Consider the following 72089-nt stretch of genomic DNA (forward strand, 5'->3'; position numbering starts at 1 on the left):
TTTCACGTTCCATACCTGTCACAGGTGCCAACAATTGGTAGAGCCCATATTTGGGCAGAATCCTCCTCTTCACAAGAGCAGCTCTGGTGGGAGCCAGAGCCATATCTATGCCTCTGACACAGTGGTGCCTGCCTGCTCACTTCCTGTTCAAATGAGGCATGGTCCCTCACAACCTTCATGGACATCTCTTCTACTTCTGTGCACTAGCTCCTCCCTTAAGCTGGTGATGGATCTTTTTAATTTAATGCTCTTAACATTTACTAGGAACTTAGACCTGGCCAGACATCAGGCTACCTCTAGAGGAAATGCAAGGATGAACTAGGATCATTCTCAGACTAGACAAGTAGGCAGATATGTTAACAAAGCTATAATTCAATGTGATGATGTATCAAGAGGGATCCAGGGCTGGGGAGGGGTGAGGGGAATAGGGGAGAGGTGTCCTGCCTGCTGAGGAGAGTGGGCACACTTCCCAGAATGGCCTTACCTTGGCCACCCTCACAGTAGCAGCCCAGGATGCATTTTCTCCCCCCTCACTCCCCTTGGCTTGTGACACACAGCTTTCCACAGCCCCCTCACTTCTCCTGCCTCCTCAGCTCAAGCTGTAACTGTGGAGGCTCCACGGATGCTCTATCAGATCTTCTTCCTCTGTCACCTGTAACTGTCCCTATGACATTGCCTTCATCCCCATGATTTAAATGCCTCCTGAGAGCTGATAATGCCCAAGCCTCTTCTCTGAACTCTTACACAAAACAGCCAGCTTAGCATCTCCCCTCAGAGATCTCAATAACATGGAAAATGTAACATGTCTATAACAGAACTGCTGACCCAATCTGTGCCCCAAACCTATCCTAGAACCCTTCATCCCAGTGGTGGTACAACCATCCACCCTGTCCTTTGCTCTCCTAAACCTCCCTGTGTCTCCTCCCATATCCTACCATTCAGTAACTCCTGCAAGTTCAAACTTTGACATTGACCTTAAGCTCCAGGGCTACTATCTAAATTTAGATCACCACTACAAATAGCCTGGCCCGTGCAATAGTTCCCTCTCTAGTCACCCTGCCTCCACTCCTGTCCTTCCCAGTCCATTCTAAAGAGCAATACATATGACCTTTTGAATATGAGAACTGCACATCAATCATCTACTTAAAACTTTGAATGGCTTATGTTTTAGTCAGATTTTTCCCTGCTATGATCAAAGGAACTGACAATAACAATTAGAGGAGAGAAAGTTTATTTGGAGGCTCATGGTTTCAGAGGTTGCAGTCCATGGATTGCTGACTCCATTTCTCTGGGCCTTGAGTGAGGCAGAATATCATGGCAGAAGGGTGTGGCAGAGGAAACAGCTGGGAACATGGCACAAGGACTGAGAGAGAGAAAGACAGCTCCTCTTATCATGAACAAAATACAAACCCCAAGGGCACATCCCCATGACCCACCTACCTGCAGTTACTGCCCAGTTCATCCCTATCAGAGAATGAATGCACTGGTTGGGTTAAGGCTCTCGTAACCCAATCATTTCACCTCTAAACTTTCTTGCATTGTCTCACATGAGCTTTTGGGGAACACCTAATATTTAAGCCATGACAGATAAAGAAAAATCCAAATTCCTTTCCTTCCATGTAGAAAGGCTTGTATGATCTATCCCTATTCTTCTTCCCAAACTTATCCAGTACCATGAAACTAGGTAGGAACAGAGAAATTGCTTCATATTCAGATTAGGAAACATGGCGGGGCAGATGGACCAGTGAGCCAGGATGAGGAATGGGGAATGGCCACCTGAGCAAAGGTACGATATGACTGGTGCTCCCCAGCAGGGATACCATCAGCCTACCCAGACCAGCAAGACTCAGATGCATTTCAGTGAACACCAGTGCAGGATCCCTAGTGACTAAGGAGCCTTAGAGCCTCTGGCAGGTCAGAGCAGACCCTAGCTCCTTTGATGACAGGCATACTAATTCCTGCACCCTGGTGCCATGGAAGGCGTGGGTAGGGGAGCCTACTTGTAAGGTGAGAAAAGTGCTGATGGGGAGTTTGAACTTTGAATTGATTGGATTCTTAGTATAAAAGGAAACTATTTTAAGACACAGTATTACTTTAGTGGAAATGCTAATTTTTTTCTGTTCTTTCTCTCTCTCTCTCTCTCTCTCTCTCTCTCTCTCTCTCTCTCTCTCTCTCTCATTTTCTTTTTAACTTTATGTCTTGGAATAGGGGTTCCAGCACAAGGTGAAGACAATCCTAGTAAGTTTTAAAAGTTACATATTTGAACACATCTTACTTGTGAGTATACGATATAAATGGGAAAGATGTTTACCAAAATGTTAACCATAGTCATGCCTTGTTTAGGAGGGTAAATCTTTTTGTTTTCTTTATATTTTCACCTTTACTATTTTTTCTGCAATGATCATATATGAGGTAGAATCAGAATAAAATGGCTAACATATTTTTGAGAGTTCAAGCATCTCTTCATCTGCAAGTACTTCCCTGTTCCCTGATTCCAAAGGAAAGACCTGAGAGCTCCTTTCCTGTCCCCCAGCCACACGCTGCCTTGGAGCACTCTTCTTACTCTACTGTAATTAGTCAGCTTCCTCACTGGGCTGTGAGCTCTTCCTACTAAGGACAGGGATATTTCATCGATGTGTTCTCAGTACCACACAAGATAACCACCAGATGTTTAACATGTATTTATTGAGTGAAAAATCAACTTTCCACTGAGAGAGATTCACTATTTTTGTCTTCTGACATTATGTTTTTAGGGCTCTTTCCTCCTGCCCGAATTGTCAATTTCTGAGAGGAAAACAATAATTAATATTCAGTATGGATTAACAGAGCAGGGCCTAGAAAAAGAGACAGTAGACAGTAAGTTTGAATTATGAATGAGAAGGTAGACCAGCAAGACTCAGATGCACTTCAGTGGATACCAGTGCAGGATCCCTAGTGACTGAGGAAAGAGCCCTAAAAACATAATGTCAGAGGACACAGGGACTTGGCCAGTATGTCCCATGAAAGGAAGTCTCATGGGTGATGGCAGGGCCAGGGCTGAGGTTAGGCAAGTAAGCACTTGATCTGGGGGCAAAATTTCCAATGGATTCAAACTCAGTGATCAAGATAATTTATATTTTAATGCAATAAAAATAAAAATGTAAAAATCTATAATGAACAAGATATCAAAACTTTTTAATTAGATCACTCACTAATAATTTTTTCTTTTATCTCAGTCCACTGAGTTCTGTGACTGATTTTACCTTTAAAATTTTGGTATTTTATTAATTCTGGATGTTTTCTTGTTTGTTTTATTTTGTTTTGCTTTGCTTTTGATTGTTGTTTTAACATTGCATTAAAATATTTATCTTGATCATGGAATTTGGAGCATCACCTTAAATTTTGCATGGAGGTAAGGGCCTCACCTGCCTGGCCCTGGTCCTGGCCCCTAGTAATTTAATAGCTATGGAGGGTGTTGATCAAGCCCACCCTCTAGGGAAGGCCCTTCTTGCTTGGGCCTAACACCAAGTTTATCTGCTCAGGCTGTCATACTGTAGACGGAAGCTTAAAGACTATAAATTTCTTTTCTCACAGTTCTAGAGGCTGGAAATCTATGATCAGTGTGGTGCCATGATCAGGTTCTGGTGAGGGCCCACTTTCTGGCATATAGATGGCTGCTTTCTCCCTGTGTCTTCATGCAGAAGAAAGAGAGCAAGCAAGCTCTCTGCTGTCTCTTCTCATGGGGGAACTAATCCCATCACGAGAACCCACCTTATGATCTCATCCAACCCTAATACCTCTCAAAGGCCCCACCTCCTGATACTGTTACATTGGGGGTATAAAATTGGAAGGGACACAAATATCCAGTCTACCATTGTGAACATAATTTCTGACAATGGTGCCCCTAACAGGCATACTTATAGTACCTTAGTGTGTCACTTAAAGCACTTTCAGGTTTTACTCCTATTACGTCACCTAATATTTGCAAAAAAAAAAAAAAAAAAGTCCACGCAAATAGATTTTGTTAGTCCTATTTACAGAATGAGGAAACTGAGCAAATGCAAGTTGTCAATAGCAGAGGTGTTATTTGAACCTAGGGCTCCTGATGCCAAAGCAATATTCTTTCTACTGCTTTCTTTTCCCTCCTTGACCTAGGAAGAATATTTTTTTGAATCATATACTCTAACCTCTATTATCTCCTCTACAATTTTACCAATGCTGCAAAGAAATCAGGACATGGATTCTTGTCCCCAGTTTACAGATGAGGACACTGAGCATAAAGGCCATTTTTCTAACTCAAGTCACAGAGCACCTAAGTAGAAGAGTCAGAGTTCTACTCCAGGTCCTCTAACCATGACTCTCCCCTGGCAGAGAGCAGCCCTGTACTTGTCCTGACCCATGGTGACAGATGACAGGGCAAGGGGTGGAGGCTATGCTGCCTGCTTGCTGGGCCTGGGCCTCTGTGTGAATAGGCCTTTTGTAGACCTACCAACTGGGAAGGTCTTTCTGCCAAGGCACTATGGTATAGTTTTTGGCTTCCTGGGAGAGTAGAATGAGCCGCCATGCAGAAAAGCTGTTTGCATCCTGCTCCAGCCTTCATGGAAGGCCCTGCCAGTGCCTCTGATGTTCACAGTCATCCTGTGGGCACTGGCAGGTCCCAGGCTCACAAAATGCAGATGGTCCCCAGGGCAGACTGGAGGAGAGCCAGGCTCAGTTCCCCCCTTTCAGCAGCACTGATCATCTGGCAGCAGCACAAGAGGCTTTCAGAGTCTTCCAGAAACCATACTTTCCCCCAAACAGGAGGAAACACATGGGACCAGAACCCCATCAGGGACCACAAAAGTGCCAGCATGTGGCTAATGAACCACATGTCTTGAAATTCTATTATGGTGACAGGCGTCAAATACTGAAAAGAGAGTTAATCCCAGCCAAGGACATGGCATCAAAGAGGGACAAAACAAAATCCCTGGAGGAGGAATTCAAGGGGTATCTAAACAGGATGCTGTCCTTCAGAACCCAGGGAATCAATTGAAGATCTTCATCTATTGAGTTGAGTTAATAATGAGTCTTTAGAAAGAAGAATGCCGGGTGAATGTGTTTGATTCAAAATGAAGACTTAATAAGTGCCCCCAAAAGTCCAATGGCCATAACATTAAATATGAAGGACTGAGAACAAAAACATCAGGGGCTGGTGACTGTGTTGGAAGTAGCCAACAGGACAGGAACTCAGAATCTTTGTCTTTCTTAGAAAGCATCTACCATGGGGCAATTAAAGTGGTCCATGTCTTATCAAAGACATAAGTAAAATATCTGCCTCTTCAGCCTCCAAATTTCCTCTTTCTCCTCATTTTCCTCTTTCTCCTCATTTTCCACTCTTTCATCTTCTTTCTCCTTTTCTTTTTTCCTTTTCCTTGTATGTATTTTCTCACTCCCTCCTTCCTCTCTCAGTGTACTTTTTTCCTGTTTATTCCTTTTTCCTCTTCCTTCTTTCTTAACTTTTTTCCAAGAAGATTTGCATGCTCCCAAATGCCTTTGGTTGTACGTTCTGGGACTACCTGGAAAACTCAGAGATCTCACTAGTAATGAAAAGGCTGTACAAGAGGCTTCCCGGCCCATGACAGGGAACCATGTATGCCTGGGTACCACCTGTACGATTTCCAAACAAGAATGTTATGCAGCCATTAAAAATGATGGTCCTGAAAACTGTGAAGTGGCACGAAAACAGCTTATCTGCTACATTTAAATGAAAAATTCATGATGCAAAATTTTATGTGCAGCATAATTACAATTGTGTATAGAAACCTGCCAAAACCTACGCATAGGGAAAGCCTGTAAGGAAATATGCCAAAACATTAACAGCCATTTCTTCAAGTGGGGAGACTTTGGGGGATTGTTTTCCATTTTTCACTCCTTTCCAAGTTTTATTTAGTAAGCACATATTGCCTTTGTGATGATAAAATAAGCAGTCAACTGGTCTCGCCAAGAACTTTCTATCAGGGCACAGCCCACTCTACCACCTGAGGCCATGCTCGGCAATGGGCAGTGTGTGGTGCCAACTGAATGAGAAGCAGCTATGGACAGACTCCATACAGACCTTCTCCTGCTGCATGCCTCACAGAGCCCCAGTTAGCTTTTCAACCTCAAGACAGGAAACTCATGTTTATTAGGTTGCCCTGCAAAGGAGGAGGCAGGCTATTAGAATCTTTGCACACCTTGTCATGATAGCCTGGGAGAGAGTTGCTATCATCATTCCCATTCTACAGAGAGACTCAGAAATATCACCTACAAGCTCAGTCAAACAACTTTTAATTCAGTTTGATCAGAATGATCCATTACCCAAGTGACCTCAAAGGAGGTCAATGTTTTGAAAACCCCAGATGAGGGTGAAGTCTCCACAGAGTAGTGAAAAATTACAGAAACCAGTAAAGTTTGGGCTGGGAAAGGAACTGCTTCAATCTAGGGAGCTCATGCCCCTGAATATTGAATGACATAAACTCTCACGACTGGCTTCTGAGAATACCTTTTCCTTGGTGTCTTAGGTCCTAATGTTTTCCCATGTAACCAAACCGTTATTATTAAGGACACTAGAAGTCCTGCCTTTAGGATACTTGACCTAATAGTCCCTATAGAGCTATTTTTAAGTTTTTTTTTAAGTTTATGTCATGACTTTTACTTCCCATTAAGACAACTTTATATTATTTAAAGAAAGAAAATAAGGATATACTCTAACCACCCAATCATATCACTATATATTTTTCACTATTCTCTGCAACTTTTCATATACACCTAATCTTAAATAGTTACTATCATACTTCTATAGATTTTTGTCTGTTTTATTTCTAACATTTTATATATTCTTTTGTATTTTCCACATTGTATATTCATCATTGATAGTAAGTACCCGATGTTCATGGAATAAATATTCCACAGTTATCTTAATTCCCTATCACTGGGCATTTAGATTTTTTTACCATTATAAATAATGCTGCTATAAATATGTTCTACATATTATTTATTTTCTTCCATTTGAATTATTACCTTAGGACAAATTCCCAAGAGTCAGATTGCTGGTACAAAACATATGAAAATAGTAATGACTCTAGATGTGTGTTGTTGAATTAATATCCAAAAGGATACGTCAAGGTAGAGTACATAGGCCGTAGTAGATGCTTAATAAATGTTTAATGAATACATGAATAAATGCCATCAGCAACACATGTAAATCTTCTTTGAATTTATAAGCTGTTAAAGAGAGAGTTGGCTTTATTTTATTAAATACATATATTCTGGCCACCTGGACTGAAAGCATCTTTTCCCATTTAATTTACTAAGGACAGATTTCTAAGAGGGGAACATTCTCTAGAAGAACAACTTAGAAGTCCTTGTGAGGATATAAGTTGGAATAAGCACCATCATGGTGATTGCTGGGAGCCTAGGTTGGAAGCATATGGAACTTTCAGGACTCTTCAGCTTTTTCACACCCCCATCAGCTGCCCAAGACTATGGGTATTCCCCACCCTCTGCATCTCTGAGTTATTTCATGTCTCCTCTCCTGATTGCCCATCTACCACACACACACACACACACACACACACACACACACACACACACAAAAGTGAAAGCACATTAAATGAAGAATTGAACCAATCAGAAGTCAGAACCAAAGTCCCAAAACCAGTGTGCAATTTTGGGGAAGAAGGAGGGATTCTTTCAAACAAATTCATACAACAACTTTAGAGAGGAATAGAGAGCCAACAGGAACACAGAGAAGACACCAACAATAGCACCATCTCCCTATACCCACAGAATCTTCAAATAATAGATCTTTGGTAAAAATTGGGAAAAGAAAAACTAAAAATGGGAACTTTCAGAAATAGCAAAAGACAAAACTGAACTTGTAAATGTGGAAAAAGAAGCCATGACATCAATGGAGGACTTTTCATCAGCATTTAGAATTAATCATAGGCACAGAAGCACACCCAACCAAAATCCAATAACACTGCCCCAACATTTGATACAATTTGAAAGAGAATGAGAAACCTAAGCAAAAGAATGAGAAGTGTTTACAGCAAGTGGGCAAAAGAAATCCCAGACCATCAGGGCCTACAATGAAGAATGTAGAAAAGGGGTCAAGGTGAAGGGAGACATACTGTGGACTATTTATGCTAACGGTGTTTCTCAGTAGCACTCTTTACTGATACACCACAGAAAATGACCTGTCAGAATTGAAGCTGAAAGGACAAAGAGCTTTTCTAAGTGATCAGATGCAAAATTAAGAATTATATCACACTTCACCCATCCAAAGTTGGCCCAGAGCAGAGGCCCTTGGAGGGACATCCACACAGAGCTAAGAGAAGTGAAGCTCATATGGGTGCAGCTTCCTGCCAAGATTATTATTCTCTCTGGAATCACACAGAATGTTCCAAGATCCGCCCAGAGGGCATGAAATGATTTGTTAACAAAGTCCCACAGACACAAAGATCACTTTAGAAAGTAATGAAGATTTAGAGCTCAGTAAAGGGAATAAGGAATAGCTTAACATTTTTTTCTTGAGGTTATCCACTAGTAATTGTCATTTTACTGAAATTTGCTGTCTCATGAGTGATGTTCTCTAGCCTAAGTGCTTCTTGCATTTACAGCTCTGGTTAACACATGACGAAGTGTTGACCCTTCTTTTTCAATTAATCTTGGAAGGTCAAAACTTCGCATTTGCTAAGATGAATTTATTTAAATGAAGCATTCTTGTGACTTTGGAAACAGTGCTTTCATGCCCTGCTCTGCACATTTTATGCACTTTAGAAGTGTTGGTAATATTAAGAAGGCCTCTGTCAAAATGGGAAAATTTGTTTTCAAAGGAGCTATAGCATCATGCTTGCTGAACTTGGATTTTTAAAATTAATATTTATTTTATCAAAGTAATACATTCACATAGCTTAAAAGTCAAATAGTTCTAAAAGGCTCATAAAAATTTCTAAGTAATTCCCCTGCACCACCGTTCCACACTTTTCCCAATCTCCCTCCTGAGGCAATGATTTTGTTCTTTTAGTGTTTTTTTTTTTTCTGGCATTTAAGCACACATATTTCTAAACAACGTGTATATATTCCTCTCTTTGGATTAATGAATTTTAAATATAATCTTCTGACTTTCAATTAGGACAGATGAGGTTTTAGCTCCTTCCTCTCAACTTCAATGCCTGGCTCCATTATATTTGGGTAAATCAATATTCAGTCATTATGTGGTATTATTCCTATGCAAATATTATTGCCAACTTTGTACTATGAGTTCTGTGTTTGCTTTCTTCCTTGCCTTTTCTCTTTTCAGAAGTACATTGTCTTGTGGGTTTTTTTTCCACTATTACTAGTCTGTATATATTGCTAATTTTCCCCACAAAAGCTTTTAAGTACAATTGTCCACATAGCCAACCATATCACAAATCTTAAAAATGTTTTCCCTTGGGTGTGTATATCCATTTTCAGTCTCTAAAACCCAGGATCTTCCATCCAAAAAGTCTTTCCTAGCCTTGATGCTGTCTCAGTCTTTGGTAAAATGCTAAGTAATGAAAGCTGCATGACAAGTCCCTTACCACTGAGTCTATAAATAAATACAGAATTCACAGATAAATATGAATGTCAGATAAAGAACACTGTATCATATGGGACACACTTATGCTAAAAAAAACTATCTGTTGTTTATCTGAAATTCAAATTTACCTTGGTGCCCTGTAGTTTTATTTGCTAAATCTGGCAACCTTGCCTATACCTACCACCTACTCATCTTGCCTCACTCTTGCAATTAGATTGCTTCCCTTAAAATTTCTTTTCTTCTCTTTTTTTATATTGAGGGTTGCATCCCCAGCTCTATTTTAAATTTTATTTAGAGACGGGGCCTCACTGAGTTGCTTAGGGCCTCTCTAAGTTGCTCAGACTGGCTTTGAACTCATGATCCTCCTGCCTCAGCCTCCTGAACCAAAGGGATTACAGGCATGTGCCACCATGCCTGGCCCTAAACTTCTTTTTTTTTAAGAGAAAGAGAGAGAGAGAGAGAGAGAGAGAGAGAGAGAGAGAGAGAGAGAGAGGGAGGGAGAGAATTTTTAATATTTTTATTTTTTAGTTTTCGGCGGACACAACATCTTTGTTGGTATGTGGTGCTGAGGATCGAACCCGGGCCGCACGCATGCCAGGCGAGCGCACTACCACTTGAGCCACATCCCCAGCCCCCTTAAACTTCTTTAAACATAAATTCCAGAGCAGGCAAGGTTTCAATGATCCCTTATCCATACCACCATGAGAATTTGGAGCTACTTTTCATTTTCCACTCAGTTCACAGAGATGAGCTCATTGTTGACTACAGGTCTGTTTTTCTTTCAGAATGTGAGTTCCTTGAAAGTAAGAGCATCTACTAGAAGATATAAACATACAGAATAAAGAGAATAAGTGTTTGCCAAATTGAACTTAGCTGAATTAACATGGTTCCTGATTTAACTGCTTTGGTTGATGGTAGAAAATGCCTTTGGCTGAAGTTGGAAGATCTTGAGGCTTTGGGACCGGGGGCAGAACTGGGGCCAAAAAGGAATACATTATTCTTTTAGAAAAAAAAAAAAAAAAAAACTTCACTAAATCCAATCCAGGAATATTCATCTGGCTGGAGTTGTGGCTCAGTGGTAGAACGCTTGCCTAGCATATGCAAAGCACTGGGTTCGATTCTCGGCACCACATACAAATAAATAAATTAAATAAAGACATTGTGTCCATCTACAACTAAAAATATTTTTTTCAAATAAAAAGAATATTCATCTGCACATTAGCACCAAGTCCTCTCTTAATTTTAACTAGATGAAATACATACTCTACCATGCCCAAAATAAATTGCCCCCACCTCCCCTCTGTTTATCATCTTCTGTCTATCTCTTCATTTTCCTGAGAAATTATATCACATTTTCCTGGATTAATATTGTGTGATACTTATTTTTCTCTCTTAGTGATCTGCATTGGAGATTAGATCAGACTTGTTAGAATAGAACCAATTCAAGGATATAGGACTTTAGACACCCTCTGACTGATGTTAAGTGAAGTGGCCTTCCCAAAAACATATTTGAAAGCTTCTCTGAAAAATACTAAAAAACCCATGAGCATGTGGTGAGAGATGTAACCATATCCAATCTGTGCTATCAAGATTCAGCAGCCACTTCTCATATACCTGAGGGCCACTTCAAGGACTCTGTCCTCATGAGAGTCAATAGTACCCAAGTCAAAATTCAGACAGCCTGCAGGAAGGGGGCACTGATGAAGGAATAGCCTCCTGCTTATCTCTGGTACTTGTCTCCACCTTTCAGCCAAATGGAATTGTGATGAGGTTGTTGCTATGTGGCAACTGTGAGATTCTCCTTCATGGAAGTTGACATAGGGGCTGTTGCCTCCAAAGCTACACTAAATCATGGAAGTCCTGTCGCAAGCAGCAATTTCATTTTAATTCATTATTCAACATTTACACAAGCTTAGGCTTCATTTAGTATATGTAATAGCTAGCAAGCCAAGTTTCTTTTATGAAAACCGAGAATCCAAACACAGAGTAATTACTCAGAGGAGGGAAAAACCACTCTAAATATTGACACTGTATACTTTCGACTCCAGGTTAACCATTTGGATCCCACTGGCTTCCAAGTGTAATGCTGCCTTTGGAATAAAAACTGCATACAAAAAGGAAGGTATGAGATATAGGAAAATAAGGGAGGTTGAAAGTCCGCGCAGCCGCACAGGAAGGAGGAATGAGGTGGTCAGTGTAGCAAGAGGGGGGAAAAGAAGAGAATAGAGCACATTTATAAGCTTCAGCAATCCTAGCCATCCATCAATTGCTGGTGTCTTGTAGCTGTCAATCCCTGTGCTAAGTGGTTTATATATGTTGGATTATTCACTGCTCAGAAAAAAGCCTTTGGGAAGTTGGTTGTATGATGCCCATTTTACCCCATCATCCCTGAGATCTGCTTGAACAGCTGTTAAAGTAGAGCAATGTGGATCCTAGGAAATCAACTTCCAGTCTCGCCTTGCTCTGGATATCTCTATTATTCCACCTCCCAAAGTGGATCTCCGTTAACATTTGCTTTGTATTTTCTTTCCCTTGTAACAATTTACATTGAGCATCTTTTCACGTCAAGAATTTCCACATGAGAACACTGAGTCTCTGGCTGAGCCCAGGATGGAAGTACAAAAGCCTTGTCCCCAAGGCCTGTCTGATCCTAGGAATGACTGTGGGTGAAAATAGTCATATGACTTCAAAATAATCAGTTCTGATATTCTTGTTTTAAATCAGATCTCGAGGAAAGAAAAGAGAATGCCAACACATTTATACCAAGAAAGAATTTGGAAATCATATACTCTGATCTCTGCATAGCACCAGTGAAGAAACCAGGCTCAGACAAGTGAAAAGGTTGGGCAGGTCCATGTCACCATTTGACCTTGAACCTAAGTTGTGTCTTATTCATCACACCAGTTTGCTAACTGGCTTCTCTTGTGAAGGCAATAATAACTGGAGAGCCAGACCAGTATTGAGTCTGCAACCCAAGGACTGTTTATTAATATCTTACCCTGAGCAAAAACCTGGACTTCAAAGTGCCCAGCTCTCACTCTCATGCAGATGTGAAAATACAACTCACAAGCTCAAGGTCAAGTACCTTCTGCTCACTACTGAACAGATTCCCTCTCCCCTTACTACCGAGTTCTGGGAATATCAGTGGCAACACTATGCCTGTTCATAATTATGTGCATCTTCCCATTGCTGGCACAGAGGACATACGAAATATGTAGCCTTGTTAAAGGAAAGAAAGGTTTTTATTCTCTTCTAGCAACACAAATTTTATTAGAAGTCATGTGCTTTCTAAAATAAGAATATCAGGATTATGAAATAAAATTTAAAGAGATCTAAAATCTCATCACCCACAGATAGTCACTGTTCAGTGTGTTTTCTTCCTAGGTATTTCTCTATGGACATATGTGCATATGTATATTTCTTTGTACTTAAATACATTTCTCTTTTTATTTTTGTTTTGGTACCAGGAATTGAACCCAAGAGCTCTTCACCACTAAGCCACATCCCCGGCCCTTTATATTTTCATATTTTGAGACAGGATCTTTCTAAGTTGCTTGGGAGCCTGCTAAGTTGCTAAGGCTGGCCTCAAACTTGTGATTCTCCTGCCTCAGGCTCCCAAGCTGCTGTGATTACAGGTGTGTGCCACAGCATGCCCAGCTTAAATACATCTCCCTTACCAAAAAAAAGTAGCATTATAGTTTCTATTTAATAATTTTTAGTGACAGTAATAGAAAATTAATCCTCATGTCAACAAATGCACTTCAGTATCTATTTCTGGCAGATACAGAGCTTTTATCATCATGCATTCATTTAATTTAACAAACATTTACTGAGGTCCTCCTTTGTCCAGAGTACTGTGTGAGGTCCCAGGGATACAGAGGTGTATAAAGCACGGAGCACAACAGTGACATACCATCATGGAGTCATCTGTACATAATACCCCAGTTTGCCTCCCAGTACCAATCAAGGTAGAAGATTGAACTCTGAAAACTTTGGAGCAGGGATGATATCTGGTATCCAAGATGTGATGATGGTAACTCAAGGATAACAGTTATCCAAAGCAAGGAAACCTTTAGAATTGGTTTCCTGAGAATATAAGACTTTCTCTTATCTCTCTTCCTCTCACCCTCTGATCCTGTACTTACTGTACAGTCCGAAGCACAGTAAGTATGCAACAAGTTTTTTACAGGGTAATCAATTGACAGTTATTATCCAATGGAAAAATATTTTTTTTTAAATATGCTTGTTTAAAACAATTTACTCCCAAGCAATTTAACATGAGGAGGCAGAGCACATTTCACAGAGTTTACCTTGTTCTCTTTACACTATACTAACCTATTCAGCACTAAACAATGCTAATCTATGCTATCTTATTCTATACTATAATTAGCATGTTTGTGAATAATTTACCATATAGTTGCTATACCCTCATCCTAGCAATGATTCTACCAAAAAAAAAAAAAACATAAAATGCTTTTTCATTTACTGAACTTAGCAGGTAAACTTATTCCTTTTGGGGTATGGAGAAAGTTAAGCTCAGAAACTTGGGTAACTGTTATCCTTAGGCTGCTAAATATCCCTCACTAGAAGCTATTGGAGCCTGGGCTACAATATAGGACATTGTTTTGCTTCTTACTCTAACTACCCAGCCTCAGTAACAAACAAACTCAAAATCATAGGAGCACATGACTGTGGAGGATGCAGACCCTCCTCAGTCTCTGGAATGGCAGAAAGAAATTTAGGACATAGAAAGTGGGTTTAGATCCCACCTATATCATTTATAAGCTCTGTTCCTTAACAAATTTCTCAGCCTTTGAGACTCGGTGTCCTGGCCTTCAAGTAGGGATTTGCACAGTTGTGGTTGAAGACTGAAGATAGTGCATAACATCATCACCATTGTTAGTACTGCCGTGTCCTGGGAGAGGAAGGATATTGCCTTCCCCAATCCTTTGTTAGAAATTCAGAAGATGAAGGAGTTTGGTACTGCTCATCTGCCATGGGGCTATGTTTACATCTTGAATTACTCAAATGAAATGTAAAAACAGCTTCACTGCATCTTAAAATGCTCATTACTTTAATTCAAACAGCCCAGAGTTCTCCTCAAAATAAATGACTCTGTCCATCTGTTTACTTCCCTCTACTAAACTGATTTCATGCTTTTCTGGGGCTGGTAAGGAACACTTCAAAGACAGCTGATGTAGACTAAGTAGGGAAGTCTATAGGCCTTATCACTGGACTCTCAGGGCCTCAGATGCCCTGAGAAGAGCAGGCATCAGTCATGCTAGCCTGTGGATGAAGGTCAGATGTCTGCAGTCCTTAGGCACCCACTACTGGAAAACCCACTTCAGGGAAGAATTTGTATGATGCTACAATTTTCCATTTTTATTTCAATTTTATTTTTGATAAAATGTTTAATTTTAAATGCATGAATATATATCTATTATTTTTTAATCTGTCAGATCTTTATTGTCATAGAACACAATGTAAATTCATGTTTTGGTTATATATATTGTACAAAATGTATAATATGCATGTGTATTATGCATAATGGTTTTTATATAAAGGCCAAGGAAATGAATGCTATGGATTTGATATATAATCATTTATAAAATATGTGTTCCAGTATTTTATTACTCTTTCAAGCACAGAAAGCCCATTGATAGGTCACCCAGATGTTCAATAATTAAATTTAAGTCTTTTGACAATTTTCTGATTTTCATATAAAAAACATAAATTTTCACCTATTTTATGTACTGCCATTCTTTGTCAAAACATATTATTTGTGAAATAATTGATTTACTTCTTTATATATGTAATCTATGTATCGATATCAGGATATAATATATGTAGATACAAACACAACATACACATGCCTCCATTTATATTCTTGCCCAGGCCCAGTAAACGTTAAGGGCAGGCCTATTCTTGGTGTTTGGTAATTAGTGATGTTGTGAATCCAGGTGTCTGAGTGTGCAAATGTCAAACTGACCAAAAAGACAAGTGATCTCTTCCTTTATGATTTTATATAGACCTATTCCTTCTATTCTTGATAATGAATCTCAAAGAGAATACACAGCTTTTCAGACTGCTAAATTCTTAAGCACTATCAGTGTGAATTCAGCATTATACTTACTAATTCCTGAAGAGTTTTATAACAAAGATTTTCCTGCTTAAATCAGCAAAATAATTACCTAAAATCTCACTATTTCCAAAAGTCACTTATTTTTTCTAAAGACTACCTCAGTACGTTATCATTTTCATTACTAAAATTAGTAAATTTTTAATTTTAACACAGTTCAAACTTCTATATTCTATTTTTAATGTTATGGCATAAGTAATTATTTCCATGTTGCTGTAGAGTCATCATGAATTGCCACAGCTATTTCATCTATTTGACAGAACTTGTTTCATAAGCAACTGTACACAATAAAACAGGCTATAATAACATGCATACTGTTGCAAGCATAAAGCACCCAACTTGTGGCTGTGCTCATCTGAAATACCATGAGAGCAACCTAAGATAGATCTTTTGATGAAACCTCTCAAAAACCAAAGTGGGTCTCCACTGACTGCATAGGCAGTCACCCAGAGAGCTGAGATCTTAAGAAATTTGATCTTTCACAAATGCAGATGTACCAAAAGACATCTCTTCATTTAATAAAGGCATTTCAATTTCATACACACACACACACAAAAACAGGTCAATGTTGTGATAACATAACTTCACAAAGCAAAATTTGAAAAAAAACTTTATAAAACAAATTATAACTCTCTAAATGTCTTTATACAATCTATATTTCCATTTAGAAATAATGCTCAGATGAAACACATAGCATACCAAATGTAAAAATAATGCTTACAATTTGAAATAGTGGGAGAATAAACATTAAAAAGGGAAAAGACAATGCAAAATACTAAAGTATATCACAGGGATAGATGATGGACAGTTGTACATAAGAGATCCACAGAGCTGGCCCAAATTCATGATTATTAATTATATTTTGAAGTCTTGCATGATAATGAGTAGCTTCTTTTGTTTTCTTTTAGGTTATGACTCTCCTCAGAGAATCCATTCATATTCATTCTCTATGTGGTGCCACTCTTTTTGAAATTCTTCTATGATCCAATGCATACCAGCATGCTTATTCCCTATTAAATTTTCCCCATCTTCTGTGCCATGCTCTGTGTTGCTTTTGATACTTGGAAATCCATTCCACATGCACTCATACGCAGACCACAAATTTGGCAGAAACAATACTGGTGATTAAACAGCAACCCTGTTGCATAAGTGTCTTTTTATCCTACCATGCACATAACTATTTTTGAGCCAGTCAGTAACTTTGCTGGCTTATTCAGGCAAATGTGGTTTTAATTCACTAAAAAGTCCTGGAATTTCATTAGCTGGAAGGAATGCCAATGCAGACAAATGATGCATTTTTAACCTGAACTTTTTGTGGTTGCCATGTGACATGGCCAAATTTGTTTCCAGAATTTGGCTTTCCACCCTTCTCATCTAGTCTTTTTCTTGCACCTCTCCCATGGAAAATGAGATTTTTCAGGACTTTTGCTTTTGAGATTTCAACATTCAGGATTTTAAAATTTGGGATAATAACTTTTTGGATTTCAGACTTTAGGAATTTTGATCTTCCATGGCTTTAATATTCAGGATGTGGCATTCAAGACTGTGTCTTTTAGAATTATGATCAGCACCAATTTTATAACCATTTCCATATGTTAAGGAACTATTCACTCTTTCATGTTTTTCAAGACTCTTTGTTAAGAAAAGGTATTGAATTATATCAATTTTTTTTCAGAATCTGTGTACAAAATTTTAGGCTTTTGTCCTTAAAGATATTAATATGGTATATTAATTTTGAGACAATCATATGTTTTTTCTTTTTAGAACTATTAATATGGTGAATTATATTAATAGATTTCTAATATTGAGCCATCCTTGCATTCCTGACATAATCCCTGATCAATTATAATAAGTTATTTTTGTAATGTTAGGTAGGTATCTGTTTACAAATATTTAAGATTTTTAAATTAATATTTAAATATCATTTCTAAATGTCTTTATGTTATCTTTGTCACTCTTAGATATTGATGTTGTACTTCATAAAAACCTGAAAATGCTCTTCATCTTTTATACTCTAAAATAATCTACGGAACTTTGCAAGCATACAGTTTCTAAAGTTTGGTCAAATTTCTTATAAAAATATCTGGGCTTTGTGCTTTTAGTTGATGGGTAGTTCCTTGATGATCTTTTTTCTTATTTCTATGGAAACTTGTCTTTTAAAGTTTTATTTGACCACTAACATAAGTTTGTTAAACTATATTTGCCTAATATATTGTACATTTTCTTTTGTTTTTTACATTTACTTGAATAGAGGTCTGCGAAGTAATCTCAGGGTTTTAAATTTTTTTCTGTATATTAATAATTATCTTGTCATTTTTTATTTCTATTTTTGTATTTTTTTCCTTGATATGATTTATATGGCATTTTTTTTTCTATTTTGTGGATTTTTTTCCTAAAAACCAGAATTTTAATTTATAATAAAACATACTAATTTTCTCTTCTCTGTTTGAATAATTTTTGTTTTTAGTATTATGATTTTCTTACATGTACCTTCTTTTAGTTTATTTTGTTATTATTTTTCTAGGTTTTACATTTTAGAATTTAGTATACTTATTTTCATTCTTTTATGTTTTATTTATATCATGTTTAGGGCTATGAATTTTCATATGATCACTGCTTTAAGTGTATCCTATATCCTCATATTTAGTGTTTTCAATGTCATTCAGGATTCCTGCAATTTGTTTGTATTTTCCCTTAACCAATTGATTATCTAATTTGTAATTAAGGATAATTTTTATTTAATTTTTCATTTGAAGCTTAAACATTTTTGCCTTACTTGTAATTTATCTATTTTACCCATCTCATACTGAAAGAATTGTTCTATTATTAGAATATGTAATGTTTCTGTTTCTCCCTAAATTCCTGTATTTTTATTACAAAAAAAAACTAGGTATTCAAGTCCTTTATTTCTTCACTGTGGAATTTAGTTTTAACATTATAAAATGTCTGTCTTGAAATTATTTACTGACTTTTGCCTTGAAATTTGCTTTGATATCAAGATCACAGACCCTGATTTCTTATTTTTTCCATTTACTTGGTGAGTCATTGTCTTTTTCTTTAAAAAAAAAATCACTTTGTTGAATATCTTCATTTTAAGAGTGTGTCTTTGAAAAGCATAGAATTGATTTTACTTTATATGAAAATCTTGAAACACTTTTAATTGGCAAGATAAGTTCATTCATATTTATTTATATGAATGTAATCTTTGATTTCCATTCTATCGTATAATTTTATTTAATTATTAGATTATAATGTTGTTTTACTGAATTTCTCTATTCTAGGTAATTCAAAGGTCTGTATTTTTATTAAGATTAATACAACTTTTTATAGTATCTTGGATTTACTCTATACTCACTTGAAATTTAAATTATATCCTTTTCTCTCTCTTTTATCACTTTTTTTGCAGCATTCTTTCTACTCTATCAGAACATACAATACTCATACTTCAAACTTCAACCCATCATGCACTCTTCTTCTGGTCTTAGATCTATAGGTAAATACATAAAAAATTAACTATCAGTCCTTTTCCAAAGTTGGCACATTTATTCTTTGTTGGATGATACAAGAGTAGAATCAACAGGGATAAATTGTCTCTTTAATCCCCATAATAATCTTATGGAGAACTTACTGTGATTATTCCCACTCGACAGAAAAGGAATGAAAACTTACAGCATAAGATGTCTAACAAGAGATTTTCAGATTTAGTTTTAAAAAAAACCCAAAATATGCAGGCAGGTTTAAAAAGGGAAAGTTTTGTATTGTTTATATTCCCACCATGTGAGTTTACTATCAATAAATTACTCTATTCCCTTTTAGAAAATACACCAGTATAAACATACAGTCATACTAAATGGACAGTTTTTTAAGCTCTTTTCCCATTTAACATTTAGTAAAAATATTTTCTTTTCAAAATATATGTCTCGGGGCTGGGGATGTGGCTCAAGCGGTAGCGCGCTCGCCTGGCATGCATGCGGCTCGGGTTCGATCCTCAGCACCACATACCAACGAAGATGTTCTGTCTGCCGAGAACTAAAAAAATAAATAAATATTAAAAATTCTCTCTCTCTCTCTCTCTCTCTCTCTCTCTCTCTCTCTCTCTCTCCTCTCTCACTCTCTCACTCTCTCTTTAAGAAAAATATATATATATGTCTCTATATATTTATATACATATACAAAATAGGTGTCTCATATGTAATAACTGTGAAAATTCCTCATATGTGTGTTGCATAGTTTATTTAATTGCCCCTCTTCTGTTCATCACTTCAGTTATTTTGTTTGTTTATAAGTAATACTCTGATGAATTTTCCAAAGGGCATATATTGTTAAACATGCCTTAATAAACTTCTTTGGATTTAATTCTAAAAGTTAACTTTTTTGAAAAGGTATGACTCATTGAAAAAAAAATTAATAAAATTATATTTTCAATAATCCAACATGTTTCAAATCAGAAGAATACTACTTCAAATTATAGTTTCATACTTCACCAATATGTCAAGATGTGAGGTCATAAAACTCTATACACACACACACTTTAAATGCAAAACAATTAACCATATTTCTATTCAAAGAATTTTCAAGAAACTAAGTAGCCAAACACTCCTGTAGACCAACAACATGCAAAGTCAAATGGGAGCTGAAAACTTTGTCCTCCTGGACCATCAGAATAGAAGCCAATAGAAGCATCCCATGGCCAGGCATAGAAGCTCATGCCTATAATCCTGATGGCTTGGGAGGCTGAGGCAGGAAGATGACAAAATCACAAGATCTCAGCAACTTAGCAAGACCTTGTCTCAAAAAAAAAATTAAAATAATATTTTTTTTTAAATGGGGCTATGAATGTGGCTCAGTAGTTAAGCATCCCTTGTACCAAAAAAAGAAAAAAAATACACACATCCCAGGGTTTACTCCCAGGAGAAAGGGATCAACCAAACCCCTTCAGAGTGACAGATCATACTGAAACACTGTGAAAGAGGTTCTAAAGTAAGATTCTCCCGGTGAGTGAATGGAGGCTAAAAAGAGTTTGAACTCCTGCCTCAGTCCATGTGGGTGATGTGGAGCCAATTGGTTGGCAGATTAGAGGTAATAGATTCATGCAAGAATTTAGGGCCTCCTGTTAAAAGATCATTTTCTGAACTCAGATGCTACGTTGTGAACCCTGAAGGCAACAAAAAAAAAAAAAATCTTGAATCTCTGTTCCTCTTGAAACAATTACAAGATATGCATGGCAAAAAATATGGGGGGAAATTGCTTTGCAATGCTCCCATTACAGCGAATTATGTGACATAAGAATTTTTTTTCATGTGAAACTCTAAGAAGTTCAGAATATAGGTCCACTTCTCCAATTTTGGGGCAACCTGGTACCACTTAAAGACTATTTATCATACTTAAAGATATTTGATCTAGGTTAAATTTTTTAAAATTCATAAAAAAAACTTCTGACAAAAAAGTGTTTAAAACATCAGTGATAATTTTGTGTGGCAATTCTATGTCAAGTTTGCATTGTCCGCAATCAATCACCAACTTATCTAAACCAGGCCCACCATGAACTTCTCCAGATCTGTTCAGTCCTATTTAATTTACCATGACCCCTTGACCTCATCTCCTGGCCAAAGCTGTGGTCAACATGTCACCCTCCATTCCCAAGATTCTAAAGCCCAGTTGCTGCAGGTCCACTGTAAGGAGCCTCTCTGTGTGGGGTCAGGTGACAAGTAAAGAACCATGCACCTATGATCTGGTAAAAGTGGACTTTTGGAGACTTTGTGTCTCCACTGCTGACTGAAGGAGATAGGTGATGCAACATAAAGGAGGTTTGCCACCCCTCCAGCTGGACTGCAAATGCTGGAAGGGCAGAGGCAGGAGGGATCCAGAAGATACCCTGGTCATCCTTTTTCCACCTCCATCCTTCATTCCTGCCTACCTCTCTTGCAGGGTTATTTCGAAGCCATAATGTGGTTTCAATGGTGATACCTCTCTAAGAATGAACAACTGAGATGTACTTGGTGTGAAATCTAGCCATCTCAGTAATACACTCCCTCGCATTTGATCTCTCTCTTTCCCCATTTCCCTTACTCTTAATTCCCTGGGATTAAACCTCCCAATAAATTGTTAACAGATAATCCATTGCCTTAGGCTCTGATTTCTAGGGAACCTATGCTAAGACTATTAATATCTGACAGATAACTTGAGCCACAGGCCATGCTATGTGTCTGGTCAATTTCTCTCATTACTCTTTATATTCACTATATTAGAACATCCAAATTTATAGTCACAGGTTGTCAAGAGTGACAGCAAGTTTCTGGTGGCTCTGACAAGTGGCTCTGGGTTGAATATGGACATAGGAATTATGAAGCTACTTTCCACTGAAGACCACTTTCCTCACTCAGTCAGATGCTAAGTCAATGAACATATTACACTCAAAAGCCAGAAGGTTGAATATTTCCATGTGAGAGATGGCAGCAAATGGATTCCCAATTTTGCTCAATTGCATTTGATTTTGGAAAGCATTGCTGCACGTCCTTATGGTTCTCATTCTCTGATGAGTGTATAAAATCAAGTGATGAAAAATGTCAAATTCTTAGTGATTATGTTATTTGTACCATACTTTGGTCCCTGTAAGGTATCCTAACATTTTATGCCTGACATTAAAAGGCATTTTAAAACACGGAAATAATAAGTTTATCTTATTCAAAAGACTTAAACCATTACTAAGAAAAAACAATGATTAAACACCTAAGATCATGGAGAAGTGTTCTTTGTGAGAATTAAGAAAACCATTATTTTATTTATTTTTTATCAGAGCTTTTTTTTTTAGTAACATGCTACAAACATTTTTTTAAAGAGAGAGTGAGAGAGGAGAGAGTGAGAGAGGAGAGAGAGAGAGAGAGGAGAGAGAGAGAGGAGAGAGAGAGAGAGGAGAGAGAGAGAGAGAGAGAGAGAGAGAGAGAGAGAGAGAGAATTTTTAATATTTATTTTTTAGTTCTCGGCGGACACAACATCTTTGTTGGTATGTGGTGCTGAGGATCGAACCCGGGCCACACGCATGCCAGGCGAGCGCGCTACCACTTGAGCCACATCCCCAGCCCTACTACAAACATTTTTAACATACAGAAAAGTTGAAGGATTGTGCTGTGAAAGAATTGTACTCATATACTACTTAGATTATATCATTAACATTTTCTTTTATTTCTTTATCATACATTTCTTCATCTATCCCTTCATCTAGCTACACACCAATTCATCTTATTTTTTATAAATTTCAAAGAAAACTGCAGCATGCATATTATTAGTGTCCAAAACTTCTTATGAATTCTCATTAAAAGTAAAATTTAATTATAGTGTATGCACAGGTTTTAAACATACTGTTCCAAATCTTGACAAATCTAAACAATATACTGAAAAGTCTAGCAAGTTTCCTATGCCTCTTCCCAGAAAATCCTTACCCTTATTTTCCAGGAGCTATCACATCTAATTTTTTTTCTTTATAAATCAATTAGGCCTGCTCTAGAGCTTCACATAAGTGGAATCATAGAGTATCCCTTATGCACTTTGTCTACATGACATTGTGCTTTCAAGAGTCATCCAAGCCATTGGATACAACATCCATTCTTTCCCATTGCAGCGCTGAATTACATTGTACAAATATATCACAGTATATTTTAGCTATTCTCATGTTTTTGTACACCTACACAATTTCAGTTTGGAGTTTTATGCATAAAGCTGCCATCAACATTCTTGTGCAAGTCTTTTTGTGGAAATATGTTTTCATGTTTCTTGAGTAAATATCCATGAGTGGAATTTCTGGGTCATAAGGTCAGTGTATATTTATTTTATAAGAAACTGCTAGATCTTTTCCAAAAGTGATTGAAGCAATTTACAGGTCATCAGCAGTAGAGGAGAGTTTCAATTGTTTCACATTCCTGCCAACATCTCTGGGTTTTAATTTCTTTTTTTAATTTTAGACACTTCAGTGGTATGCAGTACTATGTTGTCATGGCTTTAATTTGCATTTACCTGATGATGAGTACATTTTCATATTCTCATTAACTATTTTTTATTTACTATGTAAAATATTTGAGCAAATATTATGATCACTCATTTTACATTGAGTAATTTGTTCTTCTGTTGTTGAAATACAGTAGTTCAGTGTATATCCTGAATATGTTTTATGCCAGATTTATATTTATAAACACTTTCTCTTAGTCCATATTTTGTCATTGTCTATTCATTTTCTTAATAGAATCTATTAATAAGCAGAAATTTTTATTGTGATGAATTCTAATATTAGCCTTTTTCTTTTTATGGTTATTGCAAACTATGTCTTATCTAAGAAAAATGTGTCTACCCCCAATTCACAAAAAAATATTATTTTATATTTTCTATTATAAGTTTAAAGGTTTGTGCTTTTACACGAGTTTGTTATGCTCCACCTTGAATTACCTTTTTTGTGTTGTGTTAGGGAGTGATAGAAGTTCATTTATTTTCTGTATAAATATATAATTGTTTCATCACCATTTGCTTCAAAGTCTTCCAATTTGAAAATTGGACTGTTTTATTGCCTTTGTCAAAAATCAATTGAACATCGAGGAAATGCACCACCCAATAGCAGAACATACATTTTTCTCTAGTGCATAAGGAACATTTTCCAGGTAGACCATCTATTAGGTTATAAATCTATTCTCAATAGATTCAAATCATTGAAATCATGAGAAGTGTGTTCTCTAACCACATGGAATGAAATTAGTAATCAATTTTAGAAAAGAAAATTTGGAGAACTCACAAGTACATGAAAATTACATAACATAATTCTAAGTCACCAATTAGTTATAAGAAAAATAAGAACACTTTGAGATACATGAAAAAAATAGCATACCAAAACTCATGGATCCCAGAGAAAGCCATGTTCTGAGAGAAATTTGTATGGGAAAAAATATGCAGTTATATAAACTTACATTAAAAAAATTTCAAATCAGTCTACACTTTTACCTTAATGAAATGGAAAAAGAAGAAACTAAACTCAAAGAAAGAGAAAGGAACAAAATAATATTGCAAGTAAACAAAATAGACATTAGAAAAACAATAAAGTAAATTAGCAAAGCCAAAAGCTGGTTCTTTGAAAAGTTCCCACTGTCAGTCAATAGGTACAAGCATAAAGAGATGCTCTACATCCTTAGCTTCTAAGCAACTGTTTATTGAAACCTTAATAGGATACTACTTCATACTCACCAAAATGGCTATAATCATATTTCAAGGGGAAAATAACAAGTATTGACAAATATTTGAATGAACAGAAATTCTTATATGTTGCTGCTGAGAATGTAAAATGTGTAGCTGTTATGGAAGTTTGGCAATTCCTCACAAAGTTCTTGTATGACCTAGGAATTCCTCTCCTATATCCCTAAGAACTGAAAAATATGTTCACATGGAAACTTGTGCACAAATGCTCATGACACCATTATTCATAATAGTCCCACAATATAGAAATCATCCAAATGTCCATCGGAAGATGAATGAATTAACAAAATGTAGAAAATCCGTACAGTGAAATGTCATTCATCCATGGAAAAGGAAGAAAGAAATAGCAATATAGTGCAACATGGATGAACCTTGAAAATGTCACACTAGTAGAAGGAAGATAAATACCAAAGTGCACATATTATATGATTATGTGGATATAAAATGTATATAATAGCCAAATCCATAGAGATTATAAACTACATTGATATTGCCAGGGGATGGAGAAGGAGGGAATGGGGAAATTAAAGCTAACAGTTATAGGTTCTGTTCTGGAGCTTGGAAATGTTCTAGAGTTAAGCAATGTGGAGGTTGTACAACATTGTCAATATACTAAAAATATATACTTTACAAAATTAAATACTTTATGATCATAAATTTTATGTTATGTTAAAAAAATGATGACATAAGTATGGGTCTATGGCTTTCTAGTCTTCTCCATGATCTATTTTTACTTTATATCAGTACTACACTGTCTTAATTACTGAAGAATTACTGTAAACTTTGAAGTCAGTCAAGAGTAAGTCTTCTCACTTGATTCTTTTTTTTTAATATCCCTTTGGATATTTAAGCTATTTACCCTGTTTTAAAAAACTTTGGTGCATACCTATTTGTTTGGCAGTAAGCACATGTCAGCATAGAAGAACATTCTTGTAGCTGCTGCCTTCACACATTGCAGATTGAAAAAAAAAATTCACACACGGTGCCTGTAATTTTCTTGTATTTGGGAGCACTATTTCCTTCAGCATTAAATCAAAATCCGAAGGAACATTGTGCACTCCCAATTGCCCATTTTCAATGAATCAGCCTGTGGATTGGTGTTTGAACAACTAAAACATCCTTAAGTGTGTGGCAGTGCCTTTCCTTCTTGTATATATGCTTGCTGCTCATCAGTGTTTATCACAAAGTACCTTTTTCAGTTTTTACTTAGTTTACAACAAATCATTCCCTTAATTTCTATACATGGATGTTTCAATGATCAACAAACAAAAGCCCATCAGTATGTCCCCCTCATACATGCACCATAATATGTCAGTTCCTGATTTATGTGTTGCAAGAGCTTTGGTTTTTCCCCATTGCAAGCCTGAGTATGAGAGAGAAACTGCTCTTTCACATGGTGTGCCACTGTTGTGCTATGCCCATCTGTCTGATTCAATAAAGGAATTTCACCAATAGCTTGTCTTCTTTTTCTCCAAGCACACTATTTGTTTTATGGGGGATCATTTCATAAGCTTCTTGGGAGTGACACTTATTCCTTTTTTTGGCTGTAAGGAGAGTGACTTTGAAAGATGCTTCTGTAGTTTTGGTCTTTCCTTTGCCTTTAGCAATAGTGTTCATCAATTTCATGCAGGAAAACATTATTTTGTGCTTATTATGGAAAATATAAATTTGTTGAGTGGAGATGTCACTGTGTTTAAAGAGGATTTTTTTAATATGGTGGTTTCACACCACTATTTGGCAGCTTCATATCAGACAAAATACTTAGAATTGAGAGTGAATAGCTGGCTGGCTCAACAAAATCTAATTTTCAGATTCATTATAGTTCTTCCTACTTCCTTTTTTTCTTTTTCAACTGTGTAGGAAAGACATCACACTTGTAAATACACGTCCCAGCACAGAGACTCACACTTTTGCACTGAACCAGCTCACTAGGCATGTTCTACGCATTATTTTGAATTGTATTATTTTATCACAATTCACATACTTCAATCAGAGACTGCTGAATTATTGATATCTCAGTTCCCTGAGAACTTAAGAGACATTAAAATGTTTTAACATTTTGTATTAAGAGACATAATGTATGAAGATATATTAAAATTTTTTAACCAATAGTAACTAAACTGATTATCTGAAATTAGCTAAGACAGAAAACTAGCATAATTCTAGTACTGCATAATGAACATTTAAGAATATACTGATTGCCAGGCATGGTGGCACATGCCTGTAATCCCAGCAGCTCTAGAGTCTGAGGGAGGAGGACCGTGAGTTCAAAGTCAACCTTAGCTTAGCAACCTCAGCCTTAGCAAGGCTCTAAGCAACTTAGGGAAATCCTGTCTCAAAATATACTGAGACTATAAATATAATAAGGGTTGTGGCTCAGTGGTTTAACATTCCTGGGTTTAATCCCCGAGACCCTCCCCCACTAAAAAAAAAGAAAAAGAAATACTACTATAATTAGATTTCTAGAAAATCATGCTAATAATTAAGCTCATCTGTCAAATATATGTAATATATTATTATATATTATAATATATGTCATACATTATTATTTTGAATATTACTATATACTTATGTATTAAGAGAATTGCTTTAAAGGAGCTATGAAAAGATTTGAAGAAGACTTGGCAGGAAAGTAGGGGACACCATGACCCCAAGACCCTTAGAGACACACAGACTTACACACTCCCATCTCTACTGAGACAGGTAACAAGAAATGTTTAACTGTGACTAACTAGAAAGACTACGTACTTGTAATGCTTCACTAAATTCTTACCCAACTTTGTCAGCAGTCTGTCCCCTACCTGTTGAGCTGCAATTCTCAAACACCTCCCACCAATGGCTATCAAGAATCTCCTATCAACTTATATTTCCCACCAGCTGTGAATGAGAAATTCTGTCTCCCCAATTCATCATTGGCACTGAGTAAAGAGATATTGTACTGCACAATGTGCTTAGATTTTTAAGTGGGCACTCAAAGCAAAAACTCAGATGTAGTTGAAATGACTCTTAAAGATACATCATCCTTTAAGTACAGAGACAGGAGATAGGTCCCCATTTTTTGTTTCAAGTGCAATCTAGAGTATAGGCTCATTGGCTAGAAGAGGGAGCAGAATAACCCCAATTATTTTCATTGTGATTTTTCTCTCCCTTTTCCATTTGTTATTTTTTACTAAATTATGTTTGAATTTCTATAAATTAACATTGTTTTGTAAATTGCTTTTTTGTTTTTCAATTAGGAGTGTTCATCTTTTTCTTATTTTAAGTAATTGTTACCATCTTTTTATATATATGCACATGCATTTATACACACATATGTATGTATGTATGTATGTGTATATATATTTCCTAGCATGCTGTCTCTGCATAATGTCCTGTATAGGAATGTGTGTATAATCTGTTTATGGTTCTCAGCACCACTAGATGAAATATATAAAATTCTAAATTCAATTTCAGAATACATTGGTTTTTATATTTGAATTTTTAATCTTTATGAGATTCATTTTTATATGTAGCATTAGGTAAAAAATTAAGTTTATTTTCCCCCAAAGAGATTAGACTATTATCTCCTAGAAGAACATCTTTAAAATTCCTCATATATCTTTTATGTCCTGGTTTTCTTACAAGATTTTCAGCTGTTATTAATCTGAAAGGAAAAAAAAAATAAGAGAAATTTTTTCTATCATACACCAGTGCCCAGCACTTTTTCTTCCTCTTGGAGGAGAATGGTGCTACTTCAGTGATTTGGTTATGAATAAGACAATAGAAAAATAAAAGGAGGAATATGAGCTTTTCAATCCTGTGGCAAAGCTGTTAATTACCCTTTAGTACCAATTCTTACCTTCCTCCTTAGTAACAGAATTCCCAATTCTTCACTGGGTACATAACCACTCAGAATAAGACTTATATAATTACTAACCTTCCTGGGAGCTGGGAAGTTCTTGATTTTGTGAAATGTCCTTAAAGAGAAAAGACGTGTTCTTCTTTGCCTCTGCTTCTTCAGTGCTAACATGGAGCTAATGTCGCCATATTCGACTATATGGCATCGTATTAAAAAGACCAGAGCAATGGGACAGTAGTAGCCTGAGTCCCTGATTGCATGGAGTTGACAACCCAAGAAGCAGAATTAACTTCCAACTAATGTAAAACATTGTCATTTGGGATTGAATTTCCATTGTTTAGAGCTGAAACTAATCCTGAGTCATACAGAGCTGCAGGGAGTTCCTATGTTTTATTCAGCATTATATTCACATAACTTGATGCTGGACCTAGAACATAGTTAATAATATTTGCACAAGGCCTATATTTCTACTTATGGGCATGATAGTGCTGACTCTGAATTTTTCAGGCACTTTGATATATCAGTATATTCCTTTCATACCTTTCAGATATGGGCCTGCCTATGAGTGTGAAATCTTAAAGGAAACATTGTAACTTCTCCTCAATGTTCTCCATAACAATTTTTGTTCATAGGCATCTCTTTAGAAGTGCACCTTTTATTTAACTTGTAAGAATGGATAAATCTGAAAATGCCGGTCACCATATTGATGTCATTTTTCTTGGAGCGCACCGTGAATGGAGAATGCTGAGTGCTCTAGAATAAATTCCAGCCAAGCTCTGGCACTGCCTGACAGTTCTCTGCAAGGTTTATGCTCCTATTTAATTGCGCTTACATCCTTTTCCATTCCCTAAAGGCCTATCTTTATGGAGAAATAGGCAGTTGGCCGAGGATGTTGGAAATGAGCATTCCTTGCTAATTATTTAATTTTCATCTGGCACAAACTAAAACTTCTTAAGTTTAGTGAGAACTATAAGTCAGTTACCTTCCTTTGCTACCCAGGAGCCTACCACCTATAACTAAAAACAAACACACAGCTTGATTCCTTACCCTTGTCCTCAACTCTGACCAATGAATCTGTTTTTCTCATATACTTATTATGTATGGAATAATGGCAGTGAGCATCTCCTGCCTGTGATAAAACTGAGACTTTGGTAATAAAGTAGTGTAGGCAAAAAGCACTGGCATTTCACACCTCCATTCCTTCTATAAGTACAGGCTTTCGTTTATTGCCAATGAAACTGACCAAGTATGGCTTGGGATGAAATACTCATAACAAGTTAGTGAGGAAGATGTCAGGGACTGAGGCTTGGAAAGGTGAATTACTCACCCAAGGTTACCCAACTAACAAGCAGCAAAGTGGGGATCTCGACCGAATTATGTTCTAGTTCTGATTCAAAACCTGGACCATGGATTGATTACCTCAACTGATAAATGGCCTTTAACCACCTGTTTTCTTTAATTCCCATCACCTTTCCAAAAAGAATGTAGGACCCACTGACTTCAGACTGAGCTCCCCTCTGTGTTCCTGTAGAAAAAAATGGTTTTTAAGCATCACATTTACTATGTATGTGCCATAAATGTTTTACAGGGATTATCTACTTTAATTCTCATTCGCATTGTGATGGAAGCCACTATACTTATGGAAAAATCCATGAAAAGGACACTTGAGTAGTTTAGACCAGGGTTGCAAATCCAGGTCTTTTATTTATTCCAGAGACACTGTGCTTAACTATTATGGTTTCATGTTTGGGAGCAAATCTATTTATTAATTTGACTATCTACCTCCTAGACTCTAAAATTTTAGTCTTAAGACCAGGGACAGTTTCTTAGTCATTTTGTATTCTCAGCATGCAAAATAGGATTGGACACATAACAAAAACTAGCTCATTTCAGTTGGAATCTCCCTTTGCCTCTATTGCCTCTTGAATGGTTACTCCCACATGAGATGGGATTATTAATTTTTTGGAATAGATGGAAATCCAAATTGCACACATTATCAAAAGAGAGAACTGTGGATTAACTTTCCTATTGCATCATACATTCACACCTACACTGCACATTCCTCCAGGGACTTCCAGGTACATGACAGAAAACGCCTTTCCAATGAAGTTCCCACACAAGAATGCTTCTTGTGCTCATCATTAGTATTGTTTTACCAAGTATTGCCCATGTTCCTGTCTAAGGACATGTTGGTATTTTCCTTCCTGCCCCTTTGAGTTAGGTGAGTCCATGGGAATTACTGTGACCCATGCAATGTGGGAAGAAGTGACAAGCGTCACTTCCAAGCAGAATGGAAGCACACATATAATTTCCCCCTGGTTCAGTGGCTAGCAGTGTTCCAAATGTGACTGTAAAGGGCAGAGCCCTGTTGCTGACTGGCAGTGAACAATACTGTGAGCAACACACAAGCCTTTGTTGTTGTGAGCTATTATTGGGAAGGAACATAGTCTATCCTGATGGAGCCACTACTGGGAATATCCAATGGAGTGATTCTTAGTATTTTAATTTTACATAGAGGAATTAACAGGAAGGTCATTAAAGCTGGGGATTAATCCCTAAAGCTTTAGACCCCACTAGAAGCTTAAGGACTCTTACTAAGCTAAATTTGTGACTCAGAGGATGATATAAGTCAACCATCCTCCATCTCCTCTGGGATCTGAGAAGGTTAAAATAAGCCCAAATTATTGCTAATGGAATTGAAGTGAGAAGAGCAAAATATTCCAAAGGCCAAAGGGTGGATGGCAGATGTAACCTCCTTCCTGATCGCCAGTTGAACTCACCTGTCTGAGACTGGTGTGTGCGTGCCAGGAGAGGGGACGGACCTGTTGCTCTCAGGAAGAGCTTCTGGCTTTATGATTTTACTCTATCTTCAATCTTGGCTGGTTAGAAGATTCATTTATACATTTAACCAGATTTTCCCAGGGTATAAATTGCCCCCAGAGATAAATTAAGTGCTTTTAGGGATACAATCCGTCTGTGAGGCCACCAGGGTACCATTCAGTGCTTTGCAGCAGCAATTTACCAATTGGTACCCTGGTGACTGAGGGAGGGAGTGCACATCTGTAAGGAGCCTTTCTTCATGTCTGGGGATGTGTGCTCAGAACTCTTCCTGTAATGAATGGACAGCTTAAGGTGGAGAATGGGGACAGCAAGGTCTCCTCATTGTGCTTATGTTCCCACATCCATACTGGTCTGCTGTGTCAGTGGAAGAGAAGCCAAGGTCAATTAGTGAGGGAGGAGAACTAAGCCCCTGGGTGGAAGCCTTTTCTCCTCTCCACTTCTCCTGGGGATCTTCACTCCCTAGGAGGCTTGATCTATTGCCTGTTACTTTTCTGCTCAGGATCCCAATGTGAAGGACTTTTCCTAGATCAAATTCCTATGAAATTTGCCCACGATATAGCCCTGTCTTTTCCCTCCCACTTCAACATATATCTATTATTTTTTTCCTTCTGTTAAGGTCCTACATTTATTAGCTAATTAATTCATTCAACAATTAACAACCACTTATATCCAAAATACAGTTTTAGTTGATTGCAAAGGTCTCTGGTTTAGATGGAACTGAGTTTAAATCCCGGCTCCATTATTTATGGATCTTCCACTTTATACCTCACTTTACCATTCTGAAAAGAGAGGTAGTAATATGATCTCCTTCACAATGTTAAAGATTAAATGAAATAATCCATGTAAAAAGTTCCATGAGTTGCTGAGCATAGAATAAATATTAGCTCCTCTTATTATTTACCATCTTCTATGTGTGTCTGTGTTAGCCAGCTGTGCATCACTATGAACAAAACACCTGACAAGAACAACTTAGAGGAGCAAAGGTTTATTTAGGGATCAGAGTTTCAGAAGTTCAATCCATGGTCCTGTGACTGCTCTGGGCCTGAGGCAAGGTGAAGAATCATGGGGGAAATTGTGGTGGAGAAAAGCTTCTTAGTTCGTGGCATCTAGGAAGCAGACAAAGAGAAGAACCAGGGACAAGATAAAGTTCCCAAGGGCATATCCCCAAGGAGCTACTTCCTCCAGCCATCCCCTCACTTTCTGTCTATAGTCAGCATCTGTTAGTCCAATCAAACTATTAATCCATCAAATGGATTAATCTATTGATGAGGTTATGGCTCTCATAATCCAATTTTTCCACCTCTGAACACTGCTACATTGTCTTATACATGAGTTCTTTCATAGACACCTCATATCGAAACCATAACTGTGCCAGACGCTGAAGAGCTAGAGATATACAGATAAGAAACTCATGGTCTGCAACAGAGATTCTCAAGGTTTGGTCTTTGTCCACCTGCAGGAGAAGCACCTGGGGACTCATTAGAGAAGAAAATTCTCAGACCCCACTCAGCCCCATTGAATGAGAAACTTTGAGGTTCAGCAATCTGTTTAACAAGTTCTCCAAGTGACTTGGACCCTTATTCAATCTGAGAGCCTCTCCTTAATAGGATAATAGTACCTTACATCTATATGCATTTTTATTTCCCTAAAGTATTTTCTTCCCATATTTTTATTGGTGCATTATAGTTGTACATAATGGTGAGATTCATTATTATGTATTTTTACATGAATGCACTCTAACAATATAATTTGGCCAATATCATTCTCTAATATTTCCCCTTTCCCTCCTCTCCTTCCTCCCCCTGGTCCCTCTCCCATATTTTACTGATCTCCCTTTGATTTTCATGAAATCTCTTCATAATTTCTTTTCCTTTTTCCTCTCTAGCTTCCATACATGAGAGAAAACACATAACCCTTGACTTTCTGAGTTTGTCTTATTTACCTTAACAAAAAGTTCTCAAGTTCCATCCATTTTCCTGCAAATGACACAATTTCATTCTTCTTTATGGCAGAATAAAACTCCATTGTGTGTGTGTGTGTGTGTGTGTGTGTGTGTGTGTGTGTGTGTGTTGCATTTTCTTTATTCATTCATCCATTGATGGACGCCTAGGCTGGTTCCATATTTTGGCAGTTAAATTGTGCTGCTATAACCAGGAGTATGCATGTATCACTGGAGTATGATGACTATAATACTTTAGGATAAATACTGAGATGGGGTATAGCTGAATCATATAGTGGTTCCTTGCTTAGTCTTTGTAGAAACTGCCATACTGATTTCCACAGTAGTTGTACTAATTTACAATCCCACCAACAGTGTAAAAATGTTCCTCTTTCTCCACATCCTGTCCAGCATTTATTAGTGTTAGCCTTTTTTTAAGGAGAGAGAGAGAATTTTAATATTTATTTTTTAGTTTTCTGTGGACACAACATCTTTGTTTGTATATGGTGCTGAGGATTGAACCCGGGCTGCATGCATACCAGGCAAGTGCACTACCGCTTGAGCCACATCCCCAGCCCAGTGTTAGCCTTCTTGATAGCTGCAATTCTAACTGGAGTGAGGGGAAATAACAGTATAGTTTTTATTTGCATTGCCCTAATTGCTAATGATGTTGAACTTTTTTCATATATTTGTTAGCCATTTGTATTTCTTCTTTTGAGAAGTGTTTGCTTAGTTCATTTGTCCATTTATTAATTGGGTTATTTGGTTTCTTTGTAAGTTTCTTTTTGTAAGTTTACAAAATAATGCTACACGTTTTTCATACAACAGTCCTGCAAAGGAGGAATGATGATTACTTCCCCTATTTGCAACTGAGTGATTGAAGGTCTTGACTTAGTAACTGGTGCCCTTGTGCTTAGGTACTCAGCCCCTCAGAGAAAGTGACCTTCTAACTGTTAAGGAAAAAAAAAATTCAGTTTGTTTAAACCAGAGTTGATGTTACAAATCTCTTTTTAAGTGGTTGAGTTAGGAGTGGATTTACAACTTAGTTCTGGCCAACAAACATACATGAAAACCCATTAATGGGTTTCTGGGAATTTTTCTCTTTCTCCAAAAATTAGTCAAGGACAAGATAGTCTTTTTCTGATGTGCATGACATATACAACAGCCACAACCATATTGCACCATGAGGGAGGTAGCATGAGGCCCAAGCTGATATTTTGAGGCCAAGGAGTAGAGATGGGAGAGGCCTTTGTTAGTACCATCAAGCTACAAGATCAGCCAGTCCCATCTTACTTTATATAGTACCTCTTGTGTATGACAAAATTTCCATCTCACTTAGGCATTTTAAGTTGGATTTTCTGTTCCTTGAACAGGATTACAACAACCCTGTGAAGAGAAAAACTTGCCAGGAGTAACAGAATTGGCCATCTGGACTCATATCCTGAGATTGAAAACCCTTGTCCTATCCATAACACGGTTTGCTGACAGATGAATCCTGATGGATGATGGGTCGGATGGATGGGGCCACACCAATACATAAATTCTAGTATATAGCTTCTGTCACATCCCCATACCACCCTTCTACCCATACCATCTGCCAATTTAAGCGAGAACTCTAGGGTGCCACATCCTTATCCCTAGATCCTAGTCAAATCCCTGGCATTTTCTTGACACACAATAAATGGTAAATAATATGACTTTTATAATGCTCTAAAAAAAGCTGTAGATGGAGGGAGTGACCATATAATTGCATGAATAAATGAATGAGTGACTGCTGAAGGGTTGATGGTATATATGCACTTAATGTACTTCCTCTCTTATAAAAGTCACAGTTTAATTGTGGTGATCTTCTGTGCCTTAACCCAGAAGAGCCCTTACTGTAAAAGCTTCAGAGTTCAGTGGAGAAGTACAGGAGAGGAGAGAGGCTTATTCTTTCGATGGGATCACTGCCTATAAGGACAGGGGAAAACTTTGTAATGCTGAGCTGATCATTAGGAACTGACTCACCTGGGGGTCACAGAGGTGGCTGGATCAATACCTGAACTTTGGTCTAGTTTGTCATGCCCTACCCCCAGAACACAATGCTTGAACTTCCCGGTTTTTAGACCTCTCAGACCCCTGAAAGGCCAGGACCTTTGCTTTGAGAGAGTCCTGCTCACTGAGGTGTGGAAGACCTCCTCCTGGACAGAAGCAGAGTTGGTCAGGAACAGCAGCAGATTGGACCTTGTAGGGAAGGAGGTATGCTCCCCCCGCACACTATTGCTCTTTCTTCTTCCTCCCCTTTCCCATGCTGGTCTTTCTAAGTCTTATTCTCATGCATAGATAGAGCAAATATTAGGTTTGGAAAGGACTCCTCGAATCCTCCAGTCTGGACTTCTTGTTTGATTGATGAAGCAGCTGAAATAAGTGTCTTACCTGGGAGATCCAAACAGTTCCAGCAGATGAACAGAGTGGTCAAATGTAGGCTGGGTGTCAGTCAAAAATTGGAAGAAGGGGTGTTGTCATATGGCTCTGCCCCCATGAATTGTAAGATCTTAGAAACATTCCTCATCTTCTCCCTGTTTCTCCATTTCCACAACCATAACATGGGAGTTAAAACAGAAGCTGTCTCAGTGCATTGGCATGTGGGCATGTGTGTAACATGCAGAAAATGTTTAAAGCACTTGAAGCGTGAACACTCAGTAGCAGTTAGTTGTGTAATAATATCTAATGTGAGAATGGGATGATCATCAAGAAGAAAGACTGGAATTTGGACTGAAACTTTTAAATTACTGTTTATTCCACCTACCCATTCTTTCATCTATTTCCTTCTTTGTTTTCCCTAGCCTGAGATTTCAGCCTTATTTTTTGTTTTTCATTTTACTGCTATTTGCATTTGAGAGAAAATGTGTTGTGTGAAGAACATAGATGCTGGAATTAGACCTGTGTTGAGTGCCTACATTTGTTGAATATTAACCATGGAGCTTTGGTCAGACTGCCTAATACACCTGGACTAAGTTTCTTTGTTAAAAAAAAATAAAACCAAAACACAAAACAAAACAAAACACAGTTCCTAGCATTGAGGATTACTTGTGATAATCTTAGTAACAGCCCTAGCATTATGCTTCCCCTGAAGCTGTAGTCTGGGAAGCATAAAAGTGAAGACTCCAATTCCCAACCTTGTCTCCTCTGGAAACAGTGCCGGGGCATCCCTGAGGTTGAATAGTGGCACCATATGTCCAAATGGACCAAGTCACTACAACCAGATTAACTCCAGTCCAGCCAGATGGTTAAGTCTGAGACTAACTGCTGACCTTGTACAATCACAAGGTTATGGCATAGATGACAATGAACTTAAAATTGGCCACACCAGGTTCACAGTCATTAGGATGATTCTGTGTCCCAACCTATAACTTCTGTCTACTGTCAAATATCTTTTTGCTAAGGCTTAAACAAATGTCATTTAAAATGATCTTTTTGTCCTCAAATGGAAAAGCTGCTTATAAAGCTCAGCACTGCTAAACTTGGGCAGTGGAGCAGCTTGAGGAGAGGAAATGGTGCTAATGGAGAGTTGGTAATCTCAGTTCCTTATTTCATTTGGCCACCATGTAAATGACTTTGACCAAGTCCTCACTGATTTTACTTGGTTTCCTCCCGATCCTTTGTGAAGGACTCAGCCTATTCTGAGTCCACAGTGTTATTTCTAATAAATTTTCTCACCTTCTGACCATTCCACCATAACATCTTCCAAAGTGAACACCTCCTTTTATCTATCTTTTCTAACACAGCCCCCTTCAACACTATGTGTTCTGTAGCACCAAGTATTATTTAGGCAATGAAATGGAATGGCAGAAGGGTCTTGTATATCTAATCTATCCAATGCATGCAAAAAATTAACCCCAGAGATGTTCAGTAACTTATCCAAAGCCACACAACTTCTTGGCTGCAGTTCTAGGACTCCTGCCTTTGACACCCTGTAATGAAAAGGTGGTTGCTGAGTGATGATGATACATGACTGCATCCTTTTTGATCATATCATCATGGCATAAATGTTAAGGGTAACAGCTGTGTGACCCAAGGCTTTATTTTCTTTATTATGACAACATATAGCTGGGAAGAAAATAGTTGTGGATCTAACTTTTGGATATGGAGTAAGTGTCAAACTGAAATGTTATTGACTCTATAGTGCTTCCTATCCTGATAAATGTATCCAATATGTTTCCAGTGACTCATGTACAGGGTGGTTGTATCTTTTTTATCATCTTAGACAGTGACAGTTTTGTTGCTCTGCCTAGAGCTCCCCCAAGATCTGCATAAGCATTGATAATTAGCCACAGCTTTATGGAATTTCATCCAAAAATTAATAATTTGATTGGTTATTCAAAACCTCAAGCATCCTGACAGCCAGCAATCAATTGATGGGAGAAATAATGTGCAAACTGATGATTTATCTTCTTTTTTCAACAAATGAGCTTGTCTATGAGCCAGACAACATATCAGGAAATTGTGGGAGGATGTTTTGCTTGAACACTGTATCTGGAAGATCCATGAATGATACAAAAGGATTTTCTAAAACTTAGGTTGATCCTTAAATATTGTTTCTTAACACAGAAAAAAAATTTAAGGGGATATGATGCAATATTTTTGTCTTCACACTGCCATAAAAATGTTTTAAAAGACCCCAAACTGAAAACTATGAGACAAAATTGGTGACAGAATACATGAAATGAGAATTTTAAGGAAAAAATATGCAGAGATTTTTAAGTGGCAAAAACTCTGCTGGGTACAAATGATGAGGGCCCTGGTTTTTAATAAGCCCCAGATATCTCTTTTCCAAAATACATGGCAAAAAATCACCACTTTAGAAGAGTTCTTCATATGGTCCTCAAAAACAGTTATAAGTTTTGTGGTCATTTATAACTTACATGTATTACCTGGAAATTTGAATGCCCCCCACAGAGGAAATCATTCCCAAGATACATACATACAAAATATATAAAATAAGCAAAATGCAAAATAATAAATGAAATGCTTGATCTGTGTAAGTACCTGTACCTTCAGAAGACAGATCTCACCTTCCAACCATACAGCAGGATTCTTTCTACTCCTACATAGCCTCTCTGGTGTAGACAGCTAACAACACACCCACATCAGTATTTTCACTTTAACAATAGATACATAACAAAAAATCATCAATTCATTAGAATTCAATGCTAAGAAACTCTCTCACAACACCTCTTTGTGAATCTGACCTGAGGTTGCTCACTGGAGGGAACTAAAATTGCATCTGACACAGTAATGTGTTTTAATTGTAAAAGGTCTTAAAGGATGAGGAGATCCAAAATGAATAAGAAAGGGTCCTCCCAAAGCAGTGGTCAAAAATATCTTTGTTTAATCAACAGCAGTTTGTTGAACAACAGTGATTCTCAGACTTGGCTGCTCATTAGAATTGCCTGGGGAGCTTTTACTACATCCAGCCTGAGCTGCACCCCAAACCAATTAAACCAGAATTGCTGGGGGTGGAACCCAGGCATCAGCACTTTCTAAAGCTCCCCAGGTGATTCCAGTGTGCAGTCAAGCTTGAGAACCTCTGACCTGGAGATAAGCCATCCTAGGTGATTAAATGATTGACCTCAATTGTTCAATGTCTTGTCTAATGCTGTGCATTCCCACCCTTGCAGTGGTCTCTTGCTAGGAAGAAGATATCTGTCCACCCTTTTGACTTTGGATTTGGCCACATGACTTATTTTGACCATTGAACAGGCATACAAGGTAACCCTTCTTTTAATTTAGAGAATCAAAGACTTTTATAAGGAAATAAGCTTTTAGCCTGCATCATAAAACCATAATATTAATTAAGCACTTAATGTTGTCAATGCCTTACATGAATATTTATATCTACATATCAGTGTATACACATCTGTTCACTCATGTGTGAAACACGGCACAGAGAGGATACATGAGTTACTCAAAGTTACACACCTTCTAGCTGGTAAATACAGTATTCAAATTTCTGCAACCTGATCCTCAAACTGACCCCTTAGACTTCACTGTTACTGTCTTTAAACTGATGAATGGAGTTAGAATAAAGAAATGCACAATCCTAGAATTATAAAAATGTTTAATAAGCAGAATATAGAAAGCAATAATAAATCAAAAAACTCTCTTTGGAAAATAGCAGCTTATCACATCACTGACTTCTTAGAGAATTTTTTAAAAATGTATATATTTTTAGTGTAGGTGGACACAAAACCTTTGTTTATGTGATGCTAAGGATCAAACCCAGGGCCTCACTCATGCTAGTCAAGCATTCTACCACTGAGCCACAACCCCAGCCATACAGAATTTCTTAAAAAGAAAAATAACATATACAATTCAGAAAACATCCTGTGAGTTATAGATAAATATCTTATCAGTTTTTGTACCAGACTAAAATCCTTTTGATAGAGAGTAAGTCAGAAAAGTGGTACCATTTGTTTTGCCAAAATTTTTTTCACTTCCATTTAGTTTGGTCCATAAGTAACAAAATAAGTTATTATCATTTTAAGAGCATGTTAGGACTATAGGTTCTCATTTACCTAATTGCGGAGAAAAATATTTTAAAAGAAATTTTCCCCTCAGAAGCATTATAAGAGTAAACATTAAATATGCATAGAAGATACAACTAAGATTTTTCCTGAAGGAAATAAGCAATTTTTAAAGAAATATAACTGAAGACAATTGAAGTCAGTATATTTAACTACTAGGATTTTATTGCTTATTTTACTCACATAAAAAGAGATTTGAAATATGACATTTTTCCTGTTTGCACACTGAAAGTCTGAAATTTATGATTTGTCACAGAAAGGTTTTGAGAGTGACAGAGGAATAGCTTGGTTAAAGACATAAAAATAAAAGAAATCTGAAAATTATTCAGGAAGATAAACTTATACTATGCTTCCTTGTCATAACTTAAATGCATTTCTTAATCATAAATAGGAAAAACCAAATATTATATATATATATATATATATATATATATAATGAAACCTCTTATATTTGACACTTAGAGCATAATAAGAACCCTCAAAGCTGTAATTTCAAAGTTTTCAAAAGGATACAAACACAAGAAAAATAAAGGCAACTAACTGCTAAGGTGAGAGCATTGACATTCGTACTGTTACTCTTTCAATTCCCATCCAAACTGCTTAAATAGGAATGACTACATATACTGTATCTTTTGCTGCAAAATACTGCTGCCAAATCTGTATAGAAAAAAAGAGGGTGAATTTGTAAAATAGCTAATCTTTTCAACCTATGCCAAGAAAATTGATAACTTTCATTGCTCCCAATAATATACAATTTGATACCAATGAGGAAAAACACACTGTAGTGCTTTTATAACTAATATATAATTACAAAGAAGATTTAATGCCACATGGTCTTCTAAATAATTAAGATTTTACTCTTACTAACAAATTTTATCAGAGAAATTGATTTTATGATGTTTGAAATCACTATTTTCGAGATGTGCCTTGTGTGTGAGATCCTCTTTTTTTTGGATCTTCTTTCTTTTCTCCCCAAACCCTCATCTCCCTGCCAAATGTGGGCCTGTTTCTGAATGACATAACATCAGTCATTCAGAGATCAGGGTCTGGCATCAGGAAGACATGGATGTAGATCCTCGCTCCAACAATTTGCTAGCTATGCTACATTGTGCAAATCATGAAAACTCCCAAAATAACATCATTAAAATTGCAATAATATCAACCTCACAGAATTGGTGTGAAGACTAGATGAACAAGTACAAATTTGTGCTTGGCACAAAGTAAGCACTCAAAGTAATGCTAGCCTGTATTAGTTATTCTTGCTGTGTTATAAGCAGCTTTTGAAATCCTGCTTCCTGAAAGTCTTTCATATAAGGAAGAGACAGAATATGCTGGGTGACTATGGTATATATCAGACAGAAGTCTTCCCTCTGCCTGGAATCAGAGAACAAAGACAGCACAGTAAAACCTTATCAAGCAAATACCAAATTGTAAGGAATAAAAATTTATATAATAAAATTATAGAATTAGAAAATAGGGAAAAGAGAAATATGCCTATAGTCTTACTACCATAAAAGAAGCACTGTTTTCATTTTTGATAAATCTGTGTCTAGTATGTCTTAAGAATATTTTTCTGTTATAGTATAAATAGATACAGTACATATGCAATACTGTGTCTTGCTTTTTAAAAATCTCTTAACATATCACAAACAGCCTCTGTATCCATATTTTTACTACTATTATTTTTATTGTCTTCTGTACTTTTTTGTGTAATTGACTCTCACTGAAAACCCATATTCACTATCTCTGGGCCCCCAAGTCTTTCCTGTTCTCTGAATCTGAGCCTATATACTTTTTATTTCACATATTCTCCCTTGATCACTTCAATCAGAAGAAATGAAATAAGGCAGAAGGATATAACAGACACATTCTAGGCTCAGCATGACATTATAGACAGCATAGAATTCAGAAAAGATGTCATAACCAAAGTGACCTCTGAGTGAGCAGGTCTTTAAAAATCGGTCAACCTACCTCAGAATTGCTCTGCTCTATCAACATTCTCACTTAAATATAAGGCCCCAGGATGATGGCTCACTGGTAGAATACTTATATAGCATGTGGAAGGCCTTGGGTTTCATCTCTGGTACCACATACACACACACAAGTCCCAATTGAATATACTAATTAAAGTGTAATCTAGCTAAAGAAAATATAGCACACAAAAGAACGCATTACCTCCTAGAACTTAAGCAAACCACTCAACTAATGCAGCCTAAGGTTCCTTTGTCTTTTTATTAAAAAAAGCATGTCAAAACATTGTCTCATTTTAAGGAAAGCATAGTCTGATAATTTTAATTTAATTTATAATATAAGCAAAGTTTATGAATCAGCATTGAAATTTATGAGACTAATTCCAGCTTCATCAACTATAATGTGAGGATAGCAATACTGCCTTCAGAGAGTAGTCATGAGAATTTAATGAAATAAGGCATATGAAGAATTAGGCATAATACCTGACTACTCCTTTTATTATTATTTTCATAATTAGTACATATACCTAAAATAAAATTCATGAAATGCCAAAAATAGCTTCTTAAATTCTAATTAGAGAAGACTGAGGCATGAAAATGTAAGTGAAAACGAAGGAACATATGGTGGCCAAATAGGCAGAATAGATGATGAGTACTTTGAAGAAAGGAGTTCGGGGAGCTTCTTGTGGAAGGTTCTGGAATAATGGAGAATTAAAAATGAAATAAAAGGAAAGAAAAGGATGAAAGAAAGAAAGAGAGAGAGAAAGAAAGAAAGAGAGAGAGAAAGAAAGAAAGAAAGAAAGAAAGAAAGAAAGAAAGAAAGAAAGAAAGAAGAAAGAAAGAAGAAAGAAAGAAGAAAGAAAGAAAGAAAGAAAGAAAGAAAGAAAGAAAGAAAGAAAGAAAGGAAGAAAGAAAGCAATGAGAAGTTACTTAACATTTGCAAGCATGTTCCCAACATAATATTTATTTTTATTCTTTTAAGAACATAACTATAGCCCTCACTCCCTGCCAGGCATTATTCTAATGCTTTATCGAGCTTAATATGTTTAATTTTCAAGTAGCTTTCAAGAATGCACTGTAGTTATCTACACTTTATAGTAGAGAATCTAAGGCTCAAAAAATTAATAGACATGTCCATGTCAGACAGCTAGTAGGGTTAAAAATCTAGGATTTAAAACTGGCAGATTGGTTCTGGAGTCTATGTTTGAACCAGTATTCTATGCTTCTCTATCAGGCAAGCAAAATTTTAGATAACTCAGCTGGTGAGGATATGATATATAGAGGGAGAAAAATGGGAGTGGAAGACCTACTAGAAAGATAATGCAATAATCTAATATAGGGCATTGATGGTTTTATATTAGATGTAGGTAACAGGAATGAAAAAAATGAAATAGAAGTATATTAGTTAGGTAAGAGTAAGACCAAGAAAGACAAGTTTGCTAATGTTCATATAATTTATCTCGTTTTCCTCCTATTTCTAGAAACTGTTTGCATTTTCCACTTTCAGATTGTTTCACAGAACATGTTTTCATGGAATATGCCAATTCATTTTCATTTGTTATTTGTTTTACTTCTCCTGCAGTTGGGTCTTACACCATCCAAGTGTTGAAAGATTGAACTGAGAGTCTTAAAGAGAAAATAAAAAGCAATTAACACCTACAATAAAAAACCCTCCCCACAGCTTTATTCTGGCTCTAATCCTTATAGGAAACAAAATATTTTTTTTTCTTTTGCACATTGTAACAGATCTTCAATAAGCAGAGCAATAGTATATGAAAAGCTATATAAGGAACTGGAGTTCTGGCTCTCTGGTAGAATGCTGGCTGTCATGTATGAGGTCCTGGTTTTGATGATCAGCACCAAGTATAAAGTAATGATTAAGATTTATTTTGGTGGTGCAGGGGACTGAACCCAGGGCCTTTTACATTGGAGGCAAGAACTCTACCAACTGAGCTATATCTCCAGCCCATGCTTGATCAATGTGATTCTGCAACCTGTATACTAAGAAAAATGAGAAAATATATCCCATCTGATAAAAATGTATGATATGTTAAGATCATTGTACTGTCATGTGTAACTAAGTAAAACAAATAAAAAAGTAAATTAATAATTAATTAAATAATTTAAAAAGAAAATCTGTATGCTCAGAGACATAGATTTCTCACCTAACAGAGTCTTTTATATATCTATTCTTTAGGAATATCTATTAGTTCTCCGTGTTAATGCTTCACAACATTACTATAAGATCCTGAGGGTGTAAAGGCCCTTTCCTGGGGGCTGTTCTGTGAATATTCCTTATGAAGTTGGAAACAGACAGTTCTGTATTGGGACCATTCTTTGAGGGAAGACAACAATGCTCATGACAGGTCACAAGATGGAGTCACTTCCTTCCATTAACTGTCACCCACTCCACAACAGCCACTTCTGGAATTCCCAGTGCTCAGAATCTGGTGACCTCATCTTGAAGAAATAATGGGGCTGGGGGCCTTCTGAGGACTCCCATTGGTGGAGCGAGGAGTGGGTGAGTTCATTCTGTCCAGAGCCACAGTCCTGGTAACAAGCCTCATATGAATGGATTCCTCAAGCCTCAAAATGATGGATTCCCCAATGGAGGACCTGGACATTCCTGGTTGTAAGTGCCCCTCTCATCCTTAGAGAGTAGGGTAATGACCTTTGTAGGCATGGGGTGGTGGTTGCCCCCATAAAGTGCTAAGCAGTTAATAGATAGACTCCACCAGAAAAGGGAGGACTCCTCGAAGACACAGACAACATTCTGCCCAAATATAAAAGATACATGGGAGTCTTTGTCAAGTGGGGAGCTTTGACTTCCGCAAGGACCTTGCCCTTAGTGAGACTTCTCAGTCTGAAGAATGGCATGGGTCCCGGACTGGGAGCCGGAAGTTCTGAAAGAGTCCGCATAAGTCATGGCCCCTGTTACACCTAGTGTTCCTCATCTGTCAAAGGCCAAAGTGGACTCTCAAGCTTCCTGCCAAAATAGCTTGAACTCTATCTGAAGACAATGTGGCAAGTCTTGCAAGAGGGAGGGAAATAATGAATGGACGACTGAGCCAAATCAAGGAGAGGAATTAGAATCAGTTCAGGTCTCAAGCTACAGCTGTCAGACAACTTATCTCTTTTCTTTTTTTTACTGCCTCAGTGTGGGTCCCATTGTACTTTGTATGGCTGGGGCTGGGCACTCTGATAATTGGTGGATGCATGATGTTTCTACACTGGAGGAAGAAGCTGCAGCGGGAGGAGCGTGCCCAGCAGTGGATGGAGGTGATGAAATCTGCAACATTCACTTACAGCCCATTCCTGTACTGGGTCAACAAACAACACAGATATGGCATGACTGCAGCCATCAAGACAGGCCCTCCCAGGGCTGTTGCCAATGCTGAGATTAAAGTCCACATTTCAGATATTATGTGGGAGCAGGAACTCCCATAAAGACAGATGTTATGCCTTCAGAGTTAGCAGCCCCAAGGCAGAGGACCCTTTTCTCCTGCAACTTGCTTTGGTGGCCGCACAGCATCCCCTAGTTAACCCAATGCCAAATCAACAGACCACATCCCCATTCCAATGGTCTTTCTGGAGATACCCTCTGCCCCACACCTCTGAAAGTCAAACGAACCTCACATGCTGGACTACTCTGCCACCTAACTCTTTCTTAAGTCTCCTGAAAGGCATATCCACTTTTAATCCCTTCAGACACTGTCCCATGGGGTGAACTATTTCAATGTGTCTCCTCTGGCTTCTCAGTTGTAACCACTTATCACTGAAGGAGGGAGCTTCAGCTACCAGAGGTAGTAGTAAAGGGAACTAACCTAGAGCATAAGATAATTACATAGAGGTCAGAGCCCATAGATTTGTTACATTATTAAAGATTTTTTAAAAGTGAGAGTCTTTTGTGTCTCATGTGCTGGTAGGAGGGCAATATCCTTCCCCTGTTTGATGAGAAAAAAGTCTCACTAATACAATGAGAACTGGAGGCTGACTTAGAAGAAACACATTGAACCAGTACTTGTGGATGAGCTCAATTCCCTCCATCAAGTGTTAAATGTGTTCAAGACCTTTGGCTAGGTCCACAAAGGCACTGCTGTTCTATAGGATGGGAAGTACAATTTCCACAAGAGTGAAAGTTGCTGAGGGCACATGGGTATGTGAGTCCCACGGTGCCTATGCCATTGGCCAAACAAGTCAGCATGAAGGCAATGAATCACACCACACTATGGGCTGAATGGCTGGTATCTAGTATATATTGATTTAAAAGACATTTTTAATAAGATGGATATAATCTTTATTTTTTTTTATGTGATGTGGAGGATCAAACCCAGTTTCTCACATAGGCCATGCAAGCGTTCAACTACTGAGTTATATCTTCTGCCTGATATATTAATCTTAGGTGGTAGTGCTAAGTGGTAGTGTCTAAACATTCCTTCTAATATAAGCACAATGGAAAATGGCTATTCTAATTTTTCTTTTATTGATGAAATAGACAGGTTCCAAGGGAATATGTCATTATCTTCTTTGTTGGTATTATTGCTGCTGAGCCACTCCTCCCATTTAATATCTGCCTGGCATCAAATTTCTGAGTCTTTCCACCATACATCTTGGGACCCCTTCCCTAATCATGCGTTGTTAAAACATACTTGGTGAATGCTTTAGTGTGTGTAGAGTGTCATCAGCTTAAACTATAGATTTGTTTAGAGGAAGGGCTAGTGAGTAGATCTTAAAATTATACAAAGAAATACATCCATAGAGTTCTTTTAAGATATTCATGGCTGCCCTAAAGTTGAGTCCACTGTCACTCTACTATGTGGGAATATTAATAACTTGTCTACTATATGGAAATGGTCCTAAGTTAATTATAAGCTATTTGGCCCCAGTTTAAAGATAAGAAAGTCTGATTCTGTCACAGAAATTTTCTCCATTTACTTGGAAATTTGCAATTCCAGTCATCATATTTGATCTCGACATTAAATGCAAATTACCCACAGGTACATACCCACATTACAGCCAGTTGTTGCCTATTTTGTGGAGTGTGGTGTGTGTGTGTTTGTGTGTGTGTGTGTGTGTGTGTGTGTGTGTGTGTGTGTGTTTGGTGTGATTCTCAGAATTTAGTAAACTTTTTTTTTTTTAATCATGTCTGTGGCTTGAAAGGATTCCATCTAGCAACTGCAAAAAAAGCCCTAGCCCTATTTATATGACCTCTAGCACTGGAGTTTAAGCCTTTTTCTTTCATTTTCTTTAAAAAAATTTATCATTTGTAAACAAGGTTTTATATTGTATGTCAAAATATAATTCTGGACTAAGTGGACCTTCCTTATTAGTACAGGTGCAGAGGTTCACTGTTCCCTCATCTTGCTCCTTCTTGATTTTGCTCCCTTTAACCTTGAAGATGCCTGAAGCCCAAGACCTACAGTCTTATGTTCTTCAGGCCCAATACACTGATTCTGAAGGTAGATTCTGGAACACTGCATTGCACCCATTTTTGATTCACCATTGCATTCAAAGGAAAAAAAATCCATAAAAAACGATCAAAGGTGATTTTTTTCTCTTCAGCAACAAGGAGTGGGGGGTGGCTAAAGATACAGTGAGAGGAAAAGGAAATATTTTATTCAGATAAATTATAAATTGCTCTATTACTGATGTGAAATAAAGTTCAAACTGAGTCATCAAACCCTTGAATTCATTACCTAAACAGAACCCAAACTGCTTACATTTGACCAAAACAGCTCCACTAGAACAAGGTAGATTGGTACTTTTTGAGAAAAATATGAGGAAAAACATGAAGGTTAGGTTCATATAACAAACAATATACACAGTATAAACTATTAGGATACACAAATGTGTTGTGGTTTGGGTATGAAAGAACCCAAATCTAGATGTTATTGGTAAGCAACAAATGAGGTGTGCATAAAACAAGTCTGTCAATAAAAATAACTCAAACATTAGGGTTTTGAGCCCAAAGGGTGACAAAATCCTCAAATGTGACCAGTAGGGACAGCCAGGGTTGGCTGGATGGGTCATGTGCATCAATGCAAAGAAACGAAACTGCAGGAGAATGCAAAACATCCAGCAGCAAGGAAAGTGTGACCACTCCTCAGCTTTGTTGCTGTAGACCCATTCCTGAGTGCCAGGTATTCTGCAGTCATCTTAAAGCCACGGACTATATTACTTTGGGTCATCTCTTTCTACAGTAAGTGTTGCCTGTCTGACTCATGGGGAGATAGATATAGATATAGGTGATAGAATAAACATATCAAGATGTATTGTTTTGGGAAACTAATGAGAGAAGCAGTAGGAGCTGTCAGACTGAATAGGTAAAAGATTGCAAATGAAAGCCAAACTCAGATCATGGCCCAAAAAGTCACAGAGCTGAGGATGTCTCAAGTGAGACTTGACTTTAGATCAACACAAGGCACAGCCTGGGTAAGTGAGGACACTATACTGATATAAATTCCAAATTAGAAGTAAGTTATAGGTTGGTGGGGTTTGTAAGCTGGTGAGTTTTCTGGACTGGAACAAAGGAAGTTGAGATACTGATCTCTGTCTGTGAGACATGGTAGTTTCTCAGGCAGGATGATGACAAGGGATGACAGGCCTGAGTTCAGAATGGGTACCTCTGGCAATGACCCAGCCATTTAATTCTTCAGCATATATTCTGGGGTATGAAAACACATCTACAAATTTATGCATGCTAATATTCATAGCAGTATTATTCCTAATAGTATCAGTGTGGAAACAATTCTAACACTAATCAACTCATGAATGGATAAATAACATGTTCTATGTGCGTACAATGGAATATTATTCAGCCAAACAAGATGGGAAGTACTGCTACATGCTACAACATGAACAGACCAGGACAATAATACACTAAATGAAGCATACACAATTCCACATATTATGATTCCATTTATATGAAACATCCCAAACCAGATAAAGAAGCTGGGGAATGAATGATTGTTCAATGGGCACAGAGTTTCCTTCTGAGGTAATAAGGATTTTGTAGAATTAAAGAGTTGTGATGGTTGCATTTGCCGAAGTCCGGCTGGGCACAAAATAACCGAGCTGCCACACGGCATCTTCAAGAGATACTATAGCATTAACTATATACTGACTTTTGGAAAATAAATTAAATACAGAATCTTAAACATCACAAAAGCTTGTAATACTGCACTAAGCTCCACCTTTTGAGCTGATTGTTTGGGCACTAAAAATGTAAAAGTTTGATCAGGGGTAACTACTGTTGCTGTACCATTATTTGACCCATCAGTAAATATATTTGAAGCATTCATGATTGTTGAGAGCCACAGCCAAAGGGGCCCCAGCAAACTTCCAGCTGCCAGCAAACTTCCAGCTGCTGGCTGATGATTGGCTCACAGCGATCCCAGCAACATCAAGCTGATTGGCTCCTCTGCGGTGATGTTCATTGGGCTGTTTCCCTGCCCTTCAGACTGCCAGCTGATGATTGGCTCACAGCAGCCCCAGCAACATCTAGCTGATTGGCTCCTCTGCGGTGATGTTCATTGGGCTGTTTCCCTGCCCTTTCAGACCACGGAGCTGCTCATTGGGGGACTTCTTTGGCTCTGCCCACACGACCCAGCCAATTGGCCTCAAGAGCAGGAGGATATTGGGAGGTCGTGATGCTTGTGTGGAGTGAGAGGCTTGTGGGAAGCTGGTGGTGTCAGTTGGGCTCTGAGGGTTTTTTCCTGAGGAGCGGTTTTGTTTGGCGTTTGTAGTTCTAAAAATAAAGTTTGTTTCTTTTGACAAGTGGCTCCTGAATTGTGCCCAGCCAGACTGCAGCATTTGGTTGCTCGCACGGGGTACGACTGAGGGTAAGTGATAAGGTAAACTGCTCGCCCCTGAGGGCAGGGCGAGAGGATGGGTAGCCATTTTAAGATTCCTGGGAGACTGGTGTTTGTTTATGAAATACAAGAAGGTCAACCAGGACACAGTGCTGGAGGGAGTTCTGTCACTTGGGTTGAGTCAGGGTCTGAAGGATAAAAACCCAAACTGGGCTGCTATCCCATATATCTTTCCCACTTGATTGTAGCAACTTGATTCTGAGCATCGCACCAAATCCTCTCCCCACAACAACATGCCTTTTTATTATAGGGTCTGCTGGCTGCACCCTGTCAGTCACATGTCATTTGGAAGCCAAAGACAGAACCACAGGGGCCCACCACAGATGTTGATCACACACCTGCACTCCATTGCTCCAGGCCCACTTCCCAGCCAGCTCCTACTCACTGGCATCTCTGTTCTTCACCATGGTCATGAATTCCACTCAGTCAAAAATGGCACTCTCTGGTTAAGTCATGATGAGAAACAAGAGATCTGAAGGTTCTCCAGGGATTTCTGGTCATGGGATTCTCAAAAAATTCATGCTATTGGCCTAGCCATATTTCAAGAATGAAGAAGTTGGCACTGTGGCTTTTGATTCATTCAGGAGCCATTAAGTGTTGAGGAATCTCCTTTCAGTAAAAGCTCTGGAGATCTCATGCAGGCAAGGCTTCCAAAGGAGTGGCAAAAGGTCACAGGAATCCAGGCCCATTGGGGTCTGAAATATGAGGTTCATGTGTGTTTTGGCTCTCAACTATAGCTGAAAAGGCTTTAACAGCAAAATCATGTGAAATCCTGGCTGAGATTGCCAGTGCTGTACAGAAAGCCACCCTGGGCCTCAATCTCAGTTTCCAAAGGCTGCTCTAATGCTTGGCTTCCTGAAATCCCAACACAATTAGTGGCAATAGTTCTCTGTGGTCAGTTCCAGAACTCAGTCTCTAATGGGCATCACACCAGATTTCAAGCTGAGGTGGACCCAGCCATCTTTTCCAACCACCGCATAAAAGACCACTATTCTAACAAAAAAACTCCAACATGGCCCTCATCTTCTTTCATATAGACACTCATCATTACATTCTGGCTGGGGGTTTCCATAGGGGGAGCAGTCTAAGATGGTGTCCAAAGTAAGATCTCATGCCCATCATTTGCCAAAATTTATGGTGGCCTGGACACCTTTCCTGAGATACAGGATAGATAAAATGGGCCTGTAGTTAATACTGCTCTGCTTCTCAAATTAGAAAACTCTGGCCTGCCAGGGCTAGATTCTTTATGTGTACTGCAGTCATGAAAAAACCCAAACACCTGTGTGCTAGTTACTGTAGGGCTTGCAACAACACAATTGACCCAGAGGATCCCTGTTTTTACTTCATAGGGGTCAGAAGCCTGGCCAGTGGAAGGCAAGAGACTTCATACAAAATTACTCTTTTTTTTATCATCTTAGTTTTGGATGGACACACGGGATTTCTCTTTAGTGACCTGGGGTGCTGAGAATGTAATCCACAGCCACACAGGGCAAAGAGTCTTATTCAGACACATCTTTTACAAAGCAATTTACCTAAAAGGCACAGTTTAGGCCTCTTCATTTCCATTTGAAACAGTTTTCTTGAGGATTCACAAAGGGGTGGCCTAAGGCAAAGACCTCCCTGACATTCAGGGGAACAGAACAATAGGTAAGAGAAAAGCCTGGGGAAAGACTTTGCCTCAAGATGAACACTGTATGGGCTGGGGATGTGGCTCAAGCGGTAGCGAGCTCGCCTGGCATGCCTGTGGCCCAGGTTCTATCCTCAGCACCATATACCAACAAAGATGTTGTGTCCGCTGAGAACTAAAAAAAATAAATATTAAAAATTCTCTCTCTCTCTCTCTCTCTCTCTCTCTCCCTCCGTTCTCTCACTCTCTCTTAAAAAATGAACACTGTGGCACTGACAGCATTTTAATCATGCTACTTGGGTTGCTCTCTATCAAAGCAGGGATTCTCCAGAGAGATCCTTAAATTTCATTCTAATTTTTGAGTTTTCTGAGATGCTTAGCATTCCCTTCAGCAATTCAGTCCATGGCCATGTCACAGAGCTTGAGGGGAGTACACATCTTGGACACAAAACTATGAGACCCTTCAGAGATTGGCCAAAATTCAGGAAGAGTATTGGAACTTAGGATCATGGTAGTGTTGCCCATCTGCAAAGCAAGCAGCAGTCCATTCATAAATTGGCCATGAGGAGTGCTGAAAAGGTTTCCACTAGAAAGGACACATTCACTGCTGCATTCTTCTCTCTACTCTCTTTAACCACAAACCCAGTGGGATCCATTGACATAGAAACACTCACCATTAGCAAAAGGACTCACTAGTTAACAGTCCATTTAAAACCCAAGAAAATTTTTTTTCTTCATGTTTTCAGAACATGAGACAAATTGACAAATTCAAACACACAAACCCCCTCTGTATTTGGTCTGCATCTATCCACTGTGTCCTCTGACTGGTGGGTGAAAATATGTTCCCCAGCAGTGGCCAGTCCTGTCTCACCTCTGGTCTATTGGCCATCTCTGAGTAGTTGTCAGGAGTAGGAAATGAGCCAGTTCTTCTTTCTAAGAAAAGGCCCCTTTTCAGACCTTTCCAGGCATTGGGCTATCCACACATCACTAGGTACCAAGGAAAAATGACTCTGGCCTTGGTACAGACAAAAAAGTAAGCCCAATGGGACTGGAACTGCCTCTGGGTGCCTCACCTCCTGGATCCCAAGTTCAAAGTGTTCCATCACCAAGGAAGTGAGGTGAGGTCACTTCCTTCAGGGAAGTGAATGAGGTCACTGCCTTGGCAACCACTTTGTCCTAACAGTTGTTTCCATGGGTCCCATGAGATGGAGGCTGCCCCACCTTCCTGTCGCATTTTCACAAGGTATAAATCCATGTATAGTACAGGAGCCCGGGATCAGCTATCCACACAGGCCTGATTGTGTCCATCTTCCCTGCAATGAGAAGAGAGAGGCTGATTCAGCCAATCCCTTCATCCTGACTGGGTTGTTGGCCATAAAAGATGACTTTGGACCTCACAGGTCCTACCTAGCTGCCTACATTTGCTCCAAGAATCATTTATGAGCTTCTCAGCAGCTGTAGGATTCCCTACATACCTGTATGGTGAGATCAACTCAGGACCTGCTGTTATGTGGAAATAGATTGAGGGAGCAGAGTATGGTTAAGGTTTACATCATGTTGGATTTGGGTTAGGAGTCATTCTGATGGATGAATATGGGTATTGGGCAACTGGGATATTTATAAGAATGTAAGGTGAAATGTAAGTATGAAAATAGAAAACTAGGTAAGATCTGAAGCACACAAGGGTGTTGGGCCCTTGATTTGGATACATAGTTTTGAATTATGTTCTGCAGAGGTGAATCCTCTAAATCCATATACAATGGCATAAGATCTTGTACCTGGGACTACTGAATGTAAAAGAGAACTTTCAGTGAAATAGAAATAGTTGGCAGGATTGCACTGTAGGGTAAGGAAGAATAGTGAGTTTAGGATTTGGACAAAAGGCCCTTTTTACAATAGAATTTCTATTAGAGTGTAAATGTGAATGTCAGCACACATGAAGAGTCAGTCACAACAAGGCACTTGGGAAAATTGATATCAATATGGATGTTAGGAGATTGGGCAAAGTACAAAATGAGTGATAAGATCAGGGATATTTTCAACAAGGGGGTGTTTAAATATATTATCTGAGGAAGAAATAAATGTATACTCACCAATTGGATTAAAATTTGAAAACAATGGGCAACGTAGACATAGATGATTTAGTAATCAATTCTCTCATTAAATTAGGCTTTGGTGGAATCATAAGATATGTGTGAGTTTTGCATTTTGTGTCCAGAAGATTATGTGATGAAAGGAATACATAGAGCAGGTGACATGCGTATTTCTTCCACCATTTCTGGGAGCATGTTTGGAAACCCTGTCACTTAGTGTTTGGGATACAAAGTGGTGTACCCTGTATCTCTGCATACAGAGATGATGCATGAATAGATCATATGGTGAATGAAAGCCAATCAGTGCATTTTCTATGAAGAGGAGGGTCATCAGAGAAGGGAGACATCCCTGATGCTTCCAAGGGAAGCCACATGGTCAAGCAAGGCCTGGACCCATTCTAGCACTAATGGCACTAGTGGAACTTAGAATCTGTTGTAAAGTTCCACCAAGACTCCTATGGAAACTCAGCTGTTAACAATAGATAGAAATAAAAGTCAGTTTGACTGATTCATCTTACACTCTTAGCAAAGACAGTTAAAACCAAAATACAGCTATTCCTGGGCATTTAAAATAATAATAATAGTTAAATGTAACATCCCAAAATAAGTAAACTGGAGGCTATAAAAGAGATTCTTAGGCAGGAATGCCTGATAACTATCAAAAGGAACTGCCAGAGTAGTTTTTAGTTTAAGGCCTACAGATACTCCTAACCTACACAGGTAGGCTTGGTGTTTGCTAATATGATTATCTAACCCTAAGTAACAGAATTAAAGGTTTCTCTATTAGACACAGAGGTCATCCTAGTAAAATTATTTTCCAATATCAGATGACATTAAATTATTAAACTGTATCTTAAGGGGAAGGACATCTGTAACTCTAAAAGATAAATGTTATGTTTACAGTTCTAATAACTGGGGATGTTAAAGTCTGGTGAGGTAACTTCTATACAGTGACATGTTCCAGCTGCTGCAACATTTATTCAGTACTCAATGGTTTTTGTTTCTCTCATAGAAGCACCCATTCCCAGATGACAACCTGTTTTTCCCCAATCAGACCTCAAACGGAATTGACTTCTATAAGGGAACTCACATCCTGCACGTCGCCCCACATGTCTTTAAGCCCCCTCATTATTGACACCATTTTTCAGCTCTGAAGCAGCTAGAAAGAGCCATCACCCCTTCTCCTTACAGCAATAAAGAGTTCCCAAAATTAGGGGGGAATGACGCCAGAAATGGATAGACAGTGTAGATAGGTAAATCAAGTCAGGTTGGATGAATATAGGAGTCCCATTCTTAGTGATTCTGGGAAGTTGAAGATGGTCTCCTGAGATTACTGTTTACCAAGATGTAGAGCCTGGCTAAATAGGCCCCCAACTGAGAGAACCATGATTGTTTTCCAAGTTTCCATAAAAAGGGGGGAATGAAAAACCAGCCTCTATCTCAGAGCAAAGCCTGTCAAAGGAAGGGACATGACCTTTGTCCTTTGAAAGAGTGACAGAGTGCTCCTAGGCACATTCCCACCCTGCTAATTTGTTTATCTACAAATAACAGGAGAGATCTGCTGTGCCAGGTGTCCCTGACTCAGTCAGGCTAGGTGGGGATCCATAGCAATCCCCTAGCAGCCACCAATCAGCATGAGACAGGGAAATACCTGGGATGCCAGAGGACCCTCCCAGTAGTTTATGGTGGTTGATAACATGTTGAGAAACCATGTAATTCAGCATGAACACCCCTCTTGGCTTAAACCAATCAGTTCAAATGAATCCCCCTCTTGTAGTAACCAATCACCCCTACCCAACTTTTTCCCACCACTGAATGTGCTAATCATGTTTTAGAGTTGTTATTTGATTTTCCCAAGGTGTGTGATGATTTGCTAAGAGATGCTATGATGTATGTGGGGGTCCCTGCCTTCTCCAAAGAATGTATAAAACTGCTGCAAACCCTGGGTTCTGGGCGTCTCAGCATCACCAGTTGCTGTGTGTCCATGTGGAGCACCGAGCTAGCTCGCAATAAACACCTCTTTGCTGCTTACATCAATCTTGGGTCTCTGGTTGTCTTTTGGGGGTCCCGAATTCGAGCAAAACAGATGGATATATAAACTGCTAGATAGATGTGGAGGTTAAGCTAGAGATGGAGATAAAGATGGTATCTTAGAACCACAGACAATTGTATCAGGTGTCAATGGGATGGGGGCAAATACCCTTTTTCCAGATCTCCATCAATCCCCAAAACCTTTTGTTTAAGTCAAAAAAATTTTAAAAAAATTTAGATGTAGATCGACAACAATACCTTTATTTAATTTATTTCATTTATGTGGTGCTGAGGATTGAAACCCAGTGCTTCACATGTGCTAGGCAAGCGCTTTACCACTGAGCTACACCCACAGCCCCTAGTGGAAATATTTTGAGAGGGTGTACCAAGAATTGAACTTAGGTGCACTTGACCACTGAGCCACATACCCAGCCCTATTTTGCATTTCATTTAGAGACTCGATCTCACTGAGTTGCTTAGTGCCTTGCCATTGCTGAGGCTAGATTTGAACTCGTGATCCTCCTGCCCCAGCCTCTGGAGCTGCTGGGATTACAGGTATGCACCACTGTGTCCAGCTAGTTGAAAGATTTTTAACATGCAGAAAATAATACACAGATTTTCATATGCTCCCAATAGAAGAAAAAAATTTACATTTGTTTGGGGGACTTCTTTTATGTGGAACCGATGTTGTCTCAATCTTGCAGAGACAGAGCTTCAAATCAAATGTCCTAGGTACCCTCTATCCCTTCCAACTAGACTTAAGCCCCTCCTAATTAAGTTCCTATAGGGTTACAGGCCTGCCCTGGTATCCAGGAGGGTTGGAAAAGACCCCAGTATTTAGGTATTTACACCTCAGGAGAGAAGTTCTGGCTTCTCAAAAGACATGTCATATGGTGAACAGGCAGGGAGGCTAAGAGGGTCCCATTTTACATGAGTGAAGCTGAGGCTCAAGAAGTCACTTGCCTTAGGACAGAGACTCGGTTATTTGTTTATCTTACCAAGTCCTGTCTCCCTGTTTTTGTTTGTTTGTTTCCATCTTGGGGTGGGTGTTGTTTGGGGTTTTGTTTTTTGATACTGGGGATTAAACCCAGGAGTACTTAACCACTGAGCTAAATCACCAGCCCTTTTTATTTTTTTTCTTTTATTTTAAGACAGGTTCTCACTAAGTTACTTAGGGCCTCACTAAATTTCTGAGCCTGGCCTTGAACTTGCAATCCTCCATCCTCAGCTTCTGAGATTACAGATCTACACCTGGTTCTGCCTTCCTTTCATGCACTGCTTTTCTTGGAATAGTAGTTGCCAGAAGGAAGGGGCACCTTAGTAGGAAGGAGGTCAAAGCTTCTGGCAAGAGTGAAAGGGCCAGTAGGCTATGCTGGGCTTCCAGTATAGAAGGCTACAGGCCCTGCTGATCTGCAGCTCTGTCTGATACTCAGGGGTGCTGGTGTTCTGTTGTCCCCCTTCAGAACATCTGAGAGTTAAGAAGGGGATGCTCAGAGGTATCATCAGGAACAAAAGACACTCGACATGTCAGGCAGGTTTGTGGCTCACTCTCCCAACTCCATCCCTTGCTAAGCAAGTGCTCTATTGCACCCAGGTCCTGATTTCCAACTCTGAACATTCTGAACAACCTTCTTCTCTGGTTGAAAGCCCACCTGGATCAGTACATTGTGCCTCCTGTGCTTGGGAGCCTCGGAGTGGACACACGGGGATGACAGTGACCACAAATCGGAATTTTTCTATTGTAAATGATTTTTCAAAATCTGGCTTCAACAAAAAGAATTGTAGTTTCAGCTTCAGACTCTGAAGGATTCAGGTATTCAAGTAATATGATGAGGGACACGAGCTGTCTCTCCATCACTTGGCCTGCCACCCCTCACTCCCTAATTGTGACTTCATTTGGAGTCCACACAATGACAGTATGGCTGCCAGAAGGTGTGACAGTCCTGGAAGTCTCAAGGTCAGTGAGAAAGAGCTACCTCCTTCCCCAAAACTTTATATTGACCAGCAACCAGCATGAGTGGGCCAGCCAATGTGGGGCACCTACCACTTCCTAAATGCCAGGCATTGTCTGCATTGTCTGCTGGATCTCATGTTTATTTGGGGTTTGAGGAGAGGGTTTTGTTTTGCAATACTGTGGATCGAACTCAGGGTCACTCTACCACTGAGCTGCTTGTTCTCACATGGGGAGTAACTGTTTGTCCCCTAGCCATGTTCACAAGAACCTTTCACTAGGATCCTTGTAAAGCCTCTTGACAGGGCCCAGAGGAATCTCATCATGGCTAATGGTCTCAGGGATCCTTGGGCTCCAGGAAAGGAAGGGCTATCCCCCAAACCTACTCTCCAGAGAGCGTCCCACCTAGGAAGGTCAGGGACATCATTTCCCAACTCCTTTCTGCTCCCAGACTGCCACAGTCGAAGGGAAGGCGTGAGAACACTCACCTACTGCTGGTGACCAGCTGACTTTCTTTTAGAATCTGCTCATGCAGTTGGGCTTATAGAAAGGTGCCTACCTGAGGCAGTTAAGTTCCTAACCTAAAGCAAGACTAAAGTGGGCAGCTGCTGCTTACCTGCAGCCGTCTAATTCCTTGGTCAACCCTGAGAAGGTCAGGGTAGGAGACAGATTCCCTCTTCTGGATCTCCAAAGGAGCACCTGCTGGAATCACTATAAACTCCCATGCCAAGCTCAGGCATGTGAGAGCTCCAGCTCCACCACAGCCTAGGGCCATGCATTATGTTCTAGGCATGCATTATGTTCTAGGTGCAGGGGGATATGCTAACGATCACGCAGGCAAAGCTCCCTGCATTCATGGAGGTGATATTGTCCAGCAGGGCTCAGTAAACTTTTCCTCTAACAACCAGATAGTTGACTTTGGGTGCCATAAGGTCTCCACCGAAAGAATTTAACTGCCTTCCCAGTAGGAAAGAATCCACAAATGGGTGTGGCTGTGTGCCAATAAAACTTTATTTATGGACACTGACCTTTGAATTCCATTTCATGCATCCTGAGATAAAAGTATTCTCCCCCTGCCCAACCATTTAAAAATGTGCAGATGTATAAAACTTTCTTAGTGTGAGGGAGGGTGAAATAAATACAGGTGATGCCAATAATAAAAAAAGGGAAACATACACGACACTTAGATGTGCCAGGTATTGTTCTAGTGCTTATGTAAATTAACTCATTTAATCCTTAGAATAACTCTGGGAGAGGTGTAACCATTATTGGCTCCACTTTACTGAGAAGGAAAGAGGGAATGCAGAAATTCACATGGAGTGATACTACCAGAAAACTGTGTGGCCAGGATGCCGACCCAGAACGCCAATGTGTCTGCTTTTATACCTTATTCTATCCTGCTCATAAAAACCCAATGAAGTGATCAATTTGTTATCACCTTTGTTGAGCAGACAGTCCTAGGCATCAGTACAGGAAGGAAACTCCAAACAACCTTATCAGACAGGTGTCCTCGCCCTCAGTGAAAAGCAGTTAATGGTAGGTGAGGACACCCGCTGATAGGGTCACCCTACTCCTTTTGCTCTCAATTTCCTTGCTTTTCCCCAATCACCCTCCCCTACCGCATCCCCTAGCTCCTCAGCATTCCACCTTCTGGCCACTTTTAAACTTGAATTCCACCGCCAGAATGATGTTGGCATCATTTTAAAACTTCCAGATATTCGAAAAGGAAAGATTCAAAGTTAAAAAGGGCCTGGAGAGACAGAGACTGGGGAGGTTTGAAGTCTGGGAGGGGATGGGGACAAACCATGGGAAAAAAAATCTCTTAACCAGGCATCTGTCCCCACCCACTCTGCCCCCCACCCCCAGCAAGCCTTGGCCTCCTGAGAGGCAAGCAGATGAAGGTTCCCACTCTGGGGACTTGGGGGAAATGCTTCTGGCATTAACCAAAGCCTCTTTATATTTAAACTGCAAGCCCAGAATTTTCAGAAAAGTTTCCCCAAGCGTCACTGAGTGTGTGTGCACAAACAATTACATATCGGCGTAGGCACACAGTGGGATGCACAAATACACACCTGTGCGGGTTCACACACCGTGAGAGGGACCTAGTATTGCTGCGACTCCACGAAACCCCGTGTTCAGTAGTGGAGTGCACACTCGCTTGCACACCCTGAGAAGGTGGAAGCAGAGGGTGGTGTAGGTTCCAGCAGGAATTCCAGAGACACGAGGGGAGGGGCTAGGAGGGGCAGGAAGCCAGGCCCTGGAGTTGGGGGCTCGGGGCAGGGCCTTGGGAGTCGAGTTCCCGGCCCCCCACTGAGGAGCCACCCCAGGGGCAGAGTAGGGGAGTATTGTCCTGGAGCCAGGGAGCCAAGTGGGACCACCAGGGACTGGAGCACCCCATAGGGGGTGGGAGAGGGCTGAGTGGAGAGGGACCTGTCTGGGGCAGGGAGAGGTCAGGGTGCAACCTGGTGGGCAGGAGGTGGGAACTGTGCCCAGGGGAGTTCCCAGAGCGAGGAGACTAGCCACTCTCCCAGGAGGCTCCTCTGAGGGCCCGGAGGACAATGGTTGGCAAGATGGGTCAGGCACCCCCTGCCAGATTCAAGTTACTAAGTCAAAAGTAGCTGCCAATAGCTTTCCCCCTTCATTCACTGAACACCATTTCTGTGCCAAAGCTTTACCTGAGAGTCCTTCCTGCATTGCCCACAGCCTTCAGGTCACATTGGGAAGACAATGCTCAGTGATATAATGAAACTTACCTCTCAGGTCCACAGCGCAGCCACGATTCAGCTCTGCATCTGGTACCTCATGTTCCTGTTCTGCTTCTAGCCATTAAACCAGAACTTTGGGGGTACAAGGGAGTCAATGCTTTTTTTTAAATCTCCAGGAATTTCCAATGAGTTTTGCTGATGAAAACCACAGCACTAAATGTCAGTCAGAGACTTTCCAGTCCCAAGTTCGCAAGCTGGGGTCTCTGGGCCCAGTCTGCTCCCTGTAGTGTCCCCTTTGATCTCCAGAGGTACTGTGTACAATTTTGAATTCATTACTAGCAACTAAAAATCTAAATTTCATACCAAAATCTGAATTTCTAATTTTCTCAACAGAGAATCAGACAAAACCAATTCCTGACTCGTTTCCTTTCCTTGCATGGATAAAATGACCCACAGCAGAGAAGGGCAAGGTTTTGTTCAGACACCCACAGCTCAGGTTAAGGGATAGAACTGGTGCTTGGGGGAAACCAGGACTCCAAGCTTTCTGACCTGATCCCAGACAACTGCACAGAATCATTTTAAGATGGAGCTTTTCAGGCAAGCAGGAGTGGTACCTTGGCATGTCAGCTTGAGGTAGGATAGAAGAGATACCAAAAAGACAGTTAAAAACAAGACAAAAGAAAGGAAAAAAAGACACTTGTTCCTTTCCTCTGAAAGCACCGTCATAAAGTTCCTCATACTTTCACTCCCCAAGCCAGTTTTTCTCCCAGACCTGGCACTCCCAAATCATCACCCACAATCTTCAAGTCACAGGAAACACACCACTTAAGAAAACTGCCCTGTGCACTGTTAATTAGCCCACTAATACATGCATTTTTAAAATTAGTTGAGAAAAGGTGTTAGTAAACCTATAATATAGGGTACTTTCCCAATCTTATCTATTGATCAGATAATGGAGAAGATGTCAATCTAAGGATCCCTGGAACTCCCAGACCTCCATTAGCCATCTGTGATCACCAGACTGATGTCATCTCCACATACCTGCCCAGGCCCATACTCACCAAGTTTCCTTTAAAAGAAGAGCCCAAACTGCAGAAGTGCTCTCACTCTTGAGATAGCCTGTATTCTTGCCCACTCCACCCCCTTTTTTGTACCAGGGATTAAACCCAAGGAGCACTGAAACACTCACTACATCCCCAGCCCTATTTTAATTTTTTATTTTGAGTCAAGTTCTTGCTAAATTGCAGAGGCTGGCCTTGAACTCATGATCCTCCTGCCTGAGCCTCCCTAGTTGCTGGGATTATGGGTGGGCACCATGACACCTGGTTTGAATTCTCTCTTGAATGTGTACTCCTTGTTTTCCTAAATAAATCTGTGTACCTCAATGTCTGACACAGGCTAGAATTCTTTACTTTCACATACATTAAGGACCCCATTGTCCCAAATTGAGGTCCTTCTCTCTGGGACCTCATCAGAATCCCTCCAGTGACAAGACCTATCCGAAGCCAACCCCTTGGCTTCTACAGTCCTGTGCTCTTTCCTGCTCCACAGTCTTGGAGGAGACCCAGGAGGCTCTAGCAAGTGAGTGAGCCCCCATAGATGCTTTCAACAGCCCAGTACTCACAGGTGGGTGTGTAGGCTAGCTGGGGCGCTGTCAGGGGCAGGGTGGAATCCAGTGGAGAAGGAGCCAGGCAGATCTCTAGGAATCAGATCCCCAAGTAAAGGTGGATGGACTGATTCACATTCTCAGCCCCTTGGAATAAAAGAGGGGGCTGGGGTCCCTTCCTCCCCACACTGCAGAATGGCCAACTGAGGTTAGAACAGACTTATGGTGAAGGTGAGCCCTGGGAGAGACCTTGGGAACTAAACTGGAGTGGAGGTGGTAGATGGGCTTCATCTCACATGCCATCTGGCATGGGGGGGCAGAGGGCTTCCAAGGTGGGTACTGCAGGAAGCAAGGCCAAGATTGGTAGGGTGAGGGTCAGCATGGTATGGGCAGGAGGTGGGGGCAAGATTGGACAGGCCATGAGGCCATTAAGCTTTGATTCATCATAGGAGAGATGGGGAAATGCTGACAACTGTTTTACAGGTTAAGGACCAACTAAGGCCAGAGAACTCTGCAGGCTGCAGAGTAGGAGCAGAGCCAGAACCAGGACTATTATAGCTGCCAGATAGACACAGTTCTGGGGGCTGGGTGGCGGCTCAGTGGTAGAGCGTTGGCCTATCACATGCGAGGCAATGGCTTGGGCATAGATATAAATAAATAAAATAAAGGTATTGTGTCCCTCTGGAACTTGACAAACAAGACACAGTGCAAGACAGGGTGACCAGATGGGTGTGGAGATCCAGAGACACCCCTATCCCCCCTCCCACACAAACACACACAAAGAGCACAGGCCAGATTACAGGGACCTGTGCCCAAGTGGTAAGCTTGGATCAAGTCACTGCCAGCTATGGAGACACACTCCCAGCTGTTTCCACAAGTCAGATTGGGAGCTTGGAACCTTCTCTTCATCTCTAACTCCTTAAAAACCAGCAAACCAGCTGGCCCATGCCTGTAATCCCAGTGACTTGAGTGGCTGAGTCAGGAGAATGTGAGTTCAAACCCAATCTCAGCAACTTCATGAGGCCCTAAGCAACTCAGTCAGACCCTGTCTCTAAATAAAATATTTCAAAAAGTGATGGGGATGTGGTTTAAGCACTCCTGGGTTCAATTCCAGGTGCCAACCCCCACCCCAGTAGCTCATATTTTCAAGGCCAACAGGGCCATGCGGCACGAGGCATCCACAGGAGGATCGTTCCTGTGCTGTTATTGATTTAGCCTGTGATTTGAGGAGCCATACACCCCCTCTCAGGCCTTAGTGGGTGGGGGTCTGATGGTAGTCTTCCAAACCGACCACATTGGCTAGATTTTCTCACCTCGACCATAAACAACGTGGCCATAGGACAAGGGCTGCCGAAGATGCTGGAAGTGTGGGCTAAATGGTCACTTTAAGGGCAGGGAAGAGGTATATCAAGAACACCTTGTGTGGGCTGGGGATATGGCTCAAGCGGTAGCGCGCTCACCTGGCATGAGTGCGGCCCGGGTTCGATCCTCAGCACCACATACCAACAAAGATGTTGTGTCCGCCGAGAACTAAAAAATAAATATTAAAAAAAATTTTAAAAAAAGAACACCTTGTGCTTTTCAAAATTAAGTCTGTCCAGCAAAGGTCACAGATCTCCCAAGATGCCCCTGAGGGTCCTTCTTATCATATGTCCTCTGTTCACAGGCCTCTGAGCTCACGGAGCAGTTTGCAGATACACCTGGCCGCTATCAGGGCAGCAGCTGAAGGAGAATCTCTGCCTAGGAGACCAGACCACCCAGGATCAAGAGGCTCTGGCCCCTGCCCAGGACCCCAGGCATGGTCCCATCTCCCTTCTGAGGCTGCCTGTTGGGGTGAGCCAGAGGATGGACCTGGGGCTGCAGGAAGGGCAGGGCCTCTCACTACACTGCCTCGCCAGCTGTGTGTCCTGGGGCAAGCCTTGCCCAATGCCTGGGGCAGCAGTGAGAGCTGGAAGAGGAAATGAATTGAGAAGGAGTTCCTGAGGCCACGCGACCAGTGCTCTGTCCCAAGCCAATGTCCAGAATCCAGTGTTCACACTTGGGCTGGACTGAGGAGGGGCTTCCAGGGACAGGGGAGGCTGACAGGAAGGGTGGAATGAGAAGGACATCATTACCCTAGGTACATGTATGATTGCAGAATGGTGTGACTCTACATCATGTACAACCAGAGAGTGAAAATTTCTACTCCATTTGTGAACAAGGAATCGAAAAGCTTTCTGCTATCATGTGTAACTGATTAGAACTAATAATAAATTAATTAATTAAAAAGGAGCCACCAAGGTGGCCTCTGCATCTGGGCAGCTGAGGGGTGGGAAGGGAGGCAGCATCTTTGAGTTTGGAGTCTGACTTGTATGGGTTCAAATCCTGACCTTGCCACTTGCTGTGTGACCTTGGGCAAGTCATTTAGCCTCTCAGATCCTTTATTTTCACATCTATAAAATGAGATGAATAACTACAGTCAATATTAAAGCCAAGTGCCTCTCTAGTAATCCCAGCTACTTTGGAGGCTGAATGAGGAGGATTGCTTGACCCTAAGAGTTTGGGCCCAGATCTCATTTCAAATAAATCAATAATAAAAGTCAACATTGAGTTCTAGAAATTGCTCTAAACCCTTTAAATGCTTTATATCATTCTATAAAACTACAATGGTGTGTAGGTGCTATTTTAGTCCTAGAGGATAGAAGAGGAAATCAAGGCCCAGAGAAGCAAAGTAATTTAACCAGATCACATAGCTGATAGGTGGCAGATGATCCCAACAAGTTCCCTAACTCCCACCTTCCAGCATTAGTGCGGATCAGCTTGTCACACGGAGGTCACAGTATGTGGTTGCTGTTGTTATTATAGTGATGGTGGCTGTATTAGTTTGCTAGAGCTGCTGTAACAAGGATCACTGATTTTTTTCTCTCTCTTTCTTTCCTTCTAATTGGATGACTTAAACAATCAAAAGTCTGGAATCAAGTGTTGGCAGAGTTAGTTTCTGCTGAGTCCTCCTTCCTTGGCTGTCTCCTCCCTGTGTCTTCACCTGGTCTTCTTTCTGTTTGTGTCTGCGTCCTCTTCTTATGAAGATACCTGTCCTATCGAAGTATGGCCCATCCTCATGACTTTTTTTTTGTTGTTGTTTTTCCCAGAAATAAACTTGCTTTGTAATCAATATAATTTCTGGACCTTGGAATCTAACAGGACACCTGGAACCCAAAGTTCCCTGTGAGTTTAAAACTGTGCAGGGGATCAGGAGGGACCCAAGGCAGGTGTGGAAAGAAGGAGGAAGTAGACTTTGGAGTGATGAGTTCTGCCCTGAGTGGGGGTGGGTAAGTGGAAAGGGAAGGGAAGGGTGGGTGCACCTGTAATCTCAGTGGCTTGGTAGGCTCAGGCAGGAGGATTGTGAGTTCAAAGCCAGCCTGAGAAACTTAGTGCGGACCTAAACAACTCAATGAGGCCTTGTCTCTAAACAAAATACAAAATAAGGCTGAGTGCCCCTGAGTTCAATCCCTAGTACCAAGAAAAAAAAAAAAAAGGAAAAAAAAGGGAGGTATTTAGCCCTGCAGTGATTCAGCCATGGGAGTGGGTTTGGCTATCCCCTTGAATATATGGAGAGTCACATGCTCAGCAGTTGCCAGGACACAGTAGTAGAAGCAGAAGTGTCCAAGGAACATCAACTCAACAGCGTGGGGGGAGTGGCTCGTTTTGTGTACCTGTGGCAGAGGAAGCACAGCTAGTCCCAGGAGAATTAGAGGGTGTGTAGAAGCCCAGGGAGAAGTTGGAGGCAGCTGTCCTCTTGTACACTCCCAAAATGCCCACCCTCTGAGCTGTGTTGGCCTCTTTTTACTTAACTTTAAAGACTGTCACCAAATACAGTCTCATGCTGAGGTACTGGGGGTTAGAACTCCAAAAAATGAAATTCAGAACGGGTACCATTTGGTCCATAGTGGGGTTAAATGTGATTTCTTGTTACCATGGCAGGGACAGAGAAGAAACAGGGTGGAGGACAGACAGCAGCTGCCCAGATGCCCCCTTTGTCCTGCAGGCCCGATGGTCAACTCTGCAGAACCAAGGAAGGCTGGACACCATATCAGGGCCACCTCCATGAGGAAAAAGCCTGTGGGGTAGAGGCCTTCACACATCTGGGCCTTTGATGGAAATTTATGCTCATCACTTTGGGGATGGTTTCCCCAGTCCTTGCCTGTCCCCAGGGCCAGACAGGGTACCCGGGCTCCACCCTGCCAGTCATGCTTTCTCCCACACAGGTGGACCAAGAGCATGTCTCACGGGTCACAGGCCAGGAAGCCTCCTCTAGCTCCTGTTCTTCCTCAGGAAGTGCTTTCTTAAGCCTTCCTGGGGGAGAGGGCAGCTCAGTGGTAGAGATCTGGACTAGCAGGTGTGAGGCCCTTGGATCCTTCCCCAGCATCAAAAAAGAAAAACTCTGCTCCTGGAAGGAAAATAAGACAATAAAATGGTTTTTCCAACCCCCTCAGAAACCCTGGGCTCTTCAGCCTTGCTTTTTTTACCATCTCACACCCAATCTGGGTTTGGCTATCATGGGAGTGGTGGCTGACACACCACCCTAGTGTCCCATAAGCCACAATGCTGGCCCTGGAGACTTCTACTGGAAGGCAAGTCCTGAAGCCAGCAGAGCCAGGTCTGGGCTCATCCTGGGGTCACATGTCCCTTTTTCTCCGAAAGATATCTCCTTCCTTCCAACTAGCCACCACCTCCACAGGGATGGCCACCCCTGCTCTCTCCTCCTGGATGGTGTCCGGTCTTCTCCTGTGGATCAGCTACCAAACAGACAGCAGGTCCTTATCCAACATACACCTGACCATTTTGCTCTGCTAGGAGCATGCAGTCCAGGGCAGGAGGAGGCTGGTGCACATTTTTGGGCACTGGGGATGGAAACCAGGGCCTCGGGGGTGCCAGGCAAGTGCTCTACCACCGAGCCCCAGCCCCAGCACCAGCACTACATTTTGTTCTTTCTTCCCTCTCCACTGGGGACTTGGTCAGAGTTCCTAAGGGCCTGGAGGGTGGGTCGCTTCTTTGGCAAAGTAGGGTTTTGCAGTGAGTACACCAGAGTCTATCTAAAAAGAACAGATTTTAAAAAAATAGAAGAAAAAACAGCAATAAGCACAGCTGCATGTAAGAACAGCCCTGGGCTAGTTGTGCTAGTTGTGCTTCTCTGTAACCTTACCCCAGAATGGGGGCCAGCTGATGGGCAGACACTCACTAAGGTGGTATTATTGCCTGAAGTCCAGAGCAGGATGGTGGCCAACCTCATGTCCTTCCAAAGGTATAAAAGTTTGGGCACAAATGGACAGAAGGAGAAATAATCACTGAGGGTCAAGAAATGATTGGAAGAGAGAAATTCAAGGAACACGGATACCTGGAGAGGCTCAGAGAAAGAGAGGACAGTCTCTCTTAGGTCAATCAGAGCAGATTCCTGAAAAGACAAAGCCATTTGACAAGACAAATTCTGTTTTTGGAACGTGACAAGATCAAATGGAAGCCTGCAAATCTGGTGACCTAGTTCGGGGAAATATTTCCAAATGTCTAAAGGGTGGTGGAATGGACTAATTATTAATGATTGAATGGACTTCTAGTAATACCCATGTCTTCTGAGTTGTACATCACCTTGCAGTAAGGGATTTGTGTTTGAAGTCCACTGACTGTGATATTGTGGTTGATTTATTGATTGATTAATTTGTGTAGTACTTGGAGTTGAGCCCATGGGTGCTCTCTCACTGAGTTATGTTTGTGGCTCTTTATATTTTATTTTTTATGAGGCAGGGTCTCACTAAGTTGCCAAGACTGGCCTCCAAATTGGGATCATCCTACTTCAGTCTTCCTGAGTTTCTGGGATTATAGGCGAGTGCCTCCTCTCCTAGCTGACATTGTGATTTATAAAGAAAATATTTTGGAGCCATGCATGGTGGCGAACGCCTGTATTCCTAGTGCCTCCGGAGGCTGAGACAGGAGGATCCCAAGTTCAAGGCCAGCTTCAGTAACTTAGCAAGATCCTGTCTCAAAATAAAAAAAAAGTACTGTGGGTATAGCTCAATGATAGAGCACCCCTGAATTCAATCCCCAGTAGTATAACTAACACACACACACACACACACACACACACACACACACACACATACATTTTGGTCTTCATTCCCAGTTCCTGGCACAGAGTTCCTAAATGCTTGCAATTTCCTAGGTGATAGTGGTGTCGTTTGCTTTAATGAGGTGACCTTCTTGGTAGTTTTCTAGATGGGGACTGGTCACCAGCATCATCAAGCCATAATTAGAAGTTTGTATCCTTCCATGTCAGTCCTCATCCTCTAGGGAGGGGAGAGGGGCTGGAGATTAGGTTGAACATAAAGCAGGCCTAGGTCTGGGCTTTTGCTTGGTGATGGAGCATTTGCCCAGTGTTCAAATCCCAACTCTGCTCAATCAGCCAGTCAGTCATACCTCCAGGATAAAACACTCCTAAACATTCTGAACTCAGGGGACTCAGGGTATTTCCAGATTGGTGAATACATCCACGTGCCAAGAGGGTGATGCATCCCAACTCCACAGGAACAGCAGCTCCTGCCCTGAGGACAGTTCAGAGCTCTACCACCAAGCCCCAGCCCCAGCCTCAGGACTACACTTTTGTTCTTTCTTCTCTTGCCTTTTTTTCATTTTGGCTGTTCATCAATGTGTTTTATCATATCCTTTAATGAACCAGGAGGTAAGTTCCCCTGAGTTCTGTGAGCCCTCTTGTTTAGTTATCAAACCTGAGGTGGGCACTGTGGGAACCCCAATTTATTATAACCAGTTGGTGTGACATACAAGTGACAACCTGTGACTTACAAGTGGCATCTGGACTGGGGTGGGGGTAGGCTTGTGGGTCTGAGCCCTTCCCCTGTGAAATCTAACTTACCTCTCAATGGTGTCAGAATTGAGCTGAATGGCAGGTCACCCAGCAGATGTCCATTGGAGCAGTGTGTGGTGCAGGAAAGCCACCCCACACCTGGCCACAGAAGTCCTCTGTGCTGGCCGTTGAGAGTGCAGGAAGAAAAAAACAGTTTGCTTTTTCTGTTATATAAGCACTAAGTGTGCTCTCACTTGCTGTCAGCTCCTATGGACTCCCACGAGCCCTCCTTCTCCAAGGGCTTTGATCATGTCTGTTTTCTGAGCATCCATGGCAAGACTGACCTTGGGCCAGCATACCCACATTCCCAGCATCCTCTGCAGCTGGGGCCTGGGTCTGTTGGCCTCAGTTGGTGGAGAAAACCTATCTCTTGTGTTCACCCCAGGACTTCAGAGAAACAGGGAATGATTTTTTTCAGCCTAGACAGGTCTGAGATTCAAGGTCTCTCACCATTGAGCAACACTCGCTACTTGGGAATATTTTAGCCAGAACTTGGGACTGAGCCTATGGCAGGGAATAGGGATGTGACCACTCTGCCCAGGGACCCACAACCTCTGATAGGCTCGATTTCCCCCAACTCTCCCTGGACACTACAGTAGCCCCTAGCTCTCCTCCCAGGGCTCATACTTTCTAGAAGAAATTGTCAAAGTTATTGTATTAGTTTCCTGTTGCTGCTGTAACGAATTTCCACAAATGAGGGATTTAAAGCAACACAAACTTATCTTACAGTCCTGAAGGCCAGAAGTCAGAAGTGGGCCCCAAGCACCTCCCCTGCCCTCCAGTGTTGGCAGGGCTCCTTTGTTTCTGGAGCATTCCTGGCCCTTTCCAATTCCTAAAGGCCTCCTGCATTCCTTGCCTTGTGGCCCCTTCCTCGATTTTCAAAGCCAGCATCTACAGATCTCTTCCCTCCTCTCCTCTTCTGCCTGTTTCTGCTACTTCAAAGGACCCTTGTGATTACACTGCCCCTGGCCCCCAGTATAAGAAACCATGGGCATCTTTTTATCTTGAGGCCATCTTAGAGCACCCTTGATTTCATCTGCAACCTTAATTTCCCCTTGCCACCTTATATAACTGTATTTACAGACTCCAGGAATTATGATATAGATGTCTCTTGGGAGTCATTATTCTGTCTACCACAGCAAAAGACACCATGCCTTTCAGCACTGAAAACAACATAAAAAAGAAAAGAGAGTGAAAAAAAAAGTCATCATGCCCCAGTTAGAAGGCATAGGTGGCAGGTAAGATAGTTGGCCCTGGAGACACTCACCTGGGTTCAAGTTCATTAGCAAAATGACCTTGGGCAAGTTGCTTCACTTCTCCAAACCTCAGTCTCCTCATTTTTAAAATGGAGGATAATGTGATACATCTATACAATGGAATACTACTCAGCAGTGAAAAGGAATGGATTATGACTATATCACAGCAGGGTGGACATATTTTTATGAGTGAATGAAGCCAGATTTTTGTAAAAGCACATATCACAGGATTTTGTTTATATATAATTATAGAAAATATAAACTATTTTATAGTGTCAGCAGATTGGTGGTTACTTGTGCTCAGAGGGAGAAATTACAGGGAGGATAAAGAAACTTTTGGGCAAAGTACAGTGGTACACACCTGTTATCCCAGACACTTAAGAGGCTGAGGCAGGAGGATCACAAGTTTGAGGCCAGCCTGGACAATTTAGTGAGACCCTCAGCAAACACCCTATCAAAACAAAAAAGTAAAAAATAAATAAATAAATAAATAAATAAATAAATAAATAAAGGGGTTTGGAATGTAACCCAATGGTAAAGTACAGCTTGAGTTCAATCCCTGGTATCAAAAAAAAAAAAAAAAGAAAGAAAGAAAATTTGAGGATGATGAAGTGATGGAGAAGTTCACTATCTTGATTGTGTAGATGGTTTTGTGGATTATATAATAAATTGTTCACTTTAGAATATGTAGTTGACTACCTGTAAAAAAATATGTATTTTGGGGGCTGAGGTTGAGGCTCAGCAGTACAGCACCCACCTAGAACATGTGAGGCACTGGGCTGAATCCTCAGCACCACTTAAAAATAAGAAAACAAATAAAAGTAAAGGTATTATGTCCAACTACAACTAAAAATAACATTTTAAATATGTATTGTTGATTGCACATTGTTTAACCTTCAGTAAAGCTGTTTAAAAGTGAATTCCACTATACCAACATCCATCAAGTCCCACAATGTAATTATGTGAATATCTTCCCGATACTTCAGTCAGGTAGGCCAGCACTGGCCACAGTCGTTCATTCATTCATTCATCAAATGTAACCTCCATTAAGCAGCCCCAGTGCTAGGACATGAAGATGGACTTGCTGGGTGCCTGGTCTAAGGGGAGAAATGGATGAGGAAACAGGTCCACATGGTGAGGAATGGGCCCCTGAAGACCCACACACAGGAAGCCACCAAGGCAAGGAGAAATCAGGGAAGGCTTCAGAGAGGAGGAGGCAACAATTTTATGGGTCTTGACGAATGTGTAGGAGTTTGCCATGAGAAAAAGGGTTATCTATTGCTGTGTAACGAATTACCCACCACTTACAACTTTAAGGAACCATCTTATTATGTTTTTAAGAGTCTACAGGTCAGGGGCTAGGGCTAGGGCTCAGTGGTAGAGCACTTGCATTGCACATGTGAAGCCCTGGGTTCCATCCTCAGCACCAAATAAAAATAAATACATGAAATAAAGGTATTGTGTCCAACTACAATTAAAACAAAACAAAACAAAACAACAGTCAGTAGGTCAGGAATGAGGGCAGGGCAGAGTGGAGGGAGCTTGTCTCTGCTCCTTAGAGTCTGAAGTCTCAGTAGAAAAACTACAGACTGGAGCAATATAAAAACTGGAAGCTGAAATGATCTGATATCTCCTGTGTCTGGCCAGGGTGACCCAGAGACTGGGAGTGCCAGCCCCTCTCCCACAGGTGTGGCATGAGCTCTTTCCCATCAGAGTTCCTCAGAGAGGAAGTATTGCACTACAGAAGAGGCTCTGCACTGCCTTGTGTGACAGCTTGGAAGTCACAGGCAGGACTCCCCCTGCATTCTATTGGCTGAAGCATCCTAAGCCCACCCAGATTCCCGGGGCTCTGATTGGGGAACTGCTCCACTGTGTTCAGGGAGTGTCGCTGATGATGAAAACATCTGATGTATCCATGGAGCACTTACTTACACATGCCAACACCATTCTGAGCGCTCTTTAGGCAGAAAC

This window comes from Spermophilus citellus (assembly GCF_964194105.1).
Source record: "Spermophilus citellus genome assembly, contig: SCAFFOLD_58, whole genome shotgun sequence".
NCBI classification, from domain to species: Eukaryota; Metazoa; Chordata; class Mammalia; order Rodentia; family Sciuridae; genus Spermophilus; species Spermophilus citellus.